Source organism: Lacerta agilis, chromosome 2, assembly GCF_009819535.1.
Source record: "Lacerta agilis isolate rLacAgi1 chromosome 2, rLacAgi1.pri, whole genome shotgun sequence".
NCBI classification, from domain to species: domain Eukaryota; kingdom Metazoa; phylum Chordata; class Lepidosauria; order Squamata; family Lacertidae; genus Lacerta; species Lacerta agilis.
The window spans coordinates 4,451,940-4,523,617 of record NC_046313.1 but is presented as its reverse complement, the minus strand read 5'-3'; the positions used below and the strand labels follow the sequence as shown (position 1 = coordinate 4,523,617).

The window sequence follows — 71,678 nt, the reverse complement described above, 5'->3', positions numbered from 1 at the left end:
TCCATTTTGATCCTACCTGGCCAAATGTTTACATCTGCAGGGAGGAGGTGAGAGAAGTCTCTGCCTGAGTGCCAGATATGGGTCATTTCCCTCACAAAGGACAGCCATTAGCCTACTGGCCAGGGCAGGAAACCTTTTGTTTTGCAGAAATGTGTGTCTGGGAGGGGTCGCACAGGTGTGGTGGAAAATTCCCAAGTTACTTCATTGTGATGTAGCTCTGATGTCTGGGGGTGGTGGTCTTGGGTTACATCTCTTCTGTTGATTGGATGCTGTTTCTAGGGGTGGGCTACACTCCAGGTGCTGGAGTGAGACTCTTGAGAGTCCCATGGACTGCAAGAAGATCAAACCTATCAATTCTCAAAGAAATCAGCCCTGAGTGCTCACTAGAAGGACAGATCCTGAAGTTGAGGCTCCAGTACTTTGGCCACCTCATGAGAAGAGAAGACTCCCTAGAAAAGACCCTGATGTTGGGAAAGATGGAGGGCACAAGGAGAAGGGGACGACAGAGGGTGAGATGGTTGGACAGTGTTCTCGAAGCTACTACCATGAGTTTGGCCAAACTGCGAGAGGCAGTGAAGGATAGGCGTGCCTGGCGTGCTCTGGTCCATGGGGTCACGAAGAGTCGGACACGACTGAACGACTGAACAACAACAACACACTCCAGGAGGGATTTTGAAATGTCTTTATAAGAGCATGACAGCCTGCTTTGTTCTGGGTCTCCCCCCCCCCCTGAAAATCACCGCTGTTGCAACAGCTTCAATAAAGATCAATGCTTTGCTTCTCAATCTTCTCTGGTTGGCCTCTGTTTTTTACTCCTACCAATGGAGAACCTGCAAAGGACTTTGCAAGGGCTCTTGTGTACCCCATAAGGGAATAAGGGCAGATTTTTTCTTATTACAGCCACCTCGTGCAGCCTGGCTCCTTTCGCGGGGGGGGGGGGGAGGCTTATTCAGCTGCTGGCAGAGAATAAGCAGCTTCCCCCCCCCCAAAGAAAAAGCACCCACCACACACTTGGTAAAATAAAAATCTGGTCTGGATCCCTGAGCAGCATTGGATGCCAAGGGTCATCTAGTCCAACCCTCTGCAATGCCGGAATCTCAAATTAGTTCATACATGAGTCAGTGCTCTCTTTCCAATCTGTAGAAATCGTCCCCTGCAGACTGCGCTCCCGCCATTAGTCCAAGCCTAGCGCCAAGAAGAAACTTTCCGGCTCAGATAAGATCTTCTTCCTGGGTCTCGGTTCTACAAAAGGCGCTGGCTCTGAGACAAGCCCTCCTTTCCCCAAAAAACACCTTAAAAAATAATCTCAACAATCCTGAAACTGAGCCGCAAAAAGCAGGGAGGGTACCACTGCCACTCTCTCATCCTTCCCCTCTAGAAGTTAAACTCCCCGCGTTCTAGCTGCTCCGCCCACTTTTGCTTCTGGCTCCGCCCACCACTGCCATGTGACTGTCATAGGTGAGGCTGCTGATCCCTTATTTTCCAATCCGAAAGTTGACAGCTATGGTCTGGATGCTGAAGAACTTTAACAGTAGTGCTCTTAACAACCCAACAATCTTTATAGAAATGGTGGTTGCAATGTTAAAATTCATTTATTTAATCTCTTTCTGTACTTAATCACCAAAGATTCAAAGTGGTGAATGTGTGGCATTACAGTAGAAATTCCCTCCCAAGCCTCTGCGGGGATCGCTCTCCCGCAGCGGCATGGGGGAGAGTTGCCCCTCCCCCCATGGCTAACAGAAGAGGCCGATGAACAGGCTGGTTTTCACCCTGGAAGATCTACAACAGATCAAATACTAACCTTGAATCATCTGGCGGAAAAAGTATGCTGACAAAGCCCCGAAGGTTCTTCATGTGGCCTTTGTTGACCTTAAACAGGCATTTGATCGAATCTCTAGAAGAAAGCTATGGACAAAATTGGCCGCTACAACTATCGGTGGTCGCCTCCTTCACCTGATTATTAACTTGCATAATAACACCTTTCTGAGAATCAGGCTACATAATAATGGCCTAGTTTCCAACCCTGTTGCCACCACTAGGGGGGTAAGGCAGGGCTGTTTGCTGGACCCAGCATTGTTTAACTTTTACAATAACTCATTGGTGACCCATATGGCCAATAATGCTTTCCATCCCCTCAAATTAGCAAGCCGATCTCTGAACGTTCTTCTGTATGCGGATGATGCCGCACTCCTAGCTAGAGCCCCTATTGGGCTGAGGAGAATGCTACAAGCTCTATATGAATACTGTGAACAACATGAGCTTCAACCAAATTATACCAAGACCAAGGTTATGGTCTTCTCCGCCCGACCGAAACTACACCGATGGGCGATGAATGGGATTCCCCTAGACCAGGTTAACTGCTTTAAATATCTGGGACAAATCATTCGATCAAACAGATCTTTTCTGGCCCATAGAGACTACATAACTGCTAATGCATCTAAAGCCGTTATACAGATTAGATCTCTATATGCTAAGAACCAGGCTCAGTCAGTGAAAGTAGCCTTGAGACCTTTCCAAATGAAAGTCCTCCCTCTTCTTTTGGTGGGTATCTCCTTAAGCTCCCGTAGGGATTTCCTGAAACTGGATTCTATCCAAATGCACTTTCTTAGAGCCATCCCTGGAATCGCCCGCCCCTCGGTGGTGGGCGTGGTTATGAGACTTGAGGTCGGCTGGCAAGCTCTACGATATGTGGCCTTGAAGACGAAGCTTTGGCTATGGCTTAAGCTTTGTTTTAAACCAGTGGGCATCGCCCCCTTGACACTGAGGGATGATTTCCAGTCATCGTGGGAAAGGGAGGTTATCAAAGAGGTTCAGTCCTGTGGATTGTCACACCTCTACCTGGAGTCTATAAGGTACAATCAAGCTAGAACTGCACTCTCCCGGAGATTGAGCGATATTGCCAGACAAGAGGACATAGCCTAACTTGTGAAACCAGGGATGTTCCTAGGGGACCAGATATATCAAATGACACCAGCCCCTTATCTCGCAGACTCCTTACAGCGGCTAGACTAAACACCCTTGATTCCGCGGTATTGTGGGGAAGGTACAAGGGAGTTCCATACACCCAGAGAACCTGCCATTGTACTATGGGCGTGGTTGAGGCTACCAAACATATTCTTCTGACTTGTCCTCTCTATGCAGAACTCAGGCAAAACCGTATAGCTCCACTTCTACGTCAATCTAGCTTTCTATCCAGAGAAAGACAGGTTTTATACTTACTGAATAATGTCACTAGAAATATAGCCTCCCTGGTGGCTAAGTTTCTTTTTTTTAGCTTTCAAGCGTCGTAAGATATTAATTGATTGTATTGATATGGGGCTGTTTAGCTCCATTCTACTGTGGATTAGGTTTTTTTTAATTTTTAAGTTCCTTCAGAGGCTTTTAATTCTGTACAAATGTATTCTTTCTGACGGACGGTCGAATAAAAGAATGTATGTATGTATGCCCCTCCCTCCATGGATGACAGTGTAATTTGGGGCCACTGGGCGGATATTTGCACCCCTAAATTTGCACCGCTAAATACGGCCCTGGTTACACAATAAAGGAAAATCTGATGATAATGATGTACAGGTGGTATATGACCCCTGCCAGATTAGCTAAAATATATAAATTAAAATCAAATGTATGTTGGAACTGTAAGAAGGCAGAAGGAACAATGTATCATGTATGGTGGGGATATGAGAAAATAAAAAAGTTCTGGTGTAATATCCATGAAGAACTAAAAAAGATGTTTAAAACAACATTCGAGAAAAGGCCAGAAGCGTTCCTTCTAGGTTGTGTGACAAAAGGCATCCCCAACGACAAGGAAAATATATATTCTTATACGCAACAGCTGCCGCTAGCATTCTAGCTGCGAAAAATTGGAAGGGAGACTTTTCCCCTTCAGTAGCGAAATAAACTTGGTGAATTTATCAATCTGGCCAAAATGACGACAGCAATCAGATTACAACCAAATCAGAAATTATGGAAGGAATGGAAATATGTAGACGAATACATTACAAAACATTGTTCCAAAATACATTTATTGATATGCATAGACTGAAATTCGCAAACTTAAGGTTAAAAAATAATTTTACAAAATATTTTATGGGTTAATATATAAACTATATCTCTTTAACACAATATTAAATGATATAAAATGTGGGAATATGCTGGTTTCAGCGCTCCCGTACACGGCCGCCATTAGCAGCAGGCGAGCCTGCCGCACACGGGACGGAAATAGACGCAGCGCTACCTGTCAAACATAGAGCTGCGCATGTACAGAGTTGTTCCCGGGCGCGATCTGTCAAACATAGAGCTGCGCATGCACGGAGTTGTTCCCGCCAGGAAATGCTTCTGTGTCCAACTGTTATTGGTTGTTTTTGTAAGAGTTATGTGCCTACGTAGGCAAAAAGGGTTGTAATAAAAGTTCCCGCCTCGGTGTGAGCGGGAGAGAGCTGTTAGCTGTTCGTGTGCACACCAAATCTCAGGCTGCAGTCTCCCGTTCTTTCTCTGCCGTTTCTTTGACTTTGCGAACTCCGTTCCTTTGCTCTGGCGACCTCTGCTGCTTTTACCCTCAAGACCTCTGCTGCTCTTACACTCACGACTTAACCTCAATTTGTTGGAGCAGGTTACTCCAATAATAAAAATAATTAAATAATTAAAAGATGTCCAATCATTTGTATGGCAGATGTGGTCTGCTCATACATCATAAAGGTGTTCTTAGGAAGGTAACCAACCAACCAACCAACACACACCTTCTGTATTCTCTTAGCTTTCACCTCTCTCCCCAAGCTTTGTGTTGACCTGCCCACGTTTTCCCACAATTCTTATCCTTGAGTACATCAAACACAGGTCTCAGTCCATGTTGGGTCCAGTCTTCTGCCCCCCTTCCTTCTGGGTTGTGGGTCAGGGCCTCCAATCTCACACGCCCAGACAATTTCTCCAGCTACTTTAAACACGGGATCCCAGCTGCTTCCTCTCTGGCACAGGGGGAATCTCCTCCCTGGAGTTCTCCTGCCCCATATTCCAACTCAAAACCTTGCCACCACCAGCCTTTATCTGGGGGCACTACCTTCAGAATCTCTGGGCCCACCCCACCCACATGGTGGTCAGAATCCCCCCATTCCCCTTACTCATGGAGCTAAACAAAGACATATTACGGCTACTTCCCCAGTGACTTTCTTCCCCCACACCCACAGGACTCTGGGCCACCCTGGTTGTTGCTGCCAGCATTGAGACAGGGCCCCACTCATTTCCAAAAGGGAAGGTAGCCAATCCTGGAGAAAGAAAAGTCTGGTTCTAGACCATGGGGAGGCAAACTAAGGCCCGGGGGCTGGATGCGGACCAATCGCCTTCTAAATCCAGCCCGCGGTCAGTCCGGGAATCGGTGTGTTTTTACATGAGTACAATGTCTGCTTCCCTTTTTTATTTTTTTTTAATAAACTTTATTGCGAATTTAAAATACAAGTAAATACAAATAAAGAGCAACAACAAAAAAACATATTCCATAATTAAGATAACTTATAAAGGTTCCAATTATACCACTAAAGAAGGGAAAACAAAAATCGAAAAGGAAAAAGGAAAAAGAAAGAAAGAAAGAAAGAAAGAAAGAATAAAATGCATCTCTTGGCTATTTAAAATGCATCTCTTGGCTATTTGTGGGGCATAGGAATTCCTTCATTCCCCCCCCCAAAAAAATATAGTCCAGCCCCCCACAAGGTCTGAGGTCTGAAAAACTTTGCTGACCCCTGTGTTAGACCTTTTAGAACACAGGACAAAGCAGCCGGCATCCAAGCAGCTCTAGAACAAAAGCAAAGGATTTTCAGCGGAACAGAACCGAGAATATGGAATGCTACAGCATTATGCACCTCACCTAGATCCCAGGCATTTTCTGTGGAGCTTAACAGCCGAGCAGACGTAAGTAAGCCCTTTCTTCTTTCATGTATAAGACTCCCCCTATTTGGGGGGACTCAGCTTTAAGAAAATGGGGGAATATGGCCCAGAGTATAAGACGCCCCCTAATTTTTGACATTATTTTTTAGGCAAAAATCCAATTATGGAGGCAGAACTGTGGAGTATTGCAGTTTTTGTAATCATCATCTTGTTCATTGGTAAGTATGGATAAGAACAGAAATTGTGCTCTGGCGGCGCGGCGGCAGCAGGAGGTCCCATTAGCTAAAGTGGTGCTTCAGGTTAAGAACAGTTTCAGGTTAAGAACGGACCTCCGGAACGAATTAAGTACGTAACCCGAGGTACCACTGTAAAAGGGTACGTTCTACTCATGCCCAATTGCCTTCTCAAACTGGGCCATGGATGGTCCAGGAATCAGTGTGTTTTTACATGAGTAGAACGTGTCCTTTCATTGAAAATGCATCTCTGGATTATTTGTGAGGCATAGGAATTCGTTCATTTCCCCACCCAAAGAAATATAGTCTGCCCCCCCCCATGGTGTGAGGGATGGTGGACCGGCTGTAAAGGTTGCTGACGCCTGTCGTAACTCTTGGCTTACAATTCTCTCTCTCTCTCTCTCTCTCTCTCTCTCTCTCTCTCTCTCTCTCTTTCAGTGACGGTACTTTCAATGTGGGCCCTAGCCTGCACCTTTTGCTGTGGCCGCAGGGGTAGAGGGACACCTGTTCACAAGGTGAAAAGAATCCAAGTTTTACCATCAGAATTAGTTTAAGAACCCAGAGATTCTTTTCACCTTGTGGACAGGTGTCCCTCTACCACTGCAGACACAGCAAAAAGTGCAGGCTATGGCCCACATTTGAGAGATATTGAGATATGAAGACATTACTGTTGGAGAAGCCTGCTCCAAGAAACTGGTTAGCTCGTGCGTTTCGGAGAGATGAAGAACTTCAGGGCTTAAGCAGCAGAGGTCGCCAGAGCGCAGGAATGGAGGTCGCAAAGACGCAGGAGAACTAAAAGACAGAAGCCGGGTATCTGGTGCACTCAGAAAGCAACGGACGAATCCTCCCGCTCGCACCAAGGCGGGTGTTTCCTGCCGCGCTTTTCCCTGTCATGCGCAGCGCTGTGTTTTGACAACTCCTGCTGCGTCTTCTTCTGCTCCTTGGCAAGCACAGGGGGATTGGCAGGCTCGTCTGCTGACAACAGCGGCTGCGTGCGGGAGCGCTCCAGCGATCGGGCGCAACAGCGCTCCAACATATTCCCACATCTCCACTTTCTTTGTTTAAATTGTTTAAATAAAAATTATTACTAACGATATACTGTCCTTGGTTTGATCTTCGCCATCCTGTTCAAAATTATATATCAGTCATCAAATCTCTTATGATTAACTATTACACAACTTTTCTCACTGTATCAATTTTACAAATAACAATCAATAAACAATAATAAACAATAAAATGAAATATTCCACAAACCCCTCCCCCCTTTCCAATAAATAAATAAATAAATAAATAAATAAATAAAGCACTTTGCGCATACTCAAGGCAGAAAAGGCACAGGTGGAGCTTGTGATGTAACAGTCATGAAGAAGCTGTGTAGGATACATCAGCGTCCTGGAGGGTAGGGCAGGAAGCCATAGAAACAGTCAAAATAAGTTCTAATATGTACATCATGTAGAGTCTTTTGCTCACCCCCTATTTGGGGGGACTCCGAAGGAGTTAAGGATGGTTGTCAGAATCTGTATATGTTGGTCATTAATTGCTGTTCCATGCAGAAGAATATCATCCATGTAATGACAGATATGCAGTTGTGGGTATAATTGCCTGAAAGGTTGTAGGGCTTTATCAACAAAAAGTTGGCATAATGTGGGTGAATTCACCATCCCTTGTGGCAAAACTTTCCAAGCATACCTGGCAGTAGGTTTTTCATTGTTCAGAACTGGCAGGGTGAAGGCAAATTTGTCACTGTCTGATGGCGCTAAAGGAATGGTAAAAAAACAGTCTTTCAAGTCTGTTACTGCCAATTCGTGGTCTCGTGGGATGAGGTTAGGATTTGGCGTACCACATTGTAATGGTCCCATTGGAACGATTTTTTCATTTATTTTTCTGACATCTTGCAGAAGACACCATTTTCCATTTTTCTTTTTAATAACAAAAATAGGTGTATTCCATGGGCTTGTCGTGGGCTGAATGCGTCCTTGTGCCAGTAGCTCTTTTATCAGGGCCTCCGCGACCTGGAGCTTCTCATTACGTAGTGGCCATTGATCAACTCACACAGGGGGTCCCTCCTTCCAGGATAATGGGAGGGCATGCAATGGCACAGCCGGGGAGGGCCTCACTAAAATTTTGTGTGAAGGGTGGTATTTGCTTTAGCCAGTAGGTCTCTGCCCCAGAGTGTGATTGGAATGTCCATGATCAGAGGGCGGGCCTGTACAATGGAGCCTGAGCTTGACTCAAAAGCAATAGGATGGATGCTCTGGTGAGCTGGTTCGAAACCTCCCACCCCATAGACATGGCAGTTCGAGATGGCAAAGAATCTGCTGAGGCCAAGGTAGCTGATGTTAACAAATAGAGTCTTGCCAATTCTTGTCCGCGTCGCAGCATGCAAGGAATGGTGGACAATGTGGGGACAAGAAGATGGGACGTGTCATTCAAATGTACCAGTCCTGCATAACCGTGGGGGGTAATAGGTCTACCCTAGGCAAAATCAAACAGATGGACGAGTCAGGAAAGGGGCCACTGATGGACGTAAGCAATTGATGGGAGAACCAAGGTGTGTCGAAGTAGCAGTCTTCGGTGAGGATGATTGGTATACTGGGGCCTGAGGAGGGTCCTTGGACATGCAAATCCTCATTGACCTTGTCGTTGTCCGGATGATCTAACCATTGGTCTTCGCCATCGTTGCAGTACCCTATTATTTCACCGGGGCCGGGGCACGGCCCGCTGGACCGTTTCCCTGGGTGTCTGGTTGACCCGTGGGAGTGGCGGCAGGATTGGAACGGCACTGGTTAGTCCAATGATAGCCCTTGTGGCAAATAGGGCATTTTGTAGAAGGTCGTCCTTGATTCCTCTGGGGGGCGTGGCATTGCAACCTGAAGTGTTATTCTCTTCCACAGCCGTAGCAGCGTTTACCAACCGCAGGGTTGCCGTGTCTGGGTATCTGAACGGCTGCTGCCAATAGTTGAGCCTTGTAGGAGTGCGTGCCGATGTTCTGGAAGACCCGCAGCATTTCAGTGAGGGAAGCATCCGGGCGTGCTGCCACAGTGGCAAGAACACAACTCCAAAAAATGGGGTGAGGGCCCCTAAACAACTAAGTGGAATAAGACAAATATATATATATACTACTCAAATGAAAACCCTCATAACTGAAACCCTAACGAGATGCCGGCTCTTCCTCGTTTCACTGGATAGAAGTCAGTTTCCTCAGAGGGAAATCAGAAAGTTACTAAGATCAAACCAAAAGAATAACGAGCAGTAGGGGGAGAATCCTCCCAAACTATTTCATGTTATTTAAACTCAGGCTAGCTAACCTAAATAATTCTGATAACAAAACTCATTGTTTTGAAGACGAAGCCGCACGGACTCCTATGACCAGATGCTACAAGAACATGATTGAGACTGCTCCTGATAATGCCTAGTTCCTAGTTTATATACCTGATCAAAATAAATCTCTATCCAACCACAATCCAGTAATGATAAGTATGAAGTTCAAAAAGCAAACCAAGGGAAGATGGAAATTGAATGATGAAATTTGGAGACAGGAACAGAATGTGGGGAAGGTAAAAGAGAAAACGAAAGAATTTTTTGAGTTAAATGAAAAGGAAAATACCGAGAAGAGTGTATTTTGGGATGCCAGTAAGGCTTATTTAAGAGGGATTGGTTTGCAATTAATGGGCAGGATAAAGAGGGAAAAAGAAAAAGAAATTACAGAGATTAGCAAACAAATTACGTAGAATGAAAAAGAACTAGAACCCCAGAAATGAGGAAGTAGCCCAAAACATAAATATATTACAAGCACATTTGATGAGTCAAATGAACAGAGAGGAACTCCAACATTAAACTGTTTTGCTCCATCAATCGCCTCTTTACGGGGAGGGGGCTGGGGGCACTGAACCCTCCAGGCTCTCCCTCAGCGAGGAGACCCTCCAAAGGGAAAACTGACATCGGACAACATCTCAACATTGTTCCACCCTCCACCACTGCTGCCTGCCCATTGCAACCCTCAACCCATCCTCCTCCTCCCTGCTCCCGCTTCCTGCCTCACATCGGCTTCCCCATCTGCCTTTCTTGTGCGCATGTGTCTTTCACGCACAGTTTTGGAGCCGTTGCCTTACTGGTGAGGAGTGTGCCTGCCTTGTGCCCGGGATCGAAAAGGATCAGGCCTGTGATCGATAGTTCAACCACCATCAATGGGTTGCACATATCTGCTGTATGGGGAAAATAGGAAAATTTACTTGAACAGAAAACACCTTGGTGGCTTTCCCCCATTAGAAGTGACATCTTTGAAAAAATTCAATATGAGAAATAATTGGGCAACATGTAGAGAGTTGTTAACCGAGGTAGAACATCAGGTGAAACTGAAAGATTTTGAAGAGATAAGGGATTTATTAATGGATTGGTGAAAGTTTCACCAATTAAATGAGAGCTTTAAGACAAACAAACTGTTTAGCTATGAGATATCAAGATTTTAAAAAGTTTGTTAGAAAACAATATGAAATTATTGACGAAAATGGATAAATTGCTCTTGGAATGGTATACAAAAGATGAACAGCTTGCATCTGGATTGTGAGCTTCAGTGCCTGGCCAGTTACCCTCTGCTGCTGAATAAGATCATCCAGCACACCAATTATGTATCTCTTTCTCCATATCTTTGTGTGTTGGTTGCGGTGGGGAGGGTGTCCCAGAAGAGCTGCATCTCTCCATGATTCCATGTTGATATGCTTTCTAACTTTGGGAGATTGTGAGCTGCATTGAGCCTGCCTTACTAGGGAAAGTCAGCACCCAAGAGGGTGATGGGGCAGGGGGTGTGTATGTGGAGAGAGACAATGGTGTGTGTTTATACAACCCCTGTCTGCTTGCATTAGTGCCCCATGAGGCTGTGTCTGTAGGGCATAGGTGTTGTTCAGCAGCCTACTTTCCTATCAGCAAACAAGGATCTGTTTGCCTTATGCATCTCGGCTGCTGCTGCTCATCTGCCTTCCAGACCTGTTTGCTTTTTAATGCAGCCTTGTTCCTAGTTTGTGCTGGGAGTTGCTTTAAATAAAACCAACTTTGCAGGCAGCCTCTGTGCCCCACTCTCTCTCTCTTACCCCCTCTCTCTGCACCTTCCTCGCTCAGTCAACCTATGAGCACCAGTATCTGCCTGGCCCGCGATGAGGTCAAGGAGATCCTGGAGGGCGTCCAGGAGGAGCTGCGGCAGGCAGAGAACTACTGGCAGCTGCAAGCCTACCAACAGTGCCTGGACGCCCGATCTCTGCGCAAGAGCAGCCACCCACTGGCCAGACAGTTCCAGGTAGGGCCTCCCCTTTGCCCTCCCCTCCAATCCCTGGCCTTGTCCTGCTTTTCCCCCTCTGTGAAATGCTGCCTTTTTCTGCCCCTGCTGTGCAGAATCTTGACCTCACCGGACCTCAACGGAGCACCAGCTAATCCAGGAGGGGCACCTGCAGCTGCACATCAGCAAAAAGAAGACCGGGTAAGTGGAAGAAAAAAGTTCTTCTGTCAAGACACACCCACGTGGCCACTTTTGGAATCATAATTCTTTCATTGCAAATATGGGACATTCTGTAAGATGTCCATTATCAACAGTGTAAACGCCTTTAGCCATTTTGTTTTATTTCCTTACATTTATACCCCACCTTTCTCCCATCATTGAACCCAAGTTGGCATGCGTGCAGTTCCCAGATCACCTCATCTAAGCCTTGACCGGACCAAGACCTGCTTAGCTTCAACATGCAAAGTGGTCTCATGTGCTCTCAGCTCATACCCTGGGACTGTATCATTTGTAACTTAAATGTGCAAATTGCCCACTCCCAACTACTATTTTCTAGAACAGTATTGCGAATGCAGATTTGTTTCAATCTGCATTTAGGAATTCAGCACTACTTTTCTCTTTTCTTAAAATTAATTTTTATTAAACATTTTCTTTGGTTACGTATGTGCGTTGTCTCTTTCTCAGGTCATAGAGTCTTTTAATAGATCAGTTACATTTGAAGTGTGTGAGGGGGTGGATTTTTGGATCAGGTTTCCCATATTAATTCATATGCTGTCAGCAGATTCTTGTTGTTCTCTTGTTGGGCTGTGTATATGATGAAGGGGAACCATACTGGGGTGAAGGCATCCTCTTTTATTTGTCCCCGTGTCAGTTTCAGCCTGCTGGTTAGCTTTTCTAGTAAGGCTGTTTCCCATATGATTTAGTGCCAGTGATTTATGTTCACTCCTGACAGGTCTCTCTGGTGTCTGGTTATGGTGCTTCTGGCTGCTGAGAGTAGGTGGGTTATAAGCTCTTTATAATGTGAGTGGACATTATTATATTGGAAAATGTTCAATAGGGCCAGTTCTGGGGTGACTTTTAATACCTGTTTTGCACATTTATTGTAGGACTGCTGCCCAAAAGGGTCGGATTATGGGGCATTCCCACCACATGTGGAGGTATGGGCCTGTAGAGGTGCAGTCTCTCCACCATTTGGGGGAGATTCCTGGGTGTATCAGCCCCAGTTTCCATGGTGTTAGGTACCATCTGTAAGCAGGTTTCAATGTGATATCTTTTATTTTGGCTGAGATAGCTTTATAGGGAGATGTAGACCACATTCTAGTCTATTGGATAGGGTTCATTTCTTAGCCTATATGTCATGCTCCCATTGTTTTTTGATTGCATTGAGGGGGGTTGTGGGATTCTGAAGCAGTATTTTGTATATTGTGGATACCAACCCCCTGCCATACTCTTCTGCTGTCAGGAGAAAGTTTTTGAAGGTGGTCAAAGACGTAGTCACACTTCTTTGAAGTCTCTCAGCCTCACTCACCTCACAGAGTGTTTGTTGTGGGGGAGGAAGGGAAAGGAGAACGTTAGCTGCTTTGAGACTCCTTAGGGTAGCGATAAAGCGGGATATCAAATCCAAACTCTTCTTCTTGCGGCTGCTTATTTTACTGTGGGATTGTTTAAGAAAGTGTGCAAGTTGGTGGTGTGTTAGCAAGGGTATTTGAGTGTCCCCTATTTTGTCTTGTATTTCTTGTGTTGATATAGGTATGTTATTTTTGTAGGTTTTAGGCAGTATAGGCCTTTGGCTTGCCAAGTCTTTATTTGGAGGTTTTGTGCTGCATGATGGAATTGTGGGTGATGAGCCAGGGGGATTAGTGGGGATGGGATTGGGGACAGTTTGCCTACTTTTTCCATGTGAACCTGCTTAGTGATATGGGGATTTTCTTTAGTTTGTTTTGGAGAAATGTGGTGGGGGTGTTTTCGATTGTGTCTGTCTCCAAGTGAACCCATTGTTTCGTCTTGTCTTCTAGGACAGGCATAGGCAAACTTGGCCCCCTAGATGTTTTGGGACTACAATTCCTATCATCCCTGATCACTGGTCCTGTTAGCTAGGGATCATGGGAGTTGTAGTCCCAAAACATCTGGAAGGCCAAGTTTGCCTACGCCTGTTCTAGAATGTATAGCATTGTGTGGAGCACTTGGTCGGCAATGTAATATAATTCTATGTTGGGAATTCCCCATCCTCCTTCTGAGGAGGGGAGGCAGCACCATCTTTCTTATTTTTTGAATATCTCAAAACTTGATTATGCCCATCATGTATAATGAAGAATTCCGTGAAGCTCATATAGCAACCTAAGTCTGACTAGCCAAAGATGGCATTTTACCTATCACATATCTTCAATCTTTGAAAAAGACTGCAGACAGACTACCTACTGAGTTGATATTTTTTTGTCTCACACACCTTAGATACCTTTTTCCTGTCCAGCTATACAGTGGTACCATGGGTTACAGACACTTCAGGTTACATACTCCGCTAACCCAGAAATAATGCTTCAGGTTAAGAACTTTGCTTCAGGATGAGAACAGAAATTGTGCTCTGGCAGCACAGCGGCAGCAGGAGGTCCCATTAGCTAAAGTGGTGCTTCAGGTTAAGAACAGTTTCAGGTTAAGAACGGACCTCTGGAATGAATTAAGTACGTAACCAGAGGTACCACTGTACTCCTTTAACTTATGTACAAGAAGAGACAGAATGCAAAATTGTTATTTTTTTAACATATTTGTTCATTTATTTTTTAAATAAACTTCTTAATATTCTGACATGCAACATTTGGTGTGATCTGAGCAGACAGGAATAAAGTTACAGGGTGTTAGCAGCTCCAGCAAGGCAGCCAAAACAAGGCTATTGCCCTTAAGCATTTTGACAGCAAACAGACATGTAAGTCCCCCATAAGAGCTGCCATCTCCCCACTGCTCCCACAACCCTGTCTGCTCTGCGTGACTCAAAAGTGGTGACATTAATTGAAGATGTGCAGTGGACGCACTGTTTCCCCTTAGGGACATAAATAGAAATAATAGACTAAAGGCCACTGACCCAGCTATCAAGAGACACAAAAAAGGAGCAATCAAAAATGTGTTGATAGCAGCCTCGTTTTTGTCCCACTTTGAAGAATCATTAGACCCCTGGCCTGCCTACTTGAATGTGCCGTGTTGCTGGTCTGTTGGGACATGTTATAGAACTGACAACCACATCCAGTCTGTCTGCTCTGGAAACTGTATTCTTCCCCCCCCCCCCAAACAACTTTGTCTCCCCCTTTATAGAATGGAATGGAGCCCTTGTGTTCCTCATGCCCAGTTGCAGGCTTAAGCAGGGGCTGCCCATCTCCTCCTCCACCGTACAGTCCCCATTATGTGCTCCCTCCTTTGTTCCCAATGGTAAGACATCAGCTGATCACCCTTCCTCCTTAACAAGGGACCAGCTCATTCACAAAGAATAGGCAGCATTTGTATTGTACCTACCGAAGGAGATGGCCAGCAGAGCTTTGAAAGCAAGGAGTAAGCAGCTCTGTTTTGCAGAAAACCATTTCCTAGCCGTTCCTAAAGTGCCGCAACAACCCTCAGCCTGTAGGCATATGCAGGGGAAACTAGAAATCAAATCCCTTGAAGGTTGAGGCTCAAGCACCATAGTGGGCTCCAAAAAAAGCTAAAGATACTTGCCCGAGTTTTATCCCCTTTGGGGAACATCCAGTAGGACTAACAGCTGGGTGTTGAAGCTCCAGGCCTTCTTTTGCAGAGTCAGCTAACACTACAAATGGTGATTTCAGCCCACCTAGCTAGTAACCTGGAGAGTATCAATTCTCCTAGGGCATGGCAAGGCCTAGTTGACACCAGGCTCCGGCATTGCCAAGCTAGGATCAATAGGTTTTGAGGGGGGGTGCCTTATTGTCCTTCTCTTAGGCAGAAACTTGTTCCTACAGCAGGGTGCTTCTATGTCTGGGTTCTTCAGTGGCAGCCAGTCCCTTAAGGCAACTGAGGCAGGAAAGAAGAAGGGGCACCAGGCTCCTGGACTAAGGAGCAAGCAGCCCGATGAAAGAAGCAAATATAACATTGTCTAGTTAAGTGAGTAGAACAGAGAAACAGTGGGAGTGAAGCAGCAGCTGGATAAATATACAGGACATGGAGAGAGCAGGACACACAAACAGGGCCCATTTGCAGCAGAGGTCATGGAAAGCCAGGCTGCAGCATGCAGAGTTGAGGCTTCCGTCCCATTTAGAAACTAAAAGAGAAGAGAGAAAGAAGGGAGAGGGAAGAGTAAGTAGGGATGGCCTCAAGACACCAGGCTCCTGCACTCCAGCTGCACATATAGGAAAAGAGGAAGGTGCCTTGCACCAAGGTACTGGTTCCACCTATTAATTTATTATTATTATTATTATTATTATTATTATTATTATTATTATTATTGCTACTACTACTCCCACCACCACTAGAAGGTCCCTGGGTGGGTTACAGTAATACAGTATTAGCAACAGTTCAAAACAAATTGCCATCACAACTATACTGGGTCCACATATTGGTAGCACATCACTCCAAATCTCTAATGACAGCTCAGCAGCTTCACATAGATGTTAAAGTGTATGGGGAACAAGATGGAACTTTACTAGACACCCAAGGACAGCTCCCATGGCACTGAAAGGTGCCCCCCATAACTACTTTCTAGAAATGCCCCTGGAAGTAAGAGTGGAACCACTGAAGTACAGCGTCTGCAACACCACCTCCCTGAGCCACTCCAGAAGGATACCATGGTCACCAGTATCAAAAGCCGCTAGCAGATCACAGAGAACGAGTAGGGCTGTACTCCCCACATCTCTCTCCTGACAAATGTCATCAAGCAGGGTGACCAAGGCAGTTTCAGTGCCATAACCAGTCCTGAAGCCATACTGGGATGCCATACTCAATGTCTTCCAAGCAAGCCTGAAGCTGTACTGCCACCACCCTTTCTAGCACCTTGCTCAAAATGAGGTATTCACTACTGGGTGATTTAACACTCATGGGTCCAGGGAGGTCTTCATAAGGAAGGAACGCACCACTACCTTCTTCAAGATGGAGTATTGACTACTCTGACTCGCAGTGCCTCTCCAGGGTCTCAGGCAGACAGAGCTTTTTAACAAGAAAATAAAGAAGAGGGCAAATATATCTCCCTCCCCAGTCTTTCAGGGAGTAACTGTAGGACTGGAAATGCCGCCAAATAAGGCTGGGAATGTCCTTTGTCTACAACCCTGGAGAGCACCAGCCAGTTAGCATGGACAATACTGTGCTAGATGGACCATTGGTCTGCCTTGGTAAAAGCAACTTCCTATATCCCTATATTCCTGTGTACACAGTCTCTGTAATGCTACCTTTGATGCGACATGTACCTGATGGTGTGTTGAGGCCCAATAGGGAAGTTGGTGCTGCTGCTGCTATTAGCTGGCTGCAGTCTCCTGGTGAAGCGGGAAGAGCTTGGCTTGTTCATCGGCTTCAACCCCACAGGGCAGGTCACTTCTACAGGAAAGGGAAATTTAATGCATGGCAGCTCAGACATCCCCTCTCCCACTTATTCAACTTTTCCCCCTACGCCTACACACAGAAAGTGATGGCCTTTTTTTTTTTTTTGGTATCCAGCCACCCTGAATGACCAAGGGAACTATTTTATTCAATGCATAAGGAACCTCTCTCAGTAGAGTTCCACCCTGCAGTTTCTCACCTGTTATCATTGATGTCTGTGGCATTTCCTGGGCAATGGTCCAGGTGAATAACATAGAAGGATAAAAACAGCAGCATTAAAGTTAGAATCACAGAACTGTAGAGTTGGAGGTGTTCAAAGAGAAGTCAGTCCCACTCCCAAGAGGATAAACGCTGTCCACAGTATACCCAATACTGCTGTATAAAAGTTTACTCTTGGTTTGGTGGGCTCTACATAGATCCCAGGCAGCCATCAGAGGCAACCTACAGGCAGTTCAAAGAACATGAAGTGAATGTATACATCTCCCCGAGGCATTCTCCTGCCTCATGACTGTGCATACATCTCTCACTGCCCCAGCCCCCTTACCGTTATCCACATTGAGCTTCTGATAGGAGGTCAGAGGGGCATTGGAGGAGCTGCTTCCGCTGCTGGAAGAGGCATTGGTAAAGCTGGGTGGGTGAAAAGCAGAGAAAGCGATTTGTGAGGGGTGAATGGAAGTCTGGGACTCTTTCCACCTATGGTCTGGTGGGGTGGGGTGGGGGGAAAGGGCTGATTGGAGGACTCCAAAGCAAAGTGCTTCATAATGGGGTTGGGGAGGGAAGGCATGGATTACGAGCGCTTGCAAGATCTGACTAGCGAATAGAAGGAGACCATATGCCCATTGTGGGAGTCACTGCTGGATTCCTGTAGAGAGCATATAGTCTGGAAATGAGGTGGGTACACATCTCATAAAATCATCATTGGGAGCAAGAAAGTTCATTTCGCAATTTTCCTTCCTGAATCTTACACCCCTGACTGCAATAATTATTTCAATAGTTCATCTCTCCATGAACATTTATTAAGAAATATTTTTTAAATAAAAAAGTAGGTTGAACTGTAGAAGCTGAGGTTTTTTTAATCATCTCCAGCAACAGCTCAGTCTAATAAAATTATTTTATCCTCTGTATGCAGCTGCTTACTGGTGAGCCAGAGTTTCTGATCTGATGTGAGGTGGAAAACAGAGTATGATTCAGGGGACAAAAAGTCTTGCCTCTTGGTTCAAAAAAGTTGGCCTGGGAATAGGACTAAGCAAGCCTATCAAGTAGGCCTTGATTTAAGCCAGAGGGTGGGATTTTAGTGAGCCAGAAATAGTTTGCGCATTATTCTTCTGAACGGGCGAAGGATACTCACTAGCTGTCAGGCACAGTGCTGCCAGCATTCTGCAGGTAGACATTCTGATAGTTCTGGAAGAGGCTGTTGGTGTAGCTGATGCATTCAGGGTTGCGGACACCATAGGCGTTGGTGGGGGATGAAGCTGGGTAGTGCCCTGGCCGCACCGGCTTGGCTGCAAAGGGACACACATAGCACAACATATTAATTCATTTATTCATTCTGAGCTTCTCCTCCCCCGCGTAGCTTAGCCAAGGGCTCTTAGAGCAGCCAGTGTGCGAGTTTCTTCCTACCTACCAGCCACCGGTGTCTACAGCAGCATCAACATACATGGTATTTTATAGAGTTTCATAGCTGGAACATCTGAGGAGGGGTGGGGAGGCCTCTAGCACTTTTGCTCCCCCAGTGCCTCCTGCATCTGACACCAGAGCCACAATGAGAAACACCTGGAGCAACACAATGAGGAAGTTCTGCCCTGTGAAGGACTCAGCTTCCGATTACTTTGGCAACCATTAACAGACCAGAAGACTCAGCTGGAATGTCATTACCTATGTCACACTCTAGTAACTCTTGTCCATTTTATTGTATTTTAAATGTGTCGTGAGCTACCACAAGAACTTCAGGGTTCTATCCAACAAGTCATCCCATTTGTGCAAGGACTTGCACTTGTGCAACAGAACTTACCCTCCGTCTCTTCCCACCTTAGCCTGCCCATAAAAAGCGAGTCTAGAATCAAAGACTAGGGTGATCTCCGCTGTCTCCAGGAACTCATCTCATTCTGAGACTTTTGTGGGTGATCTGAGAGTTTGTTTGGCCCCTGGGTGAGAACCCAGAGGCTGAGATGGAAATGAACTGATACTGATTTTTATATATTATTAGCTTTGTAATAATGTAACATTTTTATATGTACCTGCGTATTATTGTAAGATGTTGTTTAAGTTGTCTGTTGTTGCTTTTTTGTACACCACTTAGAAATATTTTAAATATATTAGAAATCAAATAATCAGTTCTTATCAGGGAGCCATCCTCACTGAACACAGTGAGATGCAACATCTGAATGTGCATACATGGGGTTAGCACAGTACCAGCAATTTCCACATACAACCCCCCCCCAACTTGCTGCTTGCTTGCTTACCAATCTGCGCAGAGTGGTTGCGCTTCATGCTGTTCTTGTAGCGCACTGCCTCCTTGATGCGGTCCACCTCCTGCTGGTAGCGACGCTTGTCTTTCATAGCACCCTCCTTAGCCTCCTTCAGTGCACCCTCCAGGGCCTTAACTCTCTCAGCCGTAGCCCGAAGACGTTTCTCCAGTTTAGGAAGCTCACAACGCAAATCTGCATTGTCGCGAACCAGCTGAGCCCCATGAGTTCACAGGGAGAGAAGAGAAACAAGGAGTACGGATAAAGAAGATGAGGTAGAGGGGCCTCTGAAGACCCAAAACACTTGCCCTTACCCTCACTCCAATGCATTTCTACTCTGCTAGTCCACCAGGCATTTCCAGAACAACACTTGCGCCCTGTTTCAGACACTGTCCCAGAAGCCTTGCACGCCCACTTCTCACACCATATATGTTCTGCAAGAATGTCAGAACAACCCCCTCGTCTCTGGGAAGGCATCCGTGGCCTCTGAGCTCCTGGATTCTTACTCTTGTCCTGTGTCTGAACACCCAAGCTAGTGAATCCACCACATCTGTGGAACTAGCCTTGGGCCTCCTAGTCTAAAGAGACGGCAGAGCTCTCAGACATTGAAATAGTTGCACAGAAGGGCATTTTTAGCAAATATAGTTTCTGCCACCATAGCAGGGCTATGATAATGTGGTGGTGGTGGGGGGACATTCCTCCTGTTGTCCATCTATTAAAGCAGAGGTGGCTGACCAGTGTCACCCTCCAGATGTTGTTAGACTCCCAGCTCCCACCAGCCCCTCAACAACATGGCCAATGGTCAGAGATGATGGGAACTGGAGTTTGACAACATCTGGAAAGTGACAGGTTAGCCACCTCTGTATTAAAGGCAGCATTGGGGAATCTATAGCCTTCCATATATTGCTGGGCTCCAACTTCTATAATTCCTGACCATTTGTTGTTCTAGCTAGGGCAGGTGGGAGCTAGAGTTCAACAACACCTGGAGTGCCAAATGTACTCCATCTGTGATCAAAGACATGTGAACCTGTATTCATTAGAACCTATATTCAGCCTGGATGCTGGTGACAAGCTCCTGTCCATTCAGAGTAGCACGCACCCCTTGTTCTCTCTAAGCTGGTGGGTCCCAGTCTTTGCCCAAGCGTCACAGATCCAAGCCGTGCACCATGCTGCAGCACAGGAGAATACCATGAGGTGCAAATTGAGGGTCTGAAGGTGAGCGCCTCCCTTCTCTAGGCCCAGGCAATCCTTTAGCTGTCCCATGAAACACAAACTATAATCTACAGGCAGGTGGGTGAGCAGCATGCAAGGAGGTTAAGAGCACAGCAGCAAGGGATGAATAAGTGCAGGGGGGCAGCCACCAGCATGATTATATATATAAAAAATAGGGGAGCCACTGGGTAGCACAGCCTCCAAGGGAGAGGGAGAAAATATCTGAGGTGATAACATTTGGCTCCCACATCTGAGAGATTGATATCAGGGCTGGGGGGAGGGCTGGGGGCTTTTGAATCATGCCTTTCCAGAAAACCACAGGGCCTTGATCTGTGAGTTTCTGCAGAGTCCAATACTAGCTATTTCCAATCTTTACAACACCCCCACCTATTCCTGAAGCAGAGGAGAGAGAGAGCCGCTGTTTAGAATTTAGAAAGCAGCAACTCAATTTTATTTCACTGTTTCTTTCCCTTGTAGCAGCTGCTGATGGACAGGCAAAAACTGGTCAGTGTTGCCATGGCAGCAGAACTGCCAGATACCATAGAAGTCACACACATGAAATTGCCAAGAATGGGGCCATGGTGTCAGCCATGCAGGCCACAGTGACTGGGGTTGCCATGGTAGCAGTGAGAGGCCTAGTACCAGATGATGCCACAGTTGCCAATGTGGATAGGCTTGCCATGGCAGTGAAATGGTGAGGAGGAAACAGACACCTGACTGCTCCCCCCCCCATATGCATGTGCTCCCAATTTGGTCACCAAGTGCAAACATTTCCTGCCCAGCACAGCAGGCAGATAAACATGGGGGAGAGGCCATACGGTACCTTGGAGACCCAGCGATCCAACTAGGGTGCAGCAGCAAGGGGAAAAGGGGGACACAGACAGCGACTGAGCACCCTGACAGAGTCCCCAGCCAAACCCTGCTCTGGAGACCCAGAGAGGGACAAGTTAAACACCCCAGCAACAGAGTGTGCCTATGGCTGACTGTATGAAGACGGTACCCATCCTTCCTTCCTAGATCTGCAAGCAAGGGAACTGCTCTCTTTGGGGCTGAACTGTTGGGTGGGACTCACATGCCCAACGTCTTGCTAAGTACAGAGAATTCTATGGGGGAAAGAGGTAACAGCAGGGATAATGGAAGGATGTGAAAGGATAGACACACAAACAATCCAGAGAAAGTCTGGGCTGGGAAGCAAGGCAGGAAATGAATACAGCAAATGTCAATTCAGCATCCATTCTGAGGTTCATTGCTTTCCTACTCCCACTCAACCCACCAGTCCTTTCAGGCTTTGCCACCTTGGACTGGACCAGTCCATTCCAGTGGTTAGCACACAAGTCTCCAAAGGGGGCAGAACTGTAAAAGAGCCAGTTTTGACTTATCTCTCTGCAAACTCTTGAAGCAGCATCACATAACATCACTGAAGACAAATAAGAATGAATGTTCAATAAGCAGCCAGTTTTGACTTATCTCTCTGCAAACAAATCAGTTTGGCTGCTCAATAAACAGGATGTCTGGAAGCAATTCTGGTGTCCCCCCTACAACGCCCCCCTCAAAAAAACACAGGTGATTGTAGATTATAACAATTAACATTTTGGGAGAGGAACTGGATGGGAGGGGCATGTAGATTTGGCCTAGAACCCCCTTTCACATCTGTAACAGATCAGCACTGGATTGGTGTTGCCCTTAGGCAGCCCTGGCAACAGTCTGCCCTGGCATCAGTGCCCCTCAGACTGCAAGTTTCCACCAGTGAATCTTGCTGTTGGCAAGCTCTTTCAGGCCACATATGGAATTTGGACTCGCTCAACCGTGTAGGCCTGACCCCATGTTTATTACTCTGAAGCCTTGGAGAAGGAACAGAATAAAATGTAAGAAGCCATGAGAGGTGAAAAAGAACCAAAGATGCCTTCATGACCAAACGCATGCATGCAAGCAGGTTACGCTTTGTACAAGTTCTAAGCCTATTACCCTCGTGCCCATTGGTATATAAAAAGCTGCCTGGAGATGCTGGGAATCGAAGAACATGGGTCTTTCTGCAGGCAAAGTGTATATTCTACCTTTCCCCTACTAAGCTGCTCAAGTGCTGTCTCTGGGGCTGCAGGACTATTATGCCAGAGGTTTCCCACCTTTTAGGCCAGGGAGCACATTTGGAATTTTTCATGTGCGACATTGGCAGCACACTCTCTGATCGCTTCCCTACCCTTGTCCCCACACTTTACACATACAGTCAGAAAGAGAGCAAGCACATGCACACATACTTCACTTTTCTAAATAGAGTTGCCACCTTTGGATGGGCAAAATAAGGGACAGGTAGGAGGAATCTGTACAGAGAGAGAGTTGGGGGGGGGGGGTTGGATGGACAGCCTCCTGCTTCCTTTGAGGGTTTCTCTGCCACTGGCTACCTCAGCAAGTTTAGGTTAGAGAGAAAGATCTGTATGGGTTGTTTTTTTTTAGTTGTTTTTTTTGAAGATTTCTTAGTTTACAAAAATACGTGCATTGTCTATTTTTTCAAGCTGTGTTTCCTACAGATCAGTTTCATTTGTTGTGAGATATTAGTGTTGCATACAGTATAAGGTGGGTAAGAAGAGAGGGGGGAAGGGAGGAGGGTAGGGTGGGGTGGGGTAGTAATGCTTCTATTCTTCTACTTAGCGTATGTGTCAGGTTTTATGTCAGTGTCACTTGTGTGGACTATTCGCTTGTTGTATTTCCTTGGTGGTGAGAGAAGCTGGGAGTGGCGTAGGGTTTGGTTGGTTGTCTTTGGTTGGCTGTGGTGAGATTTGTTCATATGTGTGTGAGGGGGTGGATTTTTGGATCAGGTTTGCCATATTGATTCATATGCTGTTGGCGCATTCTTGTTGTTGTCTTATTGGGTTGTGTATATGATGAAGGGGAACCATAGTGGGGTGAAGGCATCTTTTTCTATTTGTCCCTATTTGTGTCAGTTTCAGTTTATTGGTTAGCTTTGCTAGTAAGGCCGTTTCCCATACTATTTGATACCATCGGTCCATGTTCACTTCTGACAGGTCTCTCCAGTGCCCGGCAATGGTGCTTCTGACTGCTGAGAGTAGGTGGGTTATAAGCTCTTTATAATGTGAATGGACATTATTATATTGGGAAATGTTCAATAGGGCCAGTTCTGGGGTGACTTCTAATACCTATTACAGGTAGGTAGCCGTGTTGGTCTGCCATAGTCAAAACAAAATAAAAAAATAAAAAATCCTTCTAGTAGCACCTTAAGTTTGTTCTTGGTATGAGCTTTCGTGTGCATGCACACTTCTTCAGATACACTATTTAGTATTAGTATCTAATACCCATTTAGTTATTTTGCACATTTATTGTAGGACTGCTACCCCAAATGGTTGGATTATGGGGCATTCCCACCACATGTGAAGGTATGTGCCTATGGAGGTGCAGCCTCTCCAGCGTTTTGGTGAGGCTCCTGGGCATATCAGCGCTAGTTTCTGTGGTGTTAGGTATCATCTGTAAGTGAGTTTCTGGGTGAGTTCTTTTCTTTTAGCTGAGATGAGCTCTCTAACTATGTTTGAAGCAAAAGAAAACCAGTGTGAGTGAGAGAGAAATGGAGTGGGGGTGAGAGGGAGGGGTAGCTGCCTGCTTTCTTTTAGAAGAGCTGATTTCCTGGGGCAAGCTGCTTAGTGAGAATGCAGAGCAAAGACTTGGCTTTGAATGAGTTGTTGCCATTGCCACTCTTTGGCTGAAGCTGCTGCTCCAGGAAACAGTTCCCTCGTTCTCTTCGAGCCACTGGCTAGCCTGGAGTGTCAATCAGCCAGAGAGTGGGCTTTACTTCCCAGATGTCTAGCAATCTTACGGCATGGCAGTAGGGCAGGAGGTGGCACATTCCCGTTTCACCTCAGGTTGCAAAATGGGACAGGTCGCCCCTGCCCACACCAGCACCCCTTACACACAGCCAGAAGAAAGATACATAAACAACACAGAGCCATCCCACTTAGACCCAAACACCACCAGTGCAGAGGGGTTGCTTGGCAAGCATTTATTGGCAGTAAGATGGGCAGAATGTTGCAGGTGGGCAAAACAAAAATGCAGATAGCACAAACTGGAAGTCTGTGCCTATTTTAGGAGCTGCCCACGGATCTAAATCTGGCACCATACCAGAGCCACGTTGGCAGGAGTGGCTCTGGTATGGTGGAAGGGGGAGAGGATCTAAGTCAGGGATGGGGAATCTGTGACCCTCCAAACGTTGATGGGCTATAACTCCCATTATCCCTTTACCATAAGTCATGCTGGCTGGACCTGATGGAAGTTGGGAGTCCAACAACATCTGGAGAGTCACAGGTCCTCTGGTCCCTGATCTAAGCAAACACCATACTAAGTGGTATAAGCAAGGTTTGATTGGGGAAGGGGATAGCCACAGAGACAATATATCTAGCAAGGATGAGTGTATGAGCCACCCATGCAGTGCTTTCTGCCAAGCTAGTTTTGCGAGCGGAGGAGAGGGGATGGGACTGGGAGAAAATCCAGGTAGCTTTTCCAGCAAAGTAGAGGGTGTCATGAAGAAACATTCACAGCTGCTACAATACACAGAGACAATGCGAAGTGGGGAAGGAGGGAGGGGGAGGCTTCCCACCCAGAGGGCTGAGTGTAGATAAATAAATAAATAAACAAACAAACAGGGCTGAACTCACCAGCTGTCTTACCTTGCCCAGATGGTTCTCCACCCCCCCCATCCACCCACCCCACTTATGATGGTTCTCCAGCTCCCATCCACCCACTCACCTGTTTGTGAACTTTTGTAAGCTGCTCCAGGTTGTTCTCAAGAAAGGAAATCTTCTGCTTCTGGGAATGAGCCCCCCCGCTATCCTCGGGTTCCAGCTCCGCGCTCTGGAAGGCAAGTACAGAGTGAACTTGTACCTCTGGGAGGGTGAATGGGATGGGATAGGAAACCCAGCCAAAGTTGTGCAGCCACACATCCAGAATCCAAACCTAATGCCCTCATTTGATTGGCCAGCCCAAAATAGGCAGGCTTCTGGGAGGCTTCCTTGGGTGGCTTGCTCCAGAATAATGAGGCTATTATGGTTACTACTATAATGTGTAGTAACAAACCTAGACAGCATCTTAAAAAGCAGAGACATCACCTTGCCGACAAAGGTCCGTATAGTTAAAGCTATGGTTTTCCCAGTAGTAATGTATGGAAGTGAGAGCTGGACCATAAAGAAGACTGATCGCCGAAGAATTGATGCTTTCGAATTATGGTGCTGGAGGAGACTCTTGAGAGTCCCATGGATTGCAAAAAGATCAAAGTTATCCTCAATGGAAGGACAGATCCTGAAGTTGAAGCTCCAGTACTTTGGCTACCTCATGGGAAGAGAAGACTCCCTAGAAAAGACCCTGATGTTGGGAAAGATAGAGGGCACAAGGAGAATGGGACAACAGAGGATGAGATGGTTGGACGGTGTTCTCGAAGTGACTAGCATGAGTTTGGCCAAACTGCGGGAGGCAGTGAAGGATAGGCATGCCTGTCGTGCTCTGGTCCATGGGGTCACGAAGAGTCGGACACGACTGAACGACTGAACAACAACAACTACTACTACTACTACTACTAATAATAATAAATATGAGGCTAGCATAGGATTAAGGACAGTGCTACAGCATACTGGTGTATACTGGAATGGGAGACACAGCTGGCTCCGAATGGGCTAGAGCATGTGGAGTGACTTGTTGATTTTCCAGTAAGAATGGAAATGGGTTTCCTGGGGAATGTGGTCTGCAGGCAGGTTTGGGGCCCCAAAGCTCTCTCTTTAAAAACAAAGCACTGGTCAATTTTAGAGTTGACTAAGGGCTCAACCAGATTGCCTTTTGTGCAGCTGAAAGAAGCCAAGGGTTTTAGAGGTAAGTACTGTAGAGCAGAGCTGTCCTTGGATCAAATCTTGCCTCTGCCATGATGGCCTTAGGTTAGCCACCACCTTCCAGGCTTAGCCCACTCCCCCAGTGTGCAACATAGAGCTAGCACCACTAACGTGCCTTTAAACATTTGTTATAAGGATTTCTGAGTGTATGTGAAGGGATCTCAACCCTCTAAAGTGTTGGTGGGGAGCCTGTCATCCTCCAGATATTGCTGGACTACAACTCCCATCATCCCTGATCATTGGGCCATGCCAGTTGAGGCTGATGGGAGTCAGGAGGGAAACAGGTTTCCCTAACGAACCCTGTATAAATGCTAAAAGAACTACAACGTACTTTCTTAACTCGAGTCGTGACGTCTTGAACGAACAGCTTGCGAAGGTTGTGGAGGGTCTGGAGTTCACGGGCCTGGAGGGGTAGGAAAAGAAAGGCAGGGATGAGGTGGTGAGACCAGAATGGGGGCTTCAGCCCCACTCCCTGCCCCCATCCCTCACCTCTTCTTTAGCTACTTACAACAGTCTCCTCCAGCCCTTTGAGGTCCTGTTTGGACTGCTCATGTCGCTCATACAGAAATCTGTGAAGAAGATAGACAGTGAGGGTCAAGGGGTATGTGGAGTGCAGGGAAGAAGAAGTCATTTCATGGCAGAAAGGGTCCAGATGCACTCCTTGAAGCAGAACTGGCAGTGCAAGGATATGCTGTCCCATGTCAAGCACTAGACCCCAGCATCTGGCAAGGGAGGGAGGGAGCCAGGCACAAATCAGGCCCCTGATCACCATGATCAAGGGGTGGGCAAATTTGAGGAGGGGCCTGGACATACTTGCAAACCAGATAAACTGTTGCGGGTGCCACACACATGCTGCAACACTCTCCTCCCCAGCTGTAACCCCCCAGAATTTTCCCAAATTAGGCTAGGGAGGGGAATCTTCTATTGAGCTTCTTTTGAGACTAATTTCAGCAAGTTGGAGGAGACCCTGTGGGCACCAATGAAAGCTTCTGCAATGAAAGCTTTATGGAGGATCTTTAAAGAATTTTATAAATTGTATATATTAGCATGTAAATATTGGGGAAATGGTCAATTGTAATGAAGAAACATGATTATGCTTTCATTATGTTATGTTACTATCTATATGTAATTGTTATTGTTAATATTGATTTTACTATTATGGAAGTTTAAATAAAGTTATTTTTAAAAATAAAATAAAAGAAAGCTTCTGCAGCCACATGTGTGCCCACAGCCTCCATATTGGTGACTCGCCCATTGGTCCTCATCACCCACTGATGAGGGCACTGATGTTGAGGGGTGACTTGGTGGTGGAAGAAAAATGGAGAACTAAGCAGGAAGCTGCTTACCCCTAGTCTCAAGGCATGCACAAGCAGCTAGATATCTCTCAAGAGAGGCGATTTGAGTTACCGCTTTCCTAGCGAGAGCTCTAGATTGTTCCAGAGCATTCTTCCTGTTCCATAGAGGCACAGAACCTGCATGTGGAGCTATGTGCTTCTCTCTAATTAGGGGTGCTTGAAGGTGGAGGAGGGGGAGATTGTGCACAATGGTTTAGGAAAGCAGAATCTTGGGTAATGCCCACTCCTAAAATCTGATAAGAGTTTCTCAACACTGGGGCCAATGCTTGGGGAAGGAAGAGTGCCAATTCTCACCACATTTCCTGCGATTGGGTCAGAGGTGGGATGGGAAAGGTGCACAGTATAGCAGGAGTGAGAGATGAGAAGAGCTTTCTGACATTTAGCTTCTACATCAAGGAGCAATTTCCCTGCTTTGCACTGGTATCCTCTTTTAACAGGAAAATGCTCAATCTTATACCCATTTCTATTCCTCCTTTTAAAGTTACCTATCTGCAACTGCAATAGAGGACTGTTCCACACAAGCCTGCTACAAAGTATGCATGCAAAAGAGATTTGCAGGCAACTCTGCTTCAGTGCTAAGTATTCCTATATAATGCACACATATTTGTGAACACGTTTCTCTCATTCCCAAACTACCTTGTCAAGCATAAGGCATGGGAAATCAGCCTTTGAAGTGGCATGTCAAAGCAGGAGAAATCTAGGATATTGCCTTATATCGGGTCAGATTGCCTAGGCTAGTATTGTCTGACTGGCAGCAGCTCTTCAGGGTCTCAGGCAGAGAATCTTTCCCAACACTTTCTTCCTTTTTAAAGTGAAGGATTGAAATTGGGAACCTCTACATGCTAAGCATGTATTCCACCACTTAGCTATGCTCCCTCCATCCTCTAAATACAGTAGGTCAACATCAGCTTTCCCTCTGTGGTACCCTCCAGATGTTTTGTACTACCATCCTCATCAGCCTCAGATAGCATCATGTGCTGGTAGGAATTGTAGTCCAAACCACCTGGAGGGCACCAGGTTGGGGAAGACTGGTCTAGACAGAGGTGGTTGTTCTCAAATGCTGGCTTTTGTTTCTCTTGTGGTTTGCTCCTTGGTTGGGATGAGCAGAGTCCGCGGAAAGTGTCTGGGAAAGGAAGGGCAGGAGGGTCTTCTCACGTCAGCTCCTGCAGCTTCTGTGATTTCTCCTGTTCCTCACTCTTGAGTTTCTCATAGTCAGCACGGAGTTTCTCCAGTTCAAGCTCCAATTTCTGGTTCAAGCTAAGCAGGGATAGAATAGAGAGAAAAACAGGGAGACTAACACAGGGACAGCAAACATGTCACTTGACTCCCATGCTTTCTTAAAGGTCTTATCCCCCTCAGATCAACACAGGAAGCGAATGTTAAATGCTTGAGGCAGAGAGAGACGAAAGAGCCATGGCTTCCAGCCTTTGTGAGCAGCTAGATTGGGACAAAGCACAGACACTGCTGCTTGACTCACCCACTGCTTAAGCCTTTCCACTGCTACCAGTCTTGGACACATTCCTAGCCCTGACAACCTGATTTTTAACTAGGTTAAACCAACCCTCCCCCCATAACTTTGGGAAGTGGAGGGTGTTTTGTTTGGGGGAGGTTGGTCAATCCCAGCTTCCTTGTCAGAACCCCAACTCCTAGAAGGGGGAACAACCACATTTAAAATTGGTTCAAGTTTGTGGTGCACACATGTCCCAAGCTGTGAGAGCCTGGCTGAAGCCCTGAACTGGCCGCCTGGAGCTCCTTATTGGATATGTGCCACCTAAACACCTCCACTCGGCTACCTTTATATCACACAAGGGGCATGGACTTGCATCCCACACACCACAACAGCTTTGAGCCTAGGCTGCATTGCCATTAGCCCCCAAGTGGCTCTTGCCTCACTCCTAGTTCTGACTTTCCTTCCGGTTCCTACCTCCTATAAGCTACGTGGCTGTGGTTGTCTCCTCCGCTTCTCACAGAAGCCCACACCTTCCAAGCCTTGCCTCAGCTCCAGCAGCCCACAACAGCCCCCCAACCAGGCCCTGCTAGTACGCCAAGTCTCCCAACTCCTGCACAGCCTGTCTCATCACGAGACTCACCCACCCTACATGGTGAACCACATCCCACCCATGGAAGCGACTTGGCCCATCCTCAGGATGACTCACTCCTTGAGCTCATCAATGATCTTCTGCTTCTGGTTGATCTCATCACGCAGTCGGGCCAGCTGTTTGTGATGGGCCTCACGGTGGCTCTCCAGTTGCACTTCAAGGGCCTTCTGTGTGATAGGGGTGAAACAGGTCAGAAAGGCAGAAAGCCAAACCCAGGAACATGGCAGCACACACCTTGGATCCTCTCCACAAGTACAGAGGAAGCTGCCTTATTCTGATTCAGATCATTGGTACATCTAAACTCAGTAATGTCCACACTGATGAGCAGTGGCTCTTCAGGGGGCTACCTTAGCCCTACCTGGAGATGCCGGGGAGACGCCGGGGAGATGCTCAGGTAGGGAGACGCCCTACCTGAACCAGGCAGGCCACTGCTGTGATACAAACCTTTACTTCATCTGTATCCTGGATCAAGTCCTGCTCCTTGCCCACTTCATGAACAGTCTCTGTGAAAGAGAAGGAGGAGGAAAAATAATCCTTGGGGTACAGCCAGAATTAGAGACATGGCCATCCTATCCCTTGAATTTACCCTGTGACCTCCTGAGTGTGCAAGTCACTGTTACAGCTTAATCTCTCAGCCTCTGTGCAGCCATGGGGTGGAGTATCCATTTAAAGAGTAACTAAACAGGGTTGTTGTGAGGGTAAACAATGAAGACCATACAACACTTTGAAATGAAAAAAGCACTTGAATCTGCTGAAGGTCGCTTGTCAGCAAACTAGATTGCAGACCCCAATGTAATCAGATGATCAAGGATTCTGCTTTTAGCAGTCAACCACATTATGCAGGTCTCTCTCTCTCTCTCTCTCTCTCTCTCTCTCTCTCTCTCTCTCTCTCTCTTTCAAACACCATTTCCAGGCACAAATGTTGCAACCATTCCCATGTTCTGCATCAGATATAAGCCAAGGCATAGCCTAACCTTGGGCTTGCAGTTTAGCTAGCTCTTCACTCAGAGTATCATAGGATTCCTCCAGGTTCCGCTTCTTCAGCTCCACACTCTGCATGTACTCCGTGAGTGAGCGGATCTTTGCCTCATGCTGGGGGGGATGCATGGAGAAGAACAAGCAAGAGATGACTTTTACAGGTACATCAAATACAAAGGTGCATTTAACAGCATATCACACAGCAGGAAACAGGATTTAACTCTTCATACACCTGCAGATGCATGAGGAGTTCAATCCTGCTTGGTTTGGATTTGCAAGGGACTTCCCCATGGGGCACTCTTGGTGCACCCTTCAGAAAGCAGGAGATCAGTCCCCCTTGATCACGATCTCCTTGCACAGGCTAGCTTTGAATGGTGGGCGGGATCACCAACCTGTGAAAGTTGGGGCAGGGAAATAAAGGTCTGGCCTGCCAAGACATAAAAGGTTCCCTAACTTGTTCCACATTCTCAAAGCCCCACTTCCCCCATGACTGCAGTTATTCTGTCCTGGCTCCCACAGGTCTGACCTGAGAGATGAGGAGCTGGCAGGAAGACAGTTCTCGCCCTGTCACCTCCATCTTGCGGTGACACTCGACTTGCAGCCCCTCCAGTTGCCGGCAGCGCTTCACAACAGACTTCACCTCCGATTTGATCTTGCTGATGTAGAGCCGGGCAACGGTGAATTCCTCCTCAATCGCACCACTGATCTCGACTGGCTGAAAATGGGGGGCGAGGGAGAATGGGGTATGAACACACTAACCAGCCTCTTCCAGCCAGATCTGTTTGCTGAGCATTCATCCTGACTCTTTTTCAAAATGTCTGCCGATAGGGTATAAATCATCACTTCAAGCAATTGTTTTCCCATGATTCCCAGGGCATTTTCCTATCACTTTCCTTACCACAAAAGTTCATTTTTTAAAAAAGTGGGCTTGGTGGACAAGAGCACCAAAACCAGTTTAATTGAATACCCTAAATTTGCTGGGATATGGCTGAAAACCACCCTGCAACATACCGACAATCTTGAAGCAGCCACTGCCTGGGGCACACAGTTCAACCACATGACCCTTGCAAGCAGAGCCAGTCAAACTGGCTACTTCCACATTAGCTATTTAATATGGATTTGCCACCCTTCATTCCCTCATTTTGGACTGGGATGGTTTAACTCAGAGGAGAACTATTGAAATTAATGGACCTAAGTTAGCCATGTCTATTAATTTCAGTGAGTTTTAGTCTGAGTAAGGCTAGCACTTGATACAACACTTGGATTCCAGTGGTTTTCCAGGTTGTCCAATTTATTTTCAGACCTGGTATGTAGCAATCCCACCTCACAACTTAACACACTTTTATAATAGCAGCCTGCCCAGAGCTACCACCATCAACTCCAGTTAACCCTTGTGTTGCTATTTTCTGTAATAAAAGTAAAATTGGAAGGGCCAATGCAGAAGCTAGGAATCTCTCGCAGGTCCATAATACATACATTATTGTATATTCTCATCAGGTGTTTCCTGTTCTTCCCAAGTTGTCCCCCCCCTCCTTACCAGCTTGATCTCACCATTGCCCACGATGACGCTGAACTCGCTCAGGTCCTTCATGAGGCCATTGAGGACCTCAGCAATGCGCTTGCGCTGATGTGCACTGAACTCCTGCAACCGCTGCAATTCTGATTCCAAGGACAGCATGGTGGCCTGCAAGGTGAGAAGATGGCTCAGCCAACCCAAGAAAACTGAACTTCTGAGTTGCAAACACAGAATCCTCTCTTTTGGCAGGATAAAGGGTTAGGCTACAACTCCCATCAGCCCCAGCCAGCACAGTCTGATGGGATGGCTAGGGCAATGTGAGGACACCAGGTTGGCAAAGGCTGGTTTCAAGCTTCCCTCCAAGCTCTATCATTTGAAGTGGACCAGATTCTGCAAACACAAGCCTCGGAGGGAAATAAATGCCATATCACAATGTTAGTAAAATGCATTCCTGAAAGTTTAGGTCAACATTTTCTACGGAACTCTTGATTCACATGTTGCAGGACGAACAGAGGCAGTTTTAGTGTAGCGTGACAGGTACAGTCGCACTGGGTGTCGCGCTGCAGGGGGCACCAAAACAATGCTGTAGAACAGAGTGTGAGGGTTGGAGGAGCACTGAATTTTAGCATCTCAACAGGATGCCACTGAAATTTGAGAACCCAAAGTCTGCCACTGGACAAAGCCTTCAAAGGAGCACTTGCAAGGAGCACAAGGCTCAAAGAAATGGACCTGGAATTGGATCTAAACTGGAGGGCCTCAGCAATCAGAAGACTAAGGGTGAATGGGGGTTTCTCTGCTCTAGTTCCGCCTTGCTGAAAAACTGTTTTGAGTTTAATATCACTCAAAGGCAGGACTGAGTGCATTCCACACTCGAAAGAAGAAGAAAGATTAGCATTCTGCCCCAAGAATAAATGAATTATGCAATCTGTATAAATTATGCAAATCAAGCTCCAGTTTCTCATACTCTTAATAGTTTTTATTTTTTTTTACTGTTTTAAGTAATTTATACTGCTAGTACTAGTTTTGCTGAGGAGTAAGGTGCTATGTAAAGGACTGAATCTGTGCCCCAACAACAGGAAATTTCATTTAAGTGCTCTTCAGACTCCAGAGATTTTAGCAGACATTGGTCAGATGCTTTCAAGAATATTTTTGCAGCCATAAGGGGTAGATACTTGATTCTTATTTTAAAATGAAAGCTGAAATTTTCGGGAAGGTGAATTCTGCAACCAGTTCTGCACTGTGCACTTTTCCCATGCTTTTGCAGAATTGCAGAGTACTGTATATGCGTGTGTGCGCACACCCACACTCACACCCACACCCACACACCCTATACTCTTGAGGACTAAGCCAAGATTCAATGTGGTCCTGATCCTCCTCTACCAATGGATCTCAAGGTTTACTAACCCCAAGGAAGGACCTGGCATCCCAGCACTTACCACCTTCTGGGACAGCTCATCCACCAGCAGCTGATTCTGCTGGTTTTTCTCTTCTACCTCCTGGGATTTCTGGTCGTAGTTGACAGCCAGCTCTTCCAGAGCTTGTAGCACCTCCTTTACCTCCTCCTTGGCTGAGTCGTTCTCCGACTGCAAGTGGCTTAGCTCACGCTGCACTTTTTCATTGTCCCCACGAGTTGACATTAGCAGCTGGTGGGGAAGAGGCAGAGAAGGGAATAAGTAAGGACCCAGTAGGTCAAAGGTTGTCAAGGGCAGTCAAGAAAGAAGCAAGACGGGCTGAACAGGAGGCCCAAATAGCGATGATGTGGGATAGACAGGCGTCCAAACAGAGTGAGATAGAGGAGTGTTGAGAGAGAGGGCTCACCCACACTTAACTTTTGCCCCAGGCTTTCTACACACAGCTCTGCTCTTTCCCAATCTGTGTCCAAGTGCTTTTTTGTTTTGCCATGCCACTTCCCCCAGGAAAACCCGCTCTTTAATTCTGAATTGGGAGAAAGGGCAATGCAGGTTTTCCATGGATTGTCGTTTGCTCTGATTCAGTGGTAAAAAGTGAGTATTTGAGGAGAAAGCTCCAGGGGAAAGAAAGAAAGAAAGAAAGAAAGAAAGAAAGAAAGAAAGAAAGAAAGAAAGAAAGAAAGCAAGCGCTCAGACAGGTGCTTAGAAATGTGGAGCAACGGTAAGTGTAGATGAGCCCAAAGATGAAAAGAAAGAGAGTGAGCATGAGAGAGAATGTATGCAAGCTGGAACGGGGTAGGGGTTAGCATATTGGGCTGGAATACCAGAGTTCAAATCCCCCAGCATAAGCTGCCTCACAGGGTTCTTGTAAAGGCAAAATAGGAAGGGGCACCATAAGTTCCATGAAGGAAAGATCAGATATGAATGTAGCATGCAAGTATAAAGATGATATACTCAATAGAAAGAACATAGCAATGAGAGAGACAAAGTTCACACCAGCATGCATGCACATACATGTCAACATATAAGCAAACTCTTGTAAACAAACACATACAGCACTGCTCACCTCCTCTTGGTCCAGCATCTGCTGCTTGAGCTTCTCCATCAGTTGGCTCTGCTGATTGATTTCATCATCCTGGATGGAGAGGAAACAAACATTTCAGTGGTGGTAGCCACCATGTCCTCTGCCACAGACGCAAGATATCAAGCATGGAGAGAAAGATTCAGGGTCTGAGGTGGGCGTAGGATTTCAAGCATCCGAGCGACACAAGGGGGAGGGGAGGCTGAACAGCATAAAGGAAGGAGGGGAGGCCTCAGACCTTGTCATCAAGTTGCTTGTAGAGTTTGCGGATTTCCTCCTCGTACTTGTGCCGCTCCTCGTCTGAGATCCGGATGACAATAGAGGAGTTGTTATCATTCACTGGCATCTCATCGCAGGTATCAGGCACCGCCTTCTCATCATCACTCAGCTGCTCTGTTTCTGGGACATTCTCACCTGGGAGGATTGTTTTAAAAAAGAAAATAAATTAATAAAAAAAACCCCACTGTGTCCCATCCCCACATGATTTAAATAAGCAGCAGCACCTTATTTGGATGCTGTCATGAAGGTAGCTCCGCAGTGCCACCCCACAACATTGGCCACTCCTATTCAAAGAAATCTGTTTGCTATTTCCTGCCTTTGGCACTTTGAAGAACTGGAAGGTGGTTATATTTTGTATTAATACCTAACTGTCCTGAAAAGTGTTATCATATATGACTCTATTTATTTCAACTCAAACAATATCAACTGATATTTGTTCCAGTAATCAATATCACCTATTTTACAGTGAATCTAAAATGTTATAATGTTAGTAGTGCTGTAACAAATTGCTTGTGTGGAATGTTGTACTGTTTTGAAACAAACTGATATTAGGTTGCTGGGAGCAAAGATCGGCTGTGGCTGTCCCCAGAGGCAGACGTGGTCATAATTCTTGCTACAAGTGTTTCTCCACCACCACTATTTTGGTCTGTGTGATGGCTGCTATGATGGGAGGATGTGCAATTCTTATTGTATCATTTTAAAAGAAGGTGGGGTAGTTTCCCAAAGGGGAAACTTTCAACAAGAACAAGCCCACTTGTGCCAGAGGACACCTCCCACTCCAAATACATGGGGTGGATGTGGATGGTGTTGTGTCCCTTGAAAGACCTGAAACTTTATTATGAATCAGCTTGCTTGTTTTGACTAAAAGAATGGATGATATTGCAGCACTCAGATTTACTTTATTTGGAAGGTTTCGATAATCGCTTTGGGTGGCATGCCTACCTGGGATATTAAAAAGTTAACATTCATAGAGGCTTCCTGAAACATATCATAAGGAAGTCACTATATAGGTTATGGGAGGAGTATAAAGATTTATTGGAACAAAAAACTCCCTGGTGGCGATCTCCTCTGGAGGCCATTGCAGTGAAAAGAAAAAAATATGGAAACAAACAGAGCCACGTACAAAGACCTATTAGAAGAAGATAATCAATTGTAAGTGAAAAAATTCGAAGAAATCAGACATCACCAAATGGACTGGCTACAATATTACCAATTCAATGAGGTTTATATAGGAAAAAATGGTTTTGCAACAGAAGAATCAAAATTAGATAAAGAATTAATACAAAATAAGAAAAGAGTAATATCTAGAATGTACAAGCTTCTTTTAGAGTGGGAGGTGAAAGATGAAGAGGTGAAGGAAGTAATGATTAAGTGGGCAAAAGATTTCGGCAAGTATATCCAATTGTCGGCATGGGAAAGATTATGGAATAAAGAATGGAAATTTATGGCTTGTTATACACTAAAGGAAAATTTCTTGAAGATGTTCTGTAGGTGGTAATTAAGTCCCAGCAAACTGGCCAAAATGTATAAAACGAGATCTAATACTTGCTGGAGGTGTAAACAGGCAGAAGGGACATTGCTTCATATGTGGTGGGGCTGCAAAAAAATTATGAATTTCTGGCATATTATTTATGAGGAATTGAAAAAAAAATGTTTAAGCAAACTTTTATATTGAAACCAGAAGCCTTCCTCTTGGGCATTTTGGATTCAGATATTCCAAATGAAAAAAGGAGAATATTTCTATAAGCTACAACAGCAATGAGAATACTGATTACCAAAAAAATGGAAAAGAGAATCAGTACCAACAAAAGAGGAGTGGCAGGATAAATTATTTGATTATCTGGAATTGACAAAAATGACAGAGACAATTAGGAGACAGCCAAACCAAAAGTTCAAAAAGGAATGGGAAATTTATAAAGAATATTTTTAAAAAATTGTCCCCAAGTCAAAACCTGGACATGCTTTGATTAAATTTTGCAAGTTACAAGACAGATTATAAGTATAGCATATAGATAACAGAAGAAATGGGGAAATGACCAAAGAAGATGATTATCAAAAAGATAAGACAGACCCTCATTGAGGAAGACAGAAGTTTATTGGGAAAGCTAAGTAATTGGAAATTAAGAATTTGGTAGCTTAAGTTTTCTTTTAAGAACTTATGGATTTATGGACGTATGTATGTTCTTCCTTTTTATTATTTTCCTATTTTCTTTAATTTTGTGTGTGTGTCTGTTATTTGTTAGTAAGAAATGGAACAATTTGTAAAATGTAAAAAAACTAATAAAAAGCATTATAAAAAAAGAAAGTCCCATGCTTTCTTAAAAAGATGCAACAGACTAGATTGAACTGCAATCCAAACACAGCCTGCAGATTTCCTGCTCACCATTGCGCCAGCGCCCTAGCTCAGCCTCCAGCTTGGCAATTGTCTCCTTTAGGACCTTGTTCTTCTCCTTCTCCTTCTCAAACTTCTTCTTCCACTGCTCAGCTGTCAGTTCCAGATTCACCGATGCTGTATTCTTGATTGTCTTGGCCCTGCAGTGGGGCAGAACTAAGTGTCAGAGCCTTTACGCAGATAATTGTGTTAGGGATGCCAAATACCCTTCACAGAGATACAGGGCTCCCGGCAGAGAGGGAATTATTGCTAGATAATTTCCAGCTGTGGTGCATACCCCATATATTCCAAGTGATTAGGAATTTTGCCTTGCCATGTAAAAATCTACTTTCCCCCAATCTTTTGCTCTTAAATTCCCTGTGCCTGAAGAAAAACTCTGTGAGTTTCAAAGACTTGCAACTTTTTCAGCAACATTCATTTTTTGTATTTCCCTGCAACAGAACTCAATGAAAGGAGTAGGATGTGGCTAGGTAGTTTACCTCTGTCCAAACATGAGTGTAGATTTGGTCTCGGCATCATTGTAGCTGGAAGGTGAGCAGCAGATGAACATGGTCGTGCGGCAGTTTCCACCAAGGGAATCCTGGAGGATGCGAGTCATTTTGCTGTCCCGGTAGGGCACGTAGCTCTTCTGCATAAGACAATATGAAGCAGGCACATTTGACTTACCGGTATTCATTCCCTGGCAAAACTGGCCACCAGACACCCCAAAACACTCCACGGCACCCTCTTAGAAGGGAAAGGAAAATTCATTTTACCCAAGTCATTTTGGAATCTATCGACTACTGAATATAAATTTAACCATAAACATTTGGATATTTCTCAACCAAAAGAGCGGCTTATATTCTGGCCAATACGGTAGTTAATCTACTACAGTATATATTTTGGAAAGTTGCTTTTTTGTTTATTCAATATGCATTTGAATAAACCTCTTAAGATAATTGTAACCCAAAGTTTGCATGATGGTTCCTGAGATAAAACAGCAGGTTTTCATCTATATTTGTATACAATTGGGAACTATTTTAAATCAAGATGCAAGGCAGAACCTTTCAAAACTGCACTGAATTTAACCATTGGTTTCAAAATGGCAATGTGATTTTTTGTTTCTTAGGATACCCAAACAACATCAGGTATGAAACTGCTAGCTCATTATAGTTGTTGACCAGTAATCATTGTTCAATGGAGGTTTTTAAGCAAAAATATATCCATCTGTCATGGATGCTTAGTTGAGATTCCTGCATTGCATGAGGTTGGGCTAAATGACCCTTGGGTTCCTTCCAACTCTAAAATTCTAGGATTGTATATTCATAGTGATCTCAAAGTGCCAGTCCATACACAAGACAGAGGGATCAACAGGTTTGGGAGAATCAAAGGTTTGCAGAATTTAATTTATTTGGGTTTTTTTAATAGAATACGTATACTAAGGGGGAACTCCCCACAAATAGCCCAATGATGTGCTCAGTGGCCATAGAATGCTCAATGACATTGGGTGTGGGTGGGTGCATGTGGAAAAATGGGTTGGGGGGGAATGGCATGGCATATTCTGATGGAAGGTATGGCTGACTATGACAGTGAACTTGAGCACTCCTTAACTACAATGTTTTGTTGCAGTCTAACTGTAGAACCTCTATACCCTAAATCTCACAAGCACCTGCTGCCTTTGCTATGAATCCATGGTGGAGAACATTCCCTCTTGAAACATTGCATAATCAGTTAATTTTCACATTCTTGCTGTTTCCCAGTTAACGGAAGGCATATGTGCTCTCTTCAAATATCATGGTATCAATATTTTTGCTGCTGAGAGACAATTCAAGATAACATCCACTTGTATATTGGTTAGGTTTCCAATTACCTTCAGATAATAATTCAGAGATTTAATGATATAACACCTTGTTGATGCTGGATCTTAACTAGTTTGCTGCTTTGTCTGTTAAACCTTGACTACTAAATTTAGGCTTTGTACAAATGTTGGTGAATTTATTTATTTATTTATTTACTTACTTACTTACTTACTTACTTACTTACTTACTAACTAACTAACTAGGTTATATACAGCTCTCTGACAGAGCTCCCAACAAAAGTCTGCAGCAGGGTTTATCCTGGTCTAAGTGGGCATCTGAAAGCTGGGCTGTAGTTAAGGAGACTGCCCACTGTTCTTTTTCTGTGCCTGAATACAACACATTTTGCCTCCACATTTACACACTTACCTCTGAAAATGCACAGGATAGGTTCTGTTTGTTTGTTTCTGTGGGAAACTCTCAGAGCTCTAATAACAACCTGCTCGATATACAAGTCTCTTGTGGAGAGCTTATAGGATGTATGCAGCAGTGGTCCACGAGGTGCCTTAGCTTACTTCCTGTTATCCAAGTCCTTGCAGTGTACTGGTAGGGAGAGGAGGAGGAGGGAAGAGGTGGTGGCAAGGTCAGCATGGTGCACACATGCTGGTGAGGCCAATCTGGTACTTCCACAGATGCAATTGCACCTCACCAAACTCTCCACCGCTTCGTCCCTCCCAGGACGACACAGTGAGGCAGGTAACAGGAGGTCAGGTAAGCACCACTGCCCTGCCTTCCTGAGTTGTATGTTGCTCTATTTTGTTCTATTTAAGGCTAGGTTGAACATGCTCAGACACAACAGTTTCATGTGTTTGGTGTTCCAGTCTAAACAGTGCAAAGCTATTGTATCCCAAGGAGCCAGAGCTCACCGTGCCCTCAGCCAGAGCAGAGATGACATTGCCAAGCGCCGACAGGGACTTGTTGATATTCTTGGCCTCATCCAGGACAGCTCCCTCAGCTCCAGTCTTGCTGACCTGCCAGGAAAAAGAAGAAGCTTGATTACTGTGTTGAAGATAATTATTTCAGGCATTGCTGGGATCTGTATAGATATCCAACATGGGACAGCTAAATCTTTTGTTTATGGGAGAAATTAGACCTTGCCTGACTCTACAACTGGGCCAGGGACACCTGGCACCTACACCCCCTTGAAAAAACCCCAGCACCTTCTCACTGCCAGCCAGATCCACCAGGTAAAGCTTCCCACTCAGTTTCTGTTCAGTCTCCATGTTCTCCTGCTTGATGTTGATGAGGAAGATGCTGTGGCTGCGGGAACTGTGTTCATTCATGTCTGCAGGGGCAAAACAGTGAGAACATGGGAGCGCTAGAACCAAGCCGGTTCCCTATAGGGAAATTATGAGCAGGGATTTCCTGCACTGGGGGATAAATACCCCAACTCGATGCCTATCTAGGCCTAGGGTAGTATTCAATTAAATAGTTGTTATTACCCAATTGTTTGTACACACACTTGTGTCTTTTTCACTGTGGTCTCTGGACAAAACAGATGTCAATGCATTGGGGGGAAACCACTCAAAGAGCCATTTGACCAGGGAGAAGAATGAAATGAACATGAGGGAGCCCTGATGAATCAAGCCAAAGGCTCATCATACTGTTCTGACAAATAGGATTCCTCAAAAGAAAAGGGAAAAGTTGACAGCTATGGTTTTGTGGATTAGGCATGATTGGCAGCAAGAGGCTGCAACACCACACACTGCCTCTAGGGTGCAGCAATATTGTTGTTTATGACTTCACAGTTGGATTAGAGACTCTGTTAAGACTTGGCTGCAATTCAGAGAAGTCGGAACACACCTTCCCAAAGCACTGATGTTACACAGAAGCCCCATTGCCACTACAGCTCCCTGCTATGTTACTTACTAATCACAGTCTAGCTCGCTGGCCCTCTTTATCCCAAAGTCCATGGTGGGAACCTCCATCCTTTCCATATAGAATCATAGAATTGTAGAGCTGGAAGGGACCACGAGGGTCAAGTCCAACCCCCTGAAATGCAGGAATCTTTTGCCCAATTTGGGGCTTGGACCCACAAACCTGAGATTAAGAGTCTCATGCACCACTTACTATCATCCATCACTTCTGACTGAGAGCTAATGTGGCCCAGAGGTTAGGGTGTCAGACTAGCACTGCGAAGACCCAGATTCACATTAGCACTCTGTCATAAAGCTTGCTGGGTGACCTCACGCTAACTGTCATAAAGCTTGCTGGGTGACCTCAGACTAATCAGTTTCTCTCAGCCTAAACTATGTCACAGGATTGTTGTGAGGAAAAAATTGTGGAGAGAGACGTGTTCACTCCTTTGAGGAAAGGCAAGATATATATGTAATAAGTGAATGAATAAACAATACTGTCTGCATCTCAGGCTCCACATCTCAGACATTTGAAATTTGCCATCTTCATTTCCATGACCAGGCTCAAGTTTTTTAAAAAATAAATAAGTAAATAGAGAAGTCATATTTAATTCCTGGTAATTTTTATTTTCCTGTGTTTGAGACACTGGAGCAGAAAGGGTATTTCCATGTCACAGATTTAAAAGGGTTCAATAGCCATTCCTGCACCAACAGTTTTGAAAAAGGGGTCACATTTGACCACCCCAATAGCGTTCTGAGGAAAAATAATCATGAACTCACAATAAAAAGGATGTCTGGAAGGTTCTGGGCTATGTTCACACCTGATATTTAAAGCATAGTGATACCTCTTTAAACCTTCATGGCTTACTCCAAAGAATTCTGGTTCCTGCAGTCTGCTGTGTGGAGGTTTGTTAGGAGACCACTGTTCCCCTCCCAGAACTACATTTTTCAGTTCCTCTTCACAGATAATTCCCCTTCTGTGAGGGAAATACAGTATAGGGATCTCCTAAGAACATGCAGCAGCCTTAATAAACTCCAGCTCCCAGGATTCTTTGGGGGGAAGCCATGGCTGTTTAAAGTGGCATCATAGTGTCTTAAATGTATGCTGTGAACGTGGCTTTTGTTTATTAAAGTGTGAGAATCTATTAGGAGTAGCTCTCTCTGCTTCATACACCTCCCTCAGGGCAGGGCCTTGAAACCTGAGCCCAACTCACTCAGGCCTTCTCTTAGCATGAGCATAGTATTATCCCAGTGTTTCCTGGGATACAGACCATGTCTGTAATGACTTGCAACCCACCAAACTGCATGTAGCCAGCCTGCCATGGCAGACACCACTGAGGGGTTTGATTAAAACAATCAAGTAGTACTGAGCTAGTTCAGAGCTCCCCATTCACCCAACCACACCACCATAATCCCTCCGGCCCATTTTTATTTCTCAGAACTCACTGGTAACAGCCACATGGCGGTTAGATTTCCCCTCGTCAATGACATCCAGGATTTCTTCAGGGCTTGAAACAAAGCGCTCAGTGCAGCCCTGAGGGGGAAGAAGAAAAGGGCATTTGTCATAGTATATATGATGCTGCTGACCTCATGCTGCCGCCACCACCACCATGCCTCATGCAGCTCAACTGTCCATCTGGGCAGCTTCCCCTGCCTCCTGGCCATAGACAGATGCCCTAGGGTGACGAGATCCTGCTCGTCATGTGCGAAAATGATCAGTCTCACACCGGTGTGGGTTGAAAGAGTCTGATGATTCAAGGGCTGCAGGAGCTTTTATTTATGGGGCAGCAACACAGGAACATTTCACCATATTTGGACTACATGATTGCATCAGCCAGGGATACGGAAGTGCCATATATGGGTAGGGTGGACTCATACTTGCTTACGTAGCTTAACATGCTATGTCTACGTAGATCAATGGGCCTGTGTGTATGCGATGTTTACCGCGCCCAATAGGCGTGGTGTATGTTCTTCCTGATAAGGGCAGTACCCCAGTAGGCACGGTGCACGTTGGTGCATGGTCTTTCTGATAAGGGCGGTTTGTGGTTTTGTGTCACATACGCCTAAACGGCAAGTTTCCCTACACTAGGGTAGGTTTCCCTAAACTAGTTCCCTTCTGCATTTTTTAGGATAATAATGTCCATCAGACCCAGCCAGTGTGGCCAATGGCAAGGGATGATGGGAGCTGGAGTTCATCACAAGTTGGGGCAGGAAGCCTTAGGACAGGGGTCCCCAAACTAAGGACCGGGGGCTGGATGCGGCCCAGTCGCCTTCTAAATCTGGCCCGCAGACAGTCCGGGAAACAGCGTGTTTTTACATGAGTAGAAAGTGTCCTTTTATTTAAAATTTTATTTAAAATGCATCTCTGGGTTATTTGTGGGGCATAGGAATTCGTTCATCCCCCCCCCCCCCAAAATATAGTCTGGCCCACCACAAGGTCTGAGAGACAGTGGAGCGGCCCCCTGCTGAAAAAGTTTGCTGACCCCTGCCTTAGGATATACACAAAGGGAGAAAATTGTGGGGACTGCTTTTCTACCCCACAAAATGGTTAGATCATGGTAATTATACAAAAGTATCTACACCTCTAGTTATTATGAGATTTTTTTAATGACCAGCAGCACAATAACTGCTTTTAAAACACATTGCCTTTTTGTAACTTAAACTTGGATGTATCCAAGCACAAGCCTTTGAATCTTACTGTAAATCCTGCCTCCCCATCCAAAGCTTGAAAATGCATCCCTGAGGTAACCACTGGCCAGACGCAACACTCAGGCCACTAGTGCTCTCTCCCTTCCATTCTGGCCAGGAGTGTGCCCTGTGTGACACTTTCCCATGAATCTCACCTTCACAAATGGCACCCGGTTCTTGTCCTCGTGAACGGAAAGATTGGTCTTGGTCACTATGGGCAAGGAGAGGAGATCATTCAAAGAGGGCCCAGTTGACCCAGGAACATACATTTCACTTCAGTCCTTCACCAGGGCCAGCGCCCCTGACAGAATCCCCCCACCCCATGTCACTATTTTCTATCAAGCCCTTCTCCTTTACTCCTAGCGTGCAATGCCGTGTTCGTACCATTTCCCCTCAACATCCCTGGTGATAACTCACCATCTAACAGATCACGGATTTTGTCCAAGTAGATTTCAAAGTAGGAAACCTGGGATGGGGAGAGAGAGTAAGTAAACAGAACAGACATAAAGATGTGGGGGTCCTCAATTTTCCCTCAGTTATCATCCTTGTGAACGCATACCTTTCTAAGAATCACAGTGCTCAAAGTGAGAATAAGTAATACACTCTGGTCACACATCCACACCATACATCTAATCTAAAGCATTTATGCCGCTTCTGAGCAGTCTTGACTTCCCCCAAAGGATCCAGGGAGTTGTAGTTTACCCCTCACAGAACTGCAATTCCCAGCATCCTTCACAAATTACAGTTCCCAGGATTCTTTGGGGGATGCCATATGCTTTACATGTAGGGTGTGGATGAAACTGCCAACAATTCTGTGAGAAACAGAGGGGGAGCCTGAGCTCTGTGGTTGATGACTGGTCCTCTTGTTCAGTCCTGACCTTTATAGCCTCTTTAAATACAACAGTGCTGTGGAACTGAGGGCTTATCCACACTTACCTTTTGCTCCACTCTTTCCAGACAAAGGTCCATGCTTTAAAAGCTCCATGCCCAAGCACCCCTGCTTTTGTGGTTGCTGTTGCTCCAGAGCTTTCCCCATGAAAACCTGTTCTTTAAAGCTGAATCAGAGCAAACAGTCACCCATGGAAAACCCAAATTGGCATTTACTCCAACTGAGCACTACAAAGTGGGTTTTCAAGGGGAAAGCTAAACACACACACACACGGACACACACACGGACACAGAGCTTTTAAGCACAGACCAGTGTCTGAAAAGTGGGGGTGGGGTGGTAAGTGTGACTAAGAGCCCTTCTTCCCTGGATCTCATTTGAGCATCCCACCCATTGAAAATACAGATCCTTTGTTCCCAGTACCCACCACTGTTGCCCATACCCCTGGCCCCACTGCTATTCCGTATGCCTCTGACCTTAATGTGGAATTCCAGGTTCTCATCCATAGAGTAGATGTGGTTGAAGATGTCCTGGGCAATGCGAGGGATTATACCCATGAGCTGGGGGTCATGTAGCTTACCCTGGAGGAACAGAAACATCAGGAATGAGCCAAACGGATCTCCTCAAATGTTTTACAGCTAAGCTTTAGCTTTTGGGGGATAAATAGTCCCATCTCCAGGTGGTAAGGTGGCAAGGATCCCCTACCACTGGGGTAGGGAACCTGTGTCTCTTGAGATGTTGTTGATGTACTGCAACCCCAGGACTACAATGCCCATAACTCCATGCCAGCTAAGACTGATGAGGGTTGAAGTCCAACACCATCTTGAGGGCCACAGGTCCCTCACCCCATTCCACTTTTGATTCTTGACCTTATGACAGGGCCTTCTTGTCAGTGGCTTCCTAGCTATGACCTAGTTTTTTTCCATGCCTTATATTATACTAGCTGCCCGGCCACACGTTGCTGTGTTTTTTTTGTTTTTGTTTTTTTTGCTTTTTTAAATTCTGACCCCGAAAGTATTCTGGAAGCTCCTGTTTTCGTTCTTCCCTGTCCCTGTAGAGTAGGGGTCAGCAAGGGGCCGGTCCGGTGGTATTGATCACTTGGGACTGTGTGTGTTCATCTTGCAAAGTTGCGGCGGCCATTTTAAGTGAGGGCACTGGCCACTTTATGGAGGCCTACTGTGGGCCTTGCTCTGGTTTTTTTTTACTATAAAAGCGCAAACCCCCCCACAAACACCCCCCTCCTCACAATTAACTGGCCCCATGCTCTACGCCATTAGAAAGAGCATTCTCCCCCATCCCAGTCCCAAAATTACGCACCCCAGCGACAAAATCCCCTCAGAGCTGGTCTTACTCACTGCGACCTCTCAGGCAGCCTTCGGCTTATTTTGCTCCCGCATTTTTTCCTCCCCCCTCTTCCGCAACTGCCCTGCCTCCTGCTCCGTCTTTTTTCCACATTTCCACTAAGCCGTTTGTGTCAGAAAGTCCTTGGGTGCTTACAGATGGCAGTTATAAAATGGTGGACGGGGTTTTCTTTTTGGCGCAGGTCTGATGACGTCAACAGGCAATCCGCCTTTCTATTGGATGCTGTTGGAGTCTTCAGTTCTGTTGCTGGTGACACGTAATGTGTGCGCCAATTTTTTTTGCCTTTATTCTATATTTTAGGCATGACAGGTGTGGTTTTATAAAAAAATTTATTATGCTAGATCCTTCCTCGATTGTCATGTTACGCTTTGTCCTAACTTGATGCTGTTTGGTGCAGCGGTTACGGAGCAAGGTGGTGTTGCGCGCGCACGCAATGGGAACATTTATATATATATAGATTATATTTTATTATATGCCTTCTCACCTCCATGGTGTGAGTCTTTCCCGAGGATGTCTGCCCATAAGCAAAGATTGTGCCATTGTACCCAGCCAGCACATCTGCAAGAGAAAGAAAGAGGACTCATTTATTTCCCCAGTTGGCTTTCTGCCTCGCCCTTCCTGCCCCTTTATACAACTCCTACCAAATGCCCGCCATTTTATTGATACCCAGACTAACCTTTGACAATCTGCATGGCACAGGCATGGTACACCTGATCCTGGGTAGTGTTGGGTGGGAAGACACGATCGAAGACATAAGGCTTGCCCTAGAAGGGGAGAGAAAAGAGAGGTCAGGGGCTACCTAGGAACACCCAGAGGCTTATAGGAAATGCCCATTTCATCTAACTCACGCAGCCCAAACCTCACCGTCCACCTATTCTGTTTCCATACTCAACCAGCTCAACAGCAACCTAATCCTATGCATTCTTTCTTGCAAACTCAACTCCAGTGTACCTTAATCCCAAGTAAATCTGCACAGACCTGAATATGAAAGGGTCCCCTACTACAACCGCCCTCCCAACCCTACTTTTGTTTTCCAAATGTCATGACAAGGACTTATCAGTGGCACCTAGGCTATGGAACTCTCTGCCCCATGAAAGCTGGCAGGTTACATCTTTAAGCGCCTTACTATGAACCTGTTTAGATACGGGAGGGCTTTATGAAAATTTAAATTGTGATTGATTTTGGTTCTTGCTTATCATTCTGCTGTTCAGATGCTTTATGTTTCCCCCCTCCCATTTACTGTTTATGATTACATTGTTTATTTAGACACCCATATGCAATGGAAGGTATAGGGGATCTATAATTACATACACACATACATACATACATACATACATACATACTATATACATATTTCTTCCACTCCTCCTGGATAGTCTTACCTTGGAATTTCCAAAGTATTACACCACAGCTCGCCTCTGGGAGATCTAATTATTTACAGAGTTTGGATAAGAAAAGTGGATTTTAAAAACCCCCATTCCCTCAGTACAGTACTGAATGACAACTCCCATCTTCACTGACCACTGGTCCTGCTAGCTAGGGATGATGGGATTTGTAGTCCAACAACATACGTTTGGAATCCAACGTTGAGAAAGGCTGGTCTAGAGTACACTATGGTTCTGACAACTGGTAAGTTTTTTGTGCAAAATGATCCTCTGGGTGTGCAGCTCTTCCCTGATGCATCAGAAAGGGTCCAGCGGAGCCAGGCCAGGCCACAAGACGTGTGTCAAGGAGCCCACATGGGAAGGACTGGCTGAGTTGCTGCCCTTGCGCACAGACAGCTCTGAGAACAGGGAGCTGTCCAACTGCTAGATGCCTTTAAACATAGATTTAATGGCTGTTCTTTACGCCAAGCCTCTTTGGAGTGGCTTCTGTCCCTCCATTTGCTGTAGCTCTGATATGGTTCTCTCAAGAACTGTCAAAAGATGACTCTTAAAATCAGGCACATGCAATGTAATACTTCCCCAGCACCAATGCTGCTCCTCCACCCTGTGTAGATTACAGCACAGCCATAGCTTGAGCATCTTACTAGCTCTTTGGGGCACTCAGTCCACTTCAACCTGCTGTTGCACTCATGCTCAGTTTGCAAGCTTCCCTACAGGCATCTGATTGACCACTGCGAGAACAACACGCTGGACCAGATAGGCCACTGGCCTCATCCAGCAAGACTCTCCTGTTCTTACGACTTGTGGCAGGATAACATGTACATAAGTATTTCTGTGCAGTAATTGCTTAACAATCTGATGCATTCTGTTTTGACTATACACAATTTTGCCTTTTGGCATGATCCCTGGAATGTAAGCCTGAGTAAGTTAAGAGTTGCTTGTGTGTGTGTGTGTGTGTGTGTGTGTGTGTGTTCAACTCAGAACACCACTTCATGCATTTGAAAAAGTGGACTGTGGTCCATGAAAGCTTATGATATACCTGTAATAAATTTGTTAGTCTTTAAGGTGCCACAATTGTTACTAAAAATCTGAGTGCGTGAACTGAAACTGAGCTAGAATAATGAAGAAGCTTAACAGCAGTGGGCCTTTTAAAAAGTTTGGTTTCTCTGTTTGGAGTTGTTTCACATGACAACTGGACACTTATTCTTCTCTCCAGTCAGATGTTTTCTCATCAGCACAGATGCACTCATGGGCAAGTTATTTGTCTGACTTTCCCTTTAAGGTGCCACCAATCTGCCTCTCCAGGAGCCAAGCCTGCTGCTACTCAGTCAGTAAAGGCAGAAGCAAGGTGGCGACGGGAGCAGCTGCCATCACTAGGGCCTCCTGAAGGGCTATGGAGGCTCAGGAATTTAAATAGCCTAGTGGGAAGGTGGTAAGTGGCCTCCTGGAGAAGGAAAGACTCAGACTGAGACTACCACATTTGCAGAGAGACCTCCCCAGTTTCCCCCAACTATATTGCACTAGGATTTGGGAGGACCTGGCCATTGAGGGTGGACTTGGGCTATGTTATAAAGGGTCCAGCAGCAGAACCCCAGACTTTTCACTCCACAAACACTGAAGCCTTGGGAAAGGCGCCATCAAGGATGGTTTGGGATGCATGAGCTGGGAAGAGGTGATTGTTCTACCTAGGAAAGGCAGGTGAAAGTTGAGAGCCTGATCCTGTATGCAATGAGAAACCTCATAAGTAGCTGCACTTGGCTTGTCTGGTCTGCACTGGGGGCTTAGTTTTTCAACTTACTCATTCCTGGAGACCATGGACTCTGAAGCATTTAACATCACACAGTCCCATCTGAGCACAAACCCATGAAAACACTTCATTCTCTGCAAATTTAGTAGAATATTTTATATCATTCTTCTGCACCTGCTTCCTTTCCTTATCACATTTTGTGGACACAGAAGACTTCTGTTCTATTTTTAGGAGAAACATTATTTAAATAAACGTGGGAAAGAAGGGTTTTTTTCCAGGGGGGTTGTTGTTGTTGTTCAGTCGTTCAGTCGTGTCCGACTCTTCGTGACCCCATGGACCAGAGCACGCCAGGCATGCCTATATTTCACTGCCTCCCGCAGTTTTCTTTCTTTCTTTCTGGAAGTATTTTTATTAAAGATTTCTTGATTTACAAAAGTATGTGCAATGTCTCTCTCTCGTATTTTCTTGAGACGAGCTGAGATAACAGCCCCCTTCCAACTAACTAGCCTGGGAAAAACTCTTCATTATTTACAGCCTGATGAGTGAATCACTGATTTCATTTCAACTTCCTTGTCAAAGCAATGAAGGCAGGGGAGGCAGGGAGAGAAAATGGATTCTCTAACATGCAGTGCTTGGATACTCTCACCCATTGTAGCTTCTTGCAGGCTCTCCGCTGCTTTTTCAAATCTGCTTATATTTCTACCCCCTCAATCAGAAAGGTTGATTTCCCCCCCTCCCTTTAGGCAATATCACAAGCAGACTTACTTGAAAGTAAGCTTGCTTGAAGCCAACAAGCCTAGAAAACAATTAGCCCAACCTAATATTTGGCACTGAGAATGTGGATTGCTTTCATCATGCAAACTGCAACTCACCCCACATTTCCTGTTTCTCAGTCCACAGTTTCTCAGCCAGCAGAGTACCGTAAAATGTGAAAGCCAAACTATGTGAACATACTGTTTCAGGGTGTAGATGGAAGATTGCAAGTTTGACAGGTCCAACATATTCAGAATAAGAGGGGAAAACCTCCCTACGTATAGTATGTCATGGCTAAGTTTGAATATTTTCCCTTGACATGCTAGTTTTCTACATGCAGGATGTTTTAAATAGCAGGGAGCATTCAAACCTAGGATCCTCCAGCTGTGATCTGGCAAGAGCAGCACCGTATGATTACCTTGATAATGTAGCTGCCAAATTGGTTCTGTGCCAAGCTTCAGAAGGGTCATGATTCCAATACCAACATAACCCCCTGCGTTCAAGTAAATGTGCTGAGGACTAAGAGTCTAGTCATCTTCAGGGCTACATTTAGTTGTAAATCCACATATCTTAGTAGTTCTAATAACAAATGACAACCTAGGGACACTGTTTTTGGATGAAACCATCCTCCAACCTTCAGTAAGTCCTTATCCTGGAATCCTTTTTATCCTCTAGGAATCATTTGCAGCTGGAATAGGAAATAATGAGAACAGCTCAATCGTCCTACTCTAATTGAAGTTTGAATCTGTGAAATTATTTCCCCAACTAATCCCTTAATCAGAGATTGATTGATTGATTGATCGATCAGTTAACAATAATTTTTAAAGAGGCACAACGTGCAAACCAACTGCTGTGCTGCTTCATGCAGAAAAAATTTAATTTATACTGAAATATCAGTACCAAACAAAGATAGTCTAGACTAGAACAAATAAAGAATAAAATCCTTCATTACAGCTAGCAAGAGAGTCAGAGAAATAATTAAATTTAGATTAGGAGAAAAACTGAGATCTTTAAAAGTAGATGCACTGAGGACTGCAGGGAGTGCCCACACTTGCTTTTCAGGAATCACAAGAAATATGTTTTTAGGAGTTTCCCTTTGCTTCCAGTACACATCCTGCCACTTTGGAAACTGGAATTAGTGTCCCCTCCTAAAATGCACTCACAAGGAATTCTGTACCAAAACATGCTAAAGTTCTGTGAGTGAAAATGGAGCAAGTTTGCATAATTTATTTCTGCATCAACTAGCAATGTAACACATAGAGCAATGAGAAGGTGTCTAAAGACACCAGTCCCTGCTCTGGCTTCTAAGATTTCACAAGTCATCGCCCACACATTTTCAGATCTATCTATCTTCATAGTCATAAGAGCTTGACTAGAATTTGCTTGAGGGAGGGCTTATGCAGCAAATATCAGGATAGTGCATTGCACCCAATGTTGTATTCTGCAATAGTGTGGTGGAATACACACAACCTTGACACAAGCCTTGACTTTTCTTCTTCTTTCATTTCCTGGATTAATACACTAACCTGTATTATTAGATACGATCAAATGAATAAAGTTTATTTTGCTTTTTAGAAATATGCTCCCATGCTACGCTCTTATTGAGAGCAAGACAACCCCCACCACCATCAAAGCAGAGCTCAGATGCTTAGTTTTTGAAGGGCACTAAAATTAGCATCTGACAACCAGCAATGCAGATAGCTAAGACAATACTGATTCACAAGAACAGTCCTCTAGACCATTCCTAGTAAATAGGAATGTTTTAGAATAGGAGACTCTGTGGCCCTCCAAACATTGACTAAAAATTGCATCATTCTTGACCATTGCCCACACTGGTGGGAGGGTGATGTGAACTGGAGTCCAACAATATTCCCACCCCTGATTTAAAACAAACCCCATGAGTTAAGAACGAAAATACTCTGTTTTCCAAAGTGGCTTGCCGGGTGGGGCAGAGCTGCTAAGGTAGCTTCCTGGCAGGTAGGCTGCTGATGCTTACTGGGAAGAAGAAGGGCAAGATGACTTGGAGGCCATCCTGGTGCCAATGCACTGGCAGGAGCACTGGATTGGCTCCACTGGTGAAATTGCACTGCGCCAGCCCCTCTTGGTAAGCAACAGTGCCCCTTCTGCAAGCTACTCCTGCATCAATGACAAAAGGACAGCGTGCCTGGTATGTCCCGTGTAGGACCTCAAGGTCCTCAAATAATAATCTTTTGGAGGTCCCGAGCAACAAAGATGCTAGGTTGGCCTCAACTAGGGCCAGGGCCTTCTCAGTAGTGGCCCCGACTTGGTGGAACAGTCTATCACAAGAGACCAGGGCCCTGCGGGATTTGGCATCTTTCCGCAGGACCTGCAAGACGGAGCTGTTCCACCTGGCCTTTGGGTTGGTTTCTGTTTGATATTTATGCTTCATTCTTTTATTGGTGGGTTATTTGAAAATGAGACTGCAGTTTTAATATTGAATTTTTAAATTTGTATTTTAATCTGTTATTTTAAATTGTGTTTATGTTTTTGCTGTGATTTTAATTGGTGTTAGCCGCCCTGAGCCCGGTTTTTGGCTGGGAAGGGCGGGGTATAAAAAAATAAAATTATTATTATTATTATTATTATTATTATTATTATTATTATTATTATTATAGCTCTCCCCTGCACCTACCAGCTCTGAAATTTAGCAAAGCAGTTTCCCATGAGCCTCATACGACCCCTTTCAGGCAGCACAGGTACATTTTGGCAGGCATCAGAATCCAAGTACAGTGGTACCTTGGGTTACAAACTTAATTCATTCCGGAGGTCCGTTCTTAACCCGAAACCGTTCTTAACCTGAGGTGCACTTTTGCTAATGGGCCTTCCCGCTGCTGCTGCTGCGCCGCCAGAGCACGATTTCCGTTCCCATCCTGGGGCAAAGTTCACAACCCGGAACAACTGTTTCCGGGTTAGCAGAGTTTGTAACCCGAAGCGTTTATAACCCGAGGTACCACTGTACCTAATCCTAGTGTGATAGTCCTCAGCTCAAGGGAAAGTACCAGTGGTGCATGGGCATAGTCAGGATTTTTGTTAGGGAGGGCAGGCTTTTTTGGGGGGGGCAGAACCTCAGATTTGTATTGATTTGTATTGATGGGGGCCAGCCTGCCCCCCCCATGGCTATGCCCATGCAATGGTGGATTCAGTTAACTGGTCCCACGAGCAAAAGCCTGTGCAAAGCCTTCCTCTAGCACAGCAAGGCTTTCCCCTCCCCCTCCTCCCTCCACACCCATGGGCGTACGAAGTGGGGGGCGGAGGGGGCGGGCCGCCCCAGGTGCCACTCTGGGGGTGTGTGACAAGATGGCCCCTGCCTCCCTCCAGCTGTAGAGCAGCTGAGGGCGCCCGCAGTCAGTATGGGCACCGCTCTGGCTGTATGGGCTGCCTCTTGCACGGCGACCGTACGGGCTGCCACGCATGAGCAGTCCGTACGCGATACCACACACGCACAACCCGTACGGACGTCGTGCAAGCGGCAGGCTGTATGGAGTGCGCATGTGCGGCATCCCGTACAGTCACTGCGCGTGCACACCCCGTACGGGATGCCGCACATGCACACTCCATACGGACGTCGCACATGCATCACCGGGAGGTTCGCCCCGCCCCTCAGCGTCCCGCCCTGAGTGCCGGAGAGGGTTCCAGAGCCACTGTCCACACCTCCCCAATTGGCTCAGGTGTGTGCATGGGGGAGAAGAGGTGATACAGTGGTGCCCCGCTAGACGAAAATAATTCGTTCTGTGAAAATTTTCGTCTAGAGGGTTTTTCGTCTAGTGAAGCGGCAATGACAGCCGCGCTTTCGCTAGACGGGAAAAAAAGACGAATAATTTTCGTCTTGTGAGGCAGCCTCATAGACAAATTCGTCTTGCGGGACAGCCTTCCTTCGTCTGCGGGACGAATTCCTTCGTCTAGCGAGTTTTTCGTCTTGCGAGGCATTCGTCTTGCGAGGCGTTGTATTGTTCCACAAAGCAAGCGGAAATGTTTGTGCATGACATTGAATGCCTTCCCCACCATGTTAAAAATGGGTAGTATTCAATGCTCATCCTACTCAAGAGTGGACCCACTGAATCGCAAATGAGGAGAGCGCTATTTCACACATGTCCTGCCTGTGGGCTTCCCTTTGGGGCATCTGGCTGGCCACTGTGAGAAAAGTTAATGAACACGACTAATTTAGGTTTGTTAATTTCAGCGGTTCTGCTGTGAGTAGGACTTGATTACAACCCTTAGAAATACGTTGAGATAAAATACATATATAAATATGCATTTTCTAACAAAATACATACTTAAGTTGTATTTTTAATTAAAAAAAACACAGATTAATGTGGAAATGTGATGAAATGGATTTGTGAATGAAGGAGATGGAAGCAGCCTCATGTAGCAGGTGCCTGTAGTGCGACTCTTCGTTGAAAAAAGCAAGGGCTGAAAGCCAGGCCACTCAGCAATTACAGCAAGCCTGACCAATCCAGAAGCTTCATACTACCAGCCAGCCAGCCAGCCAGCCAGTGGCAAGGGCTGATGTTGCATAACCTTCCCCACCAACTTTCTGTGGCTTGGAGACACACAGTGCCCAGAAAGCTCACCATACTAGGCAGGCGCTACCTCAGACCATTACAATGTGCTGAACTCTTCTGTAGCCTCTTTGCTGTCTTCCACTGGAAAATTTTCAAGAGTTCTTGGTTTAGAGCAATGGGGATCATCAGAGGAGGTTAGCAGCTGGGGAAGCATCTTCTCCTGCTCCTTTGGGCTTCTGGCGCTTACTTATATTTCCAGGCTGGGGTAGACCCCATAGGGAAAAGGTCACAAATGAATCACCTGGCCTGTAATCACTAAAACGGGAATAAGCACTTAGATCACTTACAGCAATGCGATTCCCCCAGGGATGTTTGATAGTGATGAGATAATTCAGTGCTTGACTAATTCTCACTGCCTTGCTGGAAGCAAGTATATCCAAGCTCTCTTGTCTTCTCAGCGTCTAAACTGGCACTGCTGGATGGGATGACCAACAGCTGTAAAAGGGAGCAGGACAGCCAGGCCATTGTGATGGCAGCAGCTTTGTCAGAGCAGACACACACTGCCTCCTTATTGTGATGCTGCTGCCTGTGTCCAGCCAGAGGAGGGGAAAGAGCCAGGAGCCAGCTGGCTCTTATCTGCCTCTGCTGCAGCTGCTGTTGAGTAGGGCAGCAACTGGGCCCAGCCACCCAGCAGGCAGGAACCAGCAGAGTAATAGAGCATAGATCTTCCTAGGGCTTTGAGCTTTTGAAAGACTGGCTCCCTTGCATGACCAAATTTAAGCAACTGGAGGCGGAGTAGCCTCGGGCCACAGCTGCCACCTAACCAGATGCTTACTCGGGGCCTTATCAAAGCAATTCCATTGGTTCTATTGTGACTCCCTGACTGTGGCATGCTCTCCCCAGAGAGGCTCTCCTGGTGCCTTCATTACATGTCTTTAGGCACCAGGTAAAAACCTTCCTCTTTACCCAGACCCTTGGCCATTAAATAATCTATGGCTTGTTAAATGGGGGGGGGGCTGTTGTTATGATTATTTTATTACTAGTACATTAACCCCGTTAAATTAACGGGCGCTAGAACATATGTGGTCAAACTGTTGCCCTAGCAATGTCGGGGACATGCGCAGAGCTGACTGAGCGGCTCTCGCTTATCTCTTTTTTTCCCCTAACAACCGAGCAGCTCTCGCTTGACATTGCTCGCCCGCCGCCACTTGTAACAGCCGCTGCCGCTTAGAAGTGCACGCGAGTGCGCACCTGCCGCGTGCCCGCGCACACCCGCCGCTTCAACAGTTTCGCCCGGCCGCCCGAAGTCTCTGCGCTCCAAGTCCCAACGGCTGTCCGTGGGGCACATGCGCAGTAGCGCAATCCCACGGACACAGGGACTGGACTCGGAGACACTTGCACTTTATTATACAGGATAGTGCTGTATTATGTGTATTATGTTAATGTACACCACCCTGGGATCTTTGGATAAAGGGCAGTATATAAATCAAATAAAATACTACAGCAATAAGATGAGCAGAACCTCAAAGAGAGGGAGACAGCAGCAGCAAGAAGGTTAATGGAGGGGCATGGAGCAAAAGCAGGAGCTCAGCACCTCCAGACTTCTTTATTAGGCCTTGGGATTCTCCCCAGGCCACACCATACACCACCCCTCATACAACTCTCCTTAATTGTATTTTTGGTCTGGCTCGAGTGTGTCTTTCGGCATTGAAAAAACCTCTGGGTTGGGACAGGGTATTGAATGTGTGGACTGGATGAATCCCAAGCCGGAATTAAGATTGCTGGAAGAAATATCAACAACCTCAGATACGCTGATGATACAACCTTGATGGCAGAAAGTGAGGAGGAATTAAAGAACCTTTTAATGAGGGTGAAAGAGGAGAGCGCAAAATATGGTCTGAAGCTCAACATCAAAAAAACTAAGATCATGGCCACTGGTTCCATCACCTCCTGGCAAATAGAAGGGGAAGAAATGGAGGCAGTGAGAGATTTTACTTTCTTGGGCTCCATGATCACTGCAGATGGTGACAGCAGTCACGAAAGTAAAAGACGCCTGCTTCTTGGGAGGAAAGCAATGACAAACCTAGACAGCATCTTAAAAAGCAGAGACATCACCTTGCCGACAAAAGTCCGTATAGTTAAAGCTATGGTTTCCCCAGTAGTAATGTATGGAAGTGAGAGCTGGACCATGAAGAAGACTGATTGCCGAAGAATTGATGCTTTTGAATTATGGTGCTGGAGGAGACTCTTGAGAGTCCCATGGACTGCAAAAAGATCAAACCTATCCATCCTTAAACAAATCATTCCTGAGTGCTCACTGGAAGGAGAGATCCTGAAGTTGAGGCTCCAGTACTTTGGCCACCTCATGAGAAGAGAAGACTTCCTGGAAAAGACCCTGTTGTTGGGAAAGATGGAGGGCACAAGGAGAAGGGGACGACAGAGGATGAGATGGTTGGACAGTGTTCTCGAAGCGACTGGCATGAGTTTGGCCAAACTGCGAGAGGCAGTGAAAGATAGGCGTGCCTGGCGTGCTCTGGTCCATGGGGTCACGAAGAGTCGGACACGACTGAACGACAATTGAATGTGTGGAGAAAATGGCCTGCAGTACACTGGTAAAATTTGTGTTAGTTTCTCCACCCACTTTTGCCTCTTTGGCCCCACATACTACTGACATGTGCCCCCCTCCAAAAGGTCCGGCCGAGTAAGAAACTGGCATCCATTCTGAACCATGTATTAGCATTCTGCCCAGCCCATAGGCTACTTGCATTGGCCCTAACCATTATGAGCCTTCTGGCACCATAAAATGGCAACAGCTGAAAACAGAATCTCCCAAGGAATGCAACAAATGTCGTCAGTTTAGACAGATGGGTAACAATAATGAATTTGGGATACATAATTGGATTTTTGAGAAGATATTTTGAGGCATATGGATGTAATAAGAGTCCGCAATATTGAATATTGAGGCTCCAGTACTTTGGCCACCTCATGAGAAGAGAAGACTCCCTGGAAAAGACCCTGATGTTGGGAAAGATGGAGGGCACACAAGGAGAAGGGGATGACAGAGGATGAGATGGTTGGACAGTGTTCTCGAAGCGACTGGCATGAGTTTGGCCAAACTGCGGGAGGCAGTGAAGGATAGGTGTGCCTGGCGTGCTCTGGTCCATGGGGTCATGAAGAGTCAGACACGACTGAACGACTGAACAACAACAATATTGAATATCATCTAATGTGATTATTACCTTATAAAGTTGTTCATATTTTATAATAGAAATACTGCTTTAAAAAATCTAGAATGAGAAAGGGGTGGCCCGAATTATTTTTTACTGAGACACAGATGTTCTGCCCTTCATCCATTTCTTTTAAATGTTTTTTTAAAAATTGGTATAAATTAAACTAAATAGTTGTACTATCAAGAGCCAGTTCCTTCCTCTCTTCCCCCCATGTGCCCCCCAATTGGCTGTGGGAGGCAGGATAACACCCAGAACTGTGCTCCAGGTAGGAGAGGGGAGTTTGTTCTGTCTGGCAAACAAAATGCTTGCGCTGATAGAACAATGGTAATAGTGTGACATTGAATTCCACCCTTTTTTACTTTGCTCACAGCAATGCCAGGGAATTTGTGGCCTGTCACTTGTTGTTGGACTCTAACTCCCATCATCCCTGGCTATTATGCTGGCTGGGGCTGATGGGAGCTGGAGTCCAGCAACCTCTGCAAGGCCACAGGTTCTCCATCCCCAGCTCACAGAACAGCTGGGCATGCTGCAATTTGACCAGAGGCACTCTATAGACTTATGCACATTTCTTTTGTGTCTCAAATCCTTCAAACACCTTGTAATAAACACACACACACCAGGCCTGAAAGACAAAAAAAATGAGAATAATATTCCTTTTGGACACAAATACAAGACTGCTTATTCTGTGTCCTGTTTCTGGTGGAATTCCTTTCCTTGTCCCTTCTCCATTTACAGCTGCCATTGCCACCACTCTCCTTTGTGGCACCCAAAGCTGGATCTGCTAAGCTTAGAATCAATTTCCTCTTAGCCAGCTCCTCCCTGGGACGGAGGAAGCAGCAGAAATCCTCTAATCTGCTTAGCGAGAGCCCAGGCGCCTGGCACTGAGTGGCCTAATCAGAGCTCAGCTGCGTTGGGACGCTGGGCGCAGGAAAGTGGCTTTGGGTACGACACGGGTGTGGTATTACAGAGAGGCTAGGAAGCGACCCTGGCTGGAGCATCAGGAAACCAGAGGAAGAGCTGGGAGAGAATGAGAAGATACACAAACACAGAGGAGGGATTTTGAAAGAATTGCCCAGTGGTGATGAGTGGGAGGCCAGTCATGGGCACATTGGCAACATTTAGAGTGGGATTCAATCAAGTTTTACTCAGAGCAGAGCCACGGAAATTAATAGGCCTAACTTAGTCATGTTCATCAATTTCAGTGGGTTTACTCTGAGCAAATCTTAGTCGAATACCACCCTTTGTTTCTACGGGTGGAATTATACATAGCACTAAGTGGGGTATGTATGTGGGGAACGAAATCCACAAATGAAACTAGAATTTCCCCCTTTTGTCCGGTCCCCCCACCCCCGCCCCAATCCTACAGAGCAGATTCATGGGTATAGAGGAGGGAGGAAAGTTCTGTTGGGCGAGTGAACCTCGTTCCGCGCAGACAACCACTTAAAGTAATCGAAAATGAAAAGTGCTGAGGATCAAGTCTCCTCTCACCCTAGATGTACGTATTGGAACTAGGCAGCAGTTACCGTATTCCCTGGGGAGGGGAAATGTACTCTGCACATGCGCAGAGAGGCAGCCAGCCTATAGCTGTGGGGTGTAGAAGGAACTGGGACTGAAACTGGAACCTAGCTTGGGGTTTTTCTCCACCACATCCTCTAAAAATCCCTTGCTGCTTCTGGTTGACAGTGCCTTTGTCCACATAACTGTTGGTCCTCAGTACCTGTAAAAGTCAAATGCGTTGCCACCATAAACCAGATTCTATATTTTTTTTCCTTTTATGAATCACATAATATGATGACACCTGGAGGATTATATCATAGAACTCTTCCTGGAATGGTGGCCAGGCAATTGCTTCCAACACTCTTGTTAGCTGGGCATGAAGACAGCAGCCCTGTTGTCTGACTTCAGCCTCCGATCCTCAGAGGCAAATTGCTAAATAGCTATTGTAGCTGATAGCCACTGATAAATCTATCTTCCACGCGCTTGTTCCATTTTACAGCCACTTAATCTAGTATGCATGGTCAACACTGCATCTTCTGGGAGAACCAAAAATGGAAAAAAATGACAAGATTAAAGAATATGTGTTGGACTGGCTAAAAATTATTATCAAAGGAATTCAAAATTTAAGGTAGACAAGAAATTGGGATTTGCAGAAAAAACATCACAATTCGAAGAAGACATATTAAGATCTAGAGTTAAAAATTATCTAAAATGTATAGAATATTACTTGATTGGGAAATGAAAGAAGAATTTGTGAAATCTTCTATAATTAAATAGGCACAAGTTGTGGGTCATAACATTGATTTGAACCTGTGGGAACAACTGTGGGAAATAAACTTAAAATTCACAGCTAGTTGTGCGCTAAAACTACTTAAATATGACCCACAGGTGGTATTTGACACCAAGCAAATTAGCCAAAATGTCTCAATCTAAAGATGACCTGCCAAGTTGCCCCACCCTCCAGCCCCAGGAGTCCTCCTAAGGTAGCTGGTCCTGGAGGAAGAACTGGGAGGGGAGAGACTCCATCAGGCAAGGCCTCCTTCCACCTGCTTTGCTCCACCCTCCAGTCTCTGCTGCTCAATTTGTATTGTATTATTTTATGCTCTGTGGCTTGCCGTTGTTTTATTGATTGTAGTTTAGAAATTATTTATTGTAATTGTTAAGAGTGGATTTCTGATTAATTTTTATATGCTGGTATTATTATCCTATACTGTTCTAATGATTGTTGAATGTTACTTTATTTGATGTAGGTTGCTTATTTTAAAGCTATGTTTTATGATCACATTTTTGTATTGCATTAGATTGTTATAATGTACTAGCTGACCAGGCCACGTGTTGCTGCGGCTGATTTTGTGAAATTGAAGAAGTTCCCCTGTTCAACTTCCGTCTGCCCCTTCTCTCCCCCCCATTTTCAATTACCCTCTTTCCCCCCTTTTCAATTACCCTCTTTTTGCCCCCCCCCATCAACTTCCGTCTGCCCCTTCTCTTCCCCCTGTTTTCGATTACCCTCCTCCCCCCGTTTTCAATTTTTTTGGGCCCCCCATTTTCAATTACCAGTTTGAGATCTTGCAAATGGCCGACAGAGCTCTGCCAGGGGGAAGCTGTATTAGCTGCAGTACCTGTATAGCCGTCACTAGAGGGCGATGTTTTGCCTTTGATGTCTAATTGTGGTGCCAGTGTTTAGCTTTTGTGGCTGCAGTACCAGTTTAGCCGCCACTAGAGGGCGATGTTTTGCTGGTGACATCTAATAGGCGCGCCAATCTTTTTGCGTTTATTCTTTATTTTAGGTATGTCAGGTATGGTTTTTTTGAAATTTAATTATCCTATGTTATTCCCTGATGGTCATGGAATGCTGTGTCCTAATTTGATGCTGTTTGGTCCAGCGGTTACGGAGGAAGTTGGTAACCACCGCGCACGCAATGGGATCATATATAGATAGATAGATAGATAGATACATTCTTTGTTTCTTCAGCTTGTAAACCACCTTGAGTATGAAAGACAGAAAGACGGTATACAAATTAAAAGTGATGATGACCTATGCTGGAAGTGCAAAGAAACAACTGGCACATTTTATCATTCATGGTGGCTACAAATGTGTAGCCATACAGCCTCACCTTTTCCCCCATGACTGTGAAATTATCTGCAGCATAGAGAGTAATCTCTTTCTGGTTGCTAGGCTACAAATATTCTTTTAAAAAAAAATCTAAGTAGGATACGGCCCCTGCTCTTCTGCCTTAGAGCAGCCAAATATTCTGTTTGCACAGAATATTGAAGAAATCCAGTGCAGGGAAAAGTGGGCACTCATTTCACATACTGCAGTAATTAACTGCAGCAAGGAACCCTAATTGGCCGGTGCTCTGATCTGAAGTGCATTTAATGTAACAACTAATCCAGCCCTGCTAAAGACCACCCCATAGAGCCACCTACCCCTCTCCACTTTCATATTAATCCATGTGAATGACCCATAAGAGAATCGGGAATCTTATGCCCATGTCTGAAACTCCCAATGAACTCAACAGGACTTTGTTCTGACTGGAAATGCATAGAACTGCACTGTGAGTCACTAACCAAATTGATGATATTATGTAACAGAGAAGAAGATCAAAGGGAAATAACTTGATTTTAAAAGGTGAAAGATTTGTATGATCTGAGGCAAAGCCAGACTTGAATTTAAATTGGGTGGGACTGCATTTGAGATGGATTATAAAAATGTGTTCCTGAAACCAGGTCACTTAAGAGGTCTCCAGGTCCTGGATGTCTGATGGGACAATCTTGGGTGAATCAGACACTTCCTTTCCGCCTGACCTTTCCCACTATTAGCAAATTTGTAGCTTGCTGAGACTGGAAAAGTTCCAGGTCTTCTGTGCCTTTTTAAAGGGGGTAGGAAAGAGATTTTTTTGACAATGCTGCTTCTACAACTGCAGCCTGCTAGTTGCAGATGCTACCCAAACAAAATTCTTTCCTCAACCTGATGTTCTGCAGATGTGGTTGAATGACCACTCCCATCAGTCCCAGTAAGCATGTCTGGTGGTCAGGGGTGATGGGAGGTGTAATCCAGCAACATCTCAAGCGTGCCAGATTAGGGGAGGCTGCCTTAGCACTCCTCTTCTGTTTTTTAAAGGCAAAACTAGAAGTGATGTTAAGTACACAAACGGTCCTTGCCTGTTTATTTTTTATTTACTAAATAGTGACTTCAAGGGGGTGAGAATTCAGGCTGGGGCTGCAGTGTACAGCAGAAGCAATTCAAATATTTGGCCCACCAGTGTCCCAATTCAGATGGTGGCTCCTACAGCTGCTATTTGCCCCAGGAATAAAGTTCCTAGGACAAACAGCAGCTATGGTTGTGAGTTAGAATCATAGAATCACAGAGCTGGAAGGGACCCAAGGGTCATCTAGTCCAACCCCCTGCAATGCAGGAATCTCAGCTAAAGCATCCATGACAGATGGCCACCCAACCTCTGCTTTAAAGCCTCCAAGGAAGGAGAATCCACCACTTCTCAAGGGAGACAGTTCTATTGTCGAACAGCTCATACTGTCAGAAACTATTTCCCTATGTTTAATTTTTTTAAAATTGGTTTTCCATTATACCCCCAATAATAGCCAAATTATAACAATAACATTTATCAAAATGCCTATCAACATCAAATTAATGCATTTTAATTAAAGTGGCTCCCCGCATGATGGTTTAGGTGCATTTCAGATCTTACATCACTGCATTCTTAGTTGATGTCAGGTACATTTCAGTTATAATAATAATACCTTAGTCCACAGCTACATAAATAACTTTTCCCATTCTTGATGTTACAATATATATAAATTTATAAAGCTTCAAGTGAGGAACTCAAACTATTTTCTTTATTCTGCCCTGCATGTGAAAACTGTTATATCCATGGAGATTTCTTCTGTCAATTTATGGACAGCTGTTGTTTTCTCCCATCATGGCTTGGGGTGGAACTTATCTCTCGGTCCCTTATCTCTCCGTCCCTTGCTTCTGTCTCAGAAAAGGCAACTTTGTGCTAGAAACCATTCTGTCTCACTAGTAAAACATGTCACAGATTTTCGCCATTTCCCCCTCAGCCTAGGAAAAGGTGGGCAGTTTTCAAATGTGCTGAAGATTTAATACTCCTTTCCAGCTCCCAGAATCTCTCCAGAGTTCTTATCACATCCCCAAAATTCTTTTCCTTCCAGCAAGAGATTTATGGCCCAATTAAACTTTATCTTAAATTACATTCTGTCAGTAGCACACACAAATCTCAGTCTCTTTTTCCTTGTCTGTTGTTTTTAAATGGAGGTGAGGGGAATTACTCTCTTTCCAACACAGTCATGCTTGAGCTTCCCCCACCGTCTTTTCTTCATTTCAGATCACACACAGTTTCCATTTTTGCTTGTTAATATCAATATTACACCGACGTCCCTTCCTCACTTATAAATATATTTTTAGTTTATACTGTATTCCGGAGAGGGTTGCTGAATCCTAAATATATAAAAGAAGCTTAGAATAAACAAACCATGGGCTTCCCTCTCTCCAACCAACTCTCACACTGAAGAAAATCTTATCTCAATTCAAACATTTGATCCATGTAGCTGGTATATTCCACAGTATGTTGTTGCAGCCGTTTCCCATCACGTGCCGGTACCTTTAACCAATTGAAGATCCAGTTAAACAGAGAACCTCTGCTTCTTAAGGGCTACGTAGGAGCATTTTCACCAGGCGAAGTGCTTTTGCACTCAGTGGCTCCGGGCCTCCCACATTCCACGTACTGAGACAAACTGCAAGTGAAGCCCATTCCCGGTCCCTGGGGGGAATTTGCAAGGATGATTTACCCGTCGTCCTTGTTTTTTGTTCGCCGATGATCCTCTGCTGTCATGGAGGCTATTGTGCAGGCGAGACTGTCAGAAAGTATTTCCGCATGTTTAGTTGGAATCTTCTTTCTGTATCCTCCAACATTTCTCCAATGAAAAGAGGGACGTCCCATTCCATAATGATAATTATATTATTTATACCCCAAACATCTTACTGGGCTCCCCCAGCCACTCTGCTTCCAACATATATAGAAAGCATAATAAAACGTCAAACATTAAAAAAACTTCCCTATACAGGATTGCCTTCAGACTGCTCAGGGGTCGGATAACTCCATATCCTCCAACATTTCTCTGGTGAAAATAGGGACATCCTAAGGGACATTCCAAGATCTAATCAAAAACTGGGACAGCTTCTCTAAATCAGACATGTCCATGGAAAATAGGGACACTTGGAAGGTCTGTCTTTCTTGTAACCTAAAGCCATTGGTTTGAGTCCTACCCTCCAAAGCAGGAGAAAACAAGCTTGCTCCCTCTTCCATATGGCAGCCCTTTAGATATTTGAAGGTGGCTATTATAGCTCCTCTCAGAAAGAGTCGGACACGACTGAACGACTGAACAACAACAACAACAATTCTGTGGCATTAGCTACCCCTCCCAGCTTAGTGTCATCTGCAAATTTGATGAGCATCCCCTCAATTCCTTCATCCAAGTCACTTATAAAGATGCTGAACAACAACAGGCCCAGGACAGAACCTTGCAGCACCCCACTTGTCACTTTTTCCCAGGATGACGAGGAACCATTAATGAGTTGTAAGACAAAGATTTAAATCCCCTCTGCCACAACAGCACAGTCCCAGTCCATCGTCTCCTTTCTCTTAGTGGACAGTTAGTACATAGAAACCAAGCCAGTCACAAGCATAATATACCACAACTAGGGCTTGTCTACTATGCCCCCAGAGTTCACCATGTGTTTGCAGCTGCCATGGTTCCTATTTAACGTGTGTAGTGCACATGACGTTACCCTCAGACAACACAGATCTCTCATAATCATAGAACTGTAAAGTTGGAAGGGACTATTCGCCTGTAAATTAAGGGGGTGATCCAAGAAACTGGGGGTGGGGGGAATTCGGCTCCAAACCACTGCACTTGGAATAACAGACAAGTTGTTTTGGCATTTTGGTGTAGGTGTCTCAATTGTTACTTTCTGCTATTCTCCTTCCTCAAATACTTTCATTTATTTTCTCGCCATGTACATAATTGCTTCCAGCACATCTGGGTTTTTTTCTTTATCAGATTTGCACAAAACCAAAAAAACTGCAGAGGCAAATTTCCAATTGCCCGTGTGCTTTTACACACTTCTTGGTCAGGATTTACCAATGAAAAACAAAGTGTGCCTGAAGCTATCTGCACACATGCCCTATCCCTATGCAACTGGCATGTTAGAATCAACCAGTCAGATGGCAGAGACAAATATGAACGTGAAGGCCGAGGCCTACCAGTATGAGGGAAAGACAAGGTTGCTCCTCATACAATTCAAATCCATGTGGGTGTGGACTACTCTGATTCAAATGGAGAAAACGTGGATTAGCAGCTACATACTGCTCAAAGGTGGTTTGGTTCTAAGAAGCATGGTATCAATGTGTCCAGCAATGTATCGGGCAGGTGATCAGGAATGTATACTTTGCCACATATGTCACTGTTGCCATTGCAGTTGGAACAAACACAGCAGAATGCTGTACGCACACACACAAAAAACCCTATGGACTCTGTAGAGCGGATAATACAATTGCAATCCCATATGCAGTTTATAGCACAAGAGCAATGACTGAAAAATCTGTAATAGAGCTGGGATTTGTTTGTTTTTAAGCATCTTGCGGTATGGTCAATCTGCGTCTGAAGCAGCAGGGCTGTTTCAAATTTCAGCTGGGAGCTCCCCTGCCTAAATGTTCCTCCATACAAACACGCACAGATCCCCGCACAATGAAAACTAGGGTGTCAAGGGGAAGTTAGAAAACAAGGAATCAGGTGGAAATGTTCTAGTCTATTTGGAGGGATTTGTATATGTGCACAGGATGTGAAACGCCAAAATTCTGCCTCTTAGTTCTGTCCCTGCCCCCATGCCAGCTGAAGTACGAGGTAGGCACCAAGATCTGGCAATATCTTGTACCAAACTGGCCCCATTGCTGCTCCCCTTTTGGTAGGCAGCCAAGCAAGGCACTACTTACTAAACCAGATTCTGATTGCTGATGTTGGAACCATTTTTTTTAATTGTTATTAATTGTTATGCTGTTTTACTGTGAGTTGTAATAATTCTGGGTGGTAATTTTACTTTTTGGGTGTTTTGTTTGCTGCCTTCAATTTTATTTTATTTTTTAAATAGAAAGGCAAGATACAGACGTTGAAACAAAATTTAAATTTAAATTAAAGAACCCTCCCACTTGTAGGCTACAATGGCATGGCTTACTAGCCCTGTGAGAGGTAGCCCATACCTACACTGAAATTGCAAAAGCACATCCCCATCCCCAGATCTAGGGCAGAGGTTTTCAACCTTTTTGAGACCATTGATCCCTTGACCACCTGCATTCTTTCTGGGGCACCCCTGTGGGGCTCTGGAGCCCAGTTATGTCCTCCCTTGCCTGCAGAGCTGGCAGCCCCTCACCCCCTTTTTAACACCGTCCCTTGTGGAGTGTTCCCTCAGCCTCCTCTCTGCTCCCCTCTCCTTTGCAGTCTGGGCAGCCACAGCTGCTGCCCCTGGTCTGCGAGCTGCCACCCCTGCCCCCAAAGAGAGGTGCCTGCTCACACTGCCCCACAAGGGCCTGGGAAGCAACCCCTGGCCAGTCCCAGAGACACCATTTGCATGGGGAACTTGTAGCTAGGGCTGCTTCAACAAACAGCTGTGCAATACTTGGGAGGCAGAGACGCAAGAGGGCATCAGAGGAGGGACGGAAGGAAAGAGGGACAGAGGCCAGAGTTGCCTGTGGCACCCGTGACCATCATTCAAGGCACCCCAGGGTGGCACAGCACACTGGTTGAAAACTAATGATCTAGGATCATTAGATGGGGTCATAGGCTGGTCAAGGCCCTGCCATTCTGATTACAGAGGTTTTGTTCCCCAGCTAACTCCACACCAGCTTAGGGTCTCTCTCTCTCTCTCTCTCTCTCTCTCTCTCTCTCTCTCTCTCTCTCTCTCTTTGTAACACGAAGCAATCTGAAGTGTGGGCTTTAGGCAGTTACACCAATGAGTGCACCAAGAATGCCATCAAAGGAACAAAGTGGAAGACTGGCATCTGTTTCACAGTGGAAGGGTCTTCAAGTGATTCTACCACACAGACAAAGGTCTCTTGGAGAGGCAAGCTCCAATCCATGCTCAGGACGTTTGTGCAGGGATTTGAAAAGACTGACTTCTTCAAGTATCTATACACAGAACCTTGTGTGTATGTGTAGTTCCACCTGCAAGCTGGGTACCTCTTGCTGGCTTAGTCACTCTCGCTAGCAAATTGCTCTCAGCTCACCCTTAATTGCCAGCCTGTAAAAAGGGGCTATTAAGCAACCTACCTAAAATGGCTGCTCTGAGGATGAATAAAATAAGGACCAATTAACAGACTCTGGCTGGGCAGGCCATTCCTCATTTTCTTTCTAGCCTCACGGGGTTGTTGCAAAGACAAACAAGCTGAGAGTTGTGAAAGTGTTTTGTTTATAAAAAAGAGCTGTAGAGAAATGAGTAAGATACCAAAAGTACCATAGCAAAGCAGACCAGAATCCTTTTCCCACCACACACCTATTTGAATGCATTGTTTTCCCACATCATGACTGTGTCACACTGGGTGCTGATGCACCCAGGCTAAGCCAGGAAACTAAAATGTTTCCTTCTGGAAACAGCTGCCCTTCCAAAGTAAGCAGCAGGCCCCCTCTTTCATTGGAGGGTTTTAAGCAGAAGTTGGGTGGCCATCGGTTATGGATGCTTTAGTTGAGATTCCTGCATTACAAGGGGCTGGGCTAGATGACCCTCAGGGTCCCTTCCAAATATGATTCCACTGTAGCTGTTCTGTCAGGGGTGGGGAACTAATGGCCTTCCAGATGCTGTTGGACTCCAACTCCCATCAGTCCCAGCCAGCATGGCAAGGATGATGTAGGCTCTAGTCCAGCAATATAAGAACCACCACAGGTTTATACAGCGTACCAGTATTTGTTACTGATGAAGCCTAATTATGGCGAAACAAGGACTGTAACCCAGGTAACCTTGTCCATCTTTGTTTGACGTTTTCTTCGTGGACTCCAACTCCCATTAGTCCCAGCCAGCATGGCAAGGATGATGTAGGCTCTAGTCCAGCAATATAAGAACCACCACAGGCTTCCCAACCCAGTCTAGATGCTGTAGGCCAGTTTTCCCCAACCTGATATGTGATGGCAAGAGGAGACACGTAGCTATACTGGTCCATTAGAAAATATTAGGGTCAGTGGAAATGCCACAAAATTGTGAACTGCTTTCAGGTGCCCCGTAATACATTTTCCCAGTATAACAGCAGCAGCTAATCAGCCAGTTTTCCCCTGTGCAGCTGATGTGGTTCCCTGCAAGAGCCACCTCCAGCCTGGATATGTTAGGCACCAGATGGCTAAGATCGTTCAGCCAAAACAAAAGGAAAAGAAACACTGATCAACCAGATGAGAATGGCATGTCCCCCTCCCCCGTCCCACACTTTCCCTTCCAGCCCATCCATCACAAGAACCCTAAAGTACGAAGCTGGTAATGGAGCCAGGAGCCAGTGAGAAGCCATTGTTTGCAAAACACAGAGCAGCTTCGCCTGCCACCACATCCAAAGCTTGCAATTTATACAAGATCGCTTGTGTAACCTAGTTCGGAAAGGAGTACTGGAAGGCAGAAGGAGTACAGATTCCGAGGGCATTGGAGGAAGGGATCCTCATGGAAACGGGCTGTCCAGTGATGGACCACAGTCAAGCACAATGGAGGGGAGTGGTTCCTAGGAAGGAGCTGGCAGCTCCTTCCCTGTCACTGCTCTGAGGGATGACGAAGCAGCTGAGCCCAGGCAGGCAAGCAAGACAGCACCGCATCCTGCTGCCTGCTCCCTGCAGCGGCTTTTGTGCCTTTCTGGTGCTTTGTTCCAGGGGCAGCAGAGAACATGGTTGCTGCTTCCCAGGGTAAAAAGCAGAAAAACCCAACCATGGCTAATTTGCACGCCTGTATTCCTCTTAAAATCAGCACATGTTGAGGCCGGCCTTAAACAAAGCAGGTGGGTGAACAGGGTGGGGAAACCATTCAAAATGGTTGGAGCCAGATTGAAGTGGCCAGGTAGCAACTGCAGCCCAGGAATTGTCAAGAGAAAGAGAAATAATCTGTGCTGATTGGGGGAAAGAGGCCCCTGATATTTAAGAAGCTCCATGGAAAATCTCTGCTCAAACCACCCGCAGGAATGACTTTGCGGCACAACTGTACTAAATCAAGAGGCTTCTTCAAAATACCACCTTGTTCCAAGCCCAGGTATGAGAAGATACCCTTTGGTACCCAGTTGGAAAATAAACTTGATATCCCAGGGCTCCATTCGCCTGTGCAGTGAGAGAGGCGTCAGGCAGCCCCATTAGCACGGATTAATAACTTTCTCTGCAGCAGAGGGATTGAGAGGCACCCAGAAACCACAGAGAGTTGTGCAACAGACTTGGAGCGGGGATGGGCTGAGTTCTAATTCCCGCATATGACTTCAACAGCTGGGGTCACCTTGGGGAGGTCCTACGCCTACCCTTTTCACTTGACGAACAAGAATCAATGGGGTCAGTTGCTCATGACTGCACTAGCAGATCAGTCTCTCCAAACATGATGGGTGAGGTACGTAGCCATCTGTTGGGCACCCCACAAAGCGAACACCCTCCCTTTTGACCACATACCCAAGACTGTGCAACACCTCCCACATGATACCGAACCACTGATGGATGCTTTAAAAAGCCTCAGTGGCCATGGCTCATCATGAGAGGGTGGCATGAACGTCACTAGCCACCCTCTCAGGAGAACCAGCTCCCACTTGCTGCCCTCCTGAAATGGAGGGTGACTTCAGCAACTGAAAGAAGCGAGCATCATCAGGTCAAAAGCCAAGCGTTGTACCAAGTGATGAACACAGAGACTATGGGGACAGGGGCGTTGCCAGTTCTGAGTAAACAACCTACAGGCTCCTCAGCAAGCCACCTGCATCCCTTTGAACCCCCATCCTTATACTGCGTGCACTGATGTAACTTAACATGGTATAATTCACTGTGGTAGTGGGTGGGGGGTTGGTTTTAAAACCCCAACAGATGATGGTGGGAATCAAACGAGATTATCTCAACCGGTCAGTTTGCAGCCCTTCAAGAGAATAACCTCAGAGGAGGCAGCATAATTTGGGCAGATTCAGAGGATTTAAGTTTTAAATTTTGGGAACAGAAGATAAATTCATGGGGCACAAAGGGTTTGTGTAGGAGGGGGAAGACATGGTTGCTTCCTCCCAGCTCCAAGGGACCCCTCCTTTCTTCAGAGTAGCCAAACCAACAGCTCAACTAGCCACACCCAGTGGTTTTAAGGCTGCAGAACTAAGGATGGAGCAGTAGCAGCAGCCAAACAATTGAAATAAACTCCAAAGCCACAATCACCAGCACCCATTTTCTAGGCAAATGTATACACTATTGATTATTTTACAGGTGGGCTTTGCTGTAATCCGGGAGATTTTGAAGGACATTTCCCCACCTTATTGAACAGGCCTGGCTCAGGGGCAGTGATGGAGAGGTGGTGCCCCTTCTTTTGAGAAGCATCCCTGCAGCTGCTCCCCCAGCCCCCCCCCCCAGCATTTGCTTACCCCAATGATGACGGTGTCATCCCCCTGGAAAACTGGGATGAATTTATCTCCCCGTATGATCTCCGACTGGTTCAAGGGCCGGAACCTACAGAGCACTTTGATGCTACATTCATTGACTTCTGTCGTCATGCTGGCTGGACAGTGGGGCTCCCTGTTCGTCCTGGCAGCTTTTGTGTCGAAGAGGTGGAGGAGAGAAGCAATTCCCAAGGGGAGTCGAGAGGCAGAGAAAGGTAAAGGCGGCGTGCAAGCAGGCTTTAGCAGACGGCAAAAAAACGGGAGAGGGAGTTCCCTAGATTGTCACCCCACAGCAGCAGAGCAATGGGGCTCTCTCAGCTGGGCTGGTGCGTCCTCCGTGCCTGTGTTACCTTGGGATGCTGCTTGCAGTGCCTGTATCTCCCTCCTTCCTGCTGCAGGCATCGGGCAGCATCAGCAGCGAGCAAAGGGATGGGCAGCTGGAGCCAGGATGCTATAGCTTTTAAGGTGGAGCGGCTTCTGATGACTTAAGGTGGAAGCAAATAAGCTGGTCCTAGCCCGGGGGTGCGGAACCTTTTTCAGAACAAGGGCTGCTTCTGGTAAACCTTCTGAGGGCCACATGCCAAGGGTGGGCGGGAACCAGAAGCAAAAGCGGGAGGAGCAACAAATGTGATTTTTTTTTTTTTTGCCTGCATCTCCTTTGACCTCCATCCAGGCAAGCAAGACACATTCCTGCC

At 45.7% G+C, this 71,678-nt stretch overlaps 1 protein-coding gene across 2 annotated transcripts; it reads right to left on the bottom strand.

Moving 5' to 3' along the window:
• Window positions 1-14,125: 14,125 nt before the first annotated feature.
• KIF5A (kinesin family member 5A) lies at window positions 14,126-71,472 on the bottom strand. Of its 2 annotated transcripts, XM_033137627.1 has the most exons (30): window positions 70,969-71,472; window positions 46,871-46,958; window positions 46,679-46,752; window positions 45,309-45,413; window positions 44,364-44,412; window positions 44,102-44,157; window positions 42,705-42,792; window positions 40,563-40,687; window positions 40,269-40,373; window positions 38,047-38,195; window positions 37,559-37,707; window positions 35,135-35,310; window positions 34,882-34,950; window positions 33,843-34,049; window positions 32,428-32,574; window positions 31,417-31,605; window positions 30,887-31,004; window positions 30,357-30,415; window positions 29,970-30,079; window positions 28,969-29,070; window positions 26,967-27,027; window positions 26,790-26,861; window positions 25,329-25,433; window positions 21,403-21,423; window positions 19,365-19,581; window positions 18,251-18,404; window positions 17,447-17,529; window positions 17,102-17,129; window positions 16,773-16,899; window positions 14,126-15,634 (listed from the first exon to the last, which is right to left on the bottom strand). In XM_033137627.1, exons 1-29 carry the CDS (start codon window positions 71,095-71,097, stop codon window positions 16,821-16,823), a joined length of 3,114 nt encoding a protein of 1,037 aa, XP_032993518.1. In that variant the 5' UTR covers window positions 71,098-71,472; the 3' UTR covers window positions 14,126-15,634; window positions 16,773-16,820. The 2 variants fall into 2 exon arrangements, with proteins under 2 accessions (XP_032993518.1, XP_032993526.1); XM_033137635.1 differs by lacking the exon at window positions 21,403-21,423 and having other exon boundaries at window positions 70,969-71,470.
• Between the last annotated feature and the right edge of the window lie 206 nt (window positions 71,473-71,678).

What these genes read in the sequence shown, in the direction of transcription:
- KIF5A (XM_033137627.1), bottom strand. Translation starts at nt 71,097, where the DNA reads ATGACGACAGAAGTCAATGAATGTAGCATCAAAGTGCTCTGTAGGTTC. An exon ending in CAACCACTCTGCGCAGATTG is followed by an intron (nt 18,405 to 19,364) that starts GTAAGCAAGCAA and finishes GTCCCTTTGCAG; the next exon opens with CCAAGCCGGTGCGGCCAGGG. An exon ending in GAAGCTCAATGTGGATAACG is followed by an intron (nt 17,130 to 17,446) that starts GTAAGGGGGCTG and finishes ACCATTGCCCAG; the next exon opens with GAAATGCCACAGACATCAAT.